The 63,041-nt window shown below is 51.5% G+C and overlaps 5 protein-coding genes across 7 annotated transcripts; 2 read left to right on the top strand and 3 right to left on the bottom strand.

The window, feature by feature from the left end:
* Window positions 1-8,720: 8,720 nt before the first annotated feature.
* On the top strand, window positions 8,721-12,318 carry CD63 (CD63 molecule). Its single transcript, XM_012652840.1, has 8 exons — window positions 8,721-8,787; window positions 9,375-9,451; window positions 10,799-10,987; window positions 11,147-11,221; window positions 11,315-11,410; window positions 11,523-11,660; window positions 11,886-11,969; window positions 12,140-12,318. Exons 2-8 carry the CDS (start codon window positions 9,386-9,388, stop codon window positions 12,203-12,205), a joined length of 714 nt encoding a protein of 237 aa, XP_012508294.1. The 5' UTR covers window positions 8,721-8,787; window positions 9,375-9,385; the 3' UTR covers window positions 12,206-12,318.
* Window positions 12,319-13,072: 754 nt separating this feature from the next.
* On the bottom strand, window positions 13,073-17,236 carry RDH5 (retinol dehydrogenase 5 (11-cis/9-cis)). 2 transcript variants are annotated; one of them, XM_012652826.1, is made up of 5 exons: window positions 17,084-17,236; window positions 16,179-16,520; window positions 15,739-15,997; window positions 13,772-13,935; window positions 13,073-13,492 (listed from the first exon to the last, which is right to left on the bottom strand). In XM_012652826.1, the coding sequence occupies exons 2-5, from the start codon at window positions 16,486-16,488 to the stop codon at window positions 13,269-13,271; spliced, it is 957 nt and encodes a 318-aa protein (XP_012508280.1). In that variant the 5' UTR covers window positions 16,489-16,520; window positions 17,084-17,236; the 3' UTR covers window positions 13,073-13,268. The 2 variants fall into 2 exon arrangements, with proteins under 2 accessions (XP_012508280.1, XP_012508286.1); XM_012652832.1 differs by having other exon boundaries at window positions 13,094-13,492; window positions 16,179-16,525; window positions 17,084-17,158.
* A 631-nt stretch (window positions 17,237-17,867) lies between these two features.
* On the bottom strand, window positions 17,868-21,778 carry BLOC1S1 (biogenesis of lysosomal organelles complex-1, subunit 1). Its single transcript, XM_012652815.1, has 4 exons — window positions 21,615-21,778; window positions 20,529-20,601; window positions 18,337-18,469; window positions 17,868-18,070 (listed from the first exon to the last, which is right to left on the bottom strand). Exons 1-4 carry the CDS (start codon window positions 21,673-21,675, stop codon window positions 17,960-17,962), a joined length of 378 nt encoding a protein of 125 aa, XP_012508269.1. The 5' UTR covers window positions 21,676-21,778; the 3' UTR covers window positions 17,868-17,959.
* Window positions 21,779-28,438: 6,660 nt separating this feature from the next.
* ITGA7 (integrin, alpha 7) lies at window positions 28,439-48,649 on the top strand. Of its 2 annotated transcripts, none has more exons than XM_012652809.1 (25): window positions 28,439-28,847; window positions 33,082-33,209; window positions 33,310-33,389; window positions 34,523-34,778; window positions 35,714-35,833; window positions 36,758-36,965; window positions 37,059-37,252; window positions 37,599-37,687; window positions 37,786-37,913; window positions 38,067-38,162; window positions 38,350-38,411; window positions 38,547-38,716; window positions 39,154-39,303; window positions 39,967-40,082; window positions 40,584-40,776; window positions 40,855-40,935; window positions 41,028-41,107; window positions 41,221-41,295; window positions 41,449-41,551; window positions 42,089-42,265; window positions 42,431-42,562; window positions 45,288-45,401; window positions 45,624-45,722; window positions 45,808-45,933; window positions 47,949-48,649. In XM_012652809.1, the coding sequence occupies exons 1-25, from the start codon at window positions 28,642-28,644 to the stop codon at window positions 48,177-48,179; spliced, it is 3,414 nt and encodes a 1,137-aa protein (XP_012508263.1). In that variant the 5' UTR covers window positions 28,439-28,641; the 3' UTR covers window positions 48,180-48,649. The 2 variants fall into 2 exon arrangements, with proteins under 2 accessions (XP_012508263.1, XP_012508257.1); XM_012652803.1 differs by lacking the exon at window positions 35,714-35,833 and adding an exon at window positions 35,288-35,419.
* A 524-nt stretch (window positions 48,650-49,173) lies between these two features.
* Window positions 49,174-51,965, bottom strand: METTL7B (methyltransferase like 7B). Its single transcript, XM_012650426.1, is given in 6 exon segments — window positions 49,174-49,357; window positions 49,359-49,380; window positions 49,560-49,563; window positions 50,464-50,624; window positions 51,497-51,729; window positions 51,731-51,965. Coding segments are annotated over 6 exon segments (615 nt in total). The 5' UTR covers window positions 51,742-51,965.
* Between the last annotated feature and the right edge of the window lie 11,076 nt (window positions 51,966-63,041).

Raw genomic sequence — 63,041 nt, 5'->3', positions numbered from 1 at the left:
CGGGGCGGGCGGCTGGGGGGGCCCGAGCCCGGGCCAGGCCCTTTATAGCCCCGGCCCCCGTGTCGTCAGCGGCGGCGATTGGCTGCGGAGCCAACAAAAGAGGCAGCGCTGTCATCCGAGGCGAGAGAGGGAGCCGGAGAGAACGGAGGAAAAGAGAGAGAGAGAGAGGGAGGGAGCGAGGGAGCAAGGGCCGGAGAGAGATGAAAAGGCAGAGATATGAGGGGGAGGGGAGAGACAGAGAGGGAAAGTCAGAGAGACTAGCGAGAGACCGAGAGATAAAGAGGGAAGAGACAGATCCAGAGAGAGATAGGAAGAGGTGGAGGAGAGAGAGGGAGAGACAAAGGAGTACAAGAAGAGTCAGGGGGGGGAAGACACAGAGGGCAGAGACTTTCTAGAGAGACAGAAATGGTGCGGGAGACACAGAGCCAGAGGAGGAAAAAGACCGGGACAACTGTGGGAGAGTTAGAGTAGAGCGAGCCAGAGATAAAGACAGGGTAGAGCCCAGAGGGAGGAGAGAGAGGTACTGCTAGACGGGGAGGGTGGAGGTCCACAGAGCCAGACCAAAAGAGATTGGGGGTTCTAGAGAGGAAACAGGGGCAGAGGAACTGATGAGACAGACCAGTACCCTGGGAAGAGAGAGAGGGAGAGAAAGCATGATGGGGAGGAGAAAGAGGGGACAGAGACTGGAAGATACCAAGGGAGCCCCTGGGGAGGCAGATGCAGGGGATCAGGGGGAAGGTAGAAACTCCAGAGGGAAGGAGGGACAGCCACAAGAGTCAGCCTTGGGAGCACAGAGAGCCCAAGGGGGAGGAGAAGAAGAACTTGAGCCCAGAGGAGTCCCAGCTACCAGAGGTAGCCCAAAGATGTTTAAAGAAGCCATGGAGGGAAGCATCGGGCTAGGCTATCAGAGGGATTAAGGAGAATAGGAGAGGAAGAGGACAGGCACAGTCCGAGAAGGTGGGGAGGTGATGGGAAGAACTAAGACAGGAGGAAGACTTAGAGCTGGGAAGATTGTTAGCTTGAAACTGGGGCTCAACAGTGCTAAGGGAGTCAGCAGGATGGAAAAGGCAGGAGCTGGGGGCCATTGGGGGAGGAATGGGAGGAGGCAGGGCTGGAGGCCACTATGCTTGCAGAGGAATCTGGACCCCTGGGAAAGCAAGTTGCAAGTTGAGCTGGGGACAGCAAGTTGCAAGGGGAGAAACTCCGATATGGGACCAGCCTTGGTCTTCAAGTGTGACCCTGGGCACACAGGACAGAGTGAAAGGGTGCCAAGATGATAAAATGCTTTCAATGTGCTTAACTTCTGATTTTGGCTACTTCTTCCCACACAGTTTCTCCAGGCTTATTTCTTGATCCCAAAGCCCTGGATCAATAGACAAATTGAAAATGTTTGAAGGGATCAAGTCTTGTTCATTTTCTGGTATACCCAATGTTTGTTGAATAAATGGATGAACTTCATTATTGGGCTTCTCGGACAGAATAGAAGGAGAGGCATTGGTTTCCTCTCTGGAATTAGAGTCCGATAAAACATCTTAAAGTTGGCTTGGCATAGGCATAAAGAGTACCAGGCATAAGGACAGAGTGGGGTTGGGGAGCTGGAGTAGAATGAGGGAAGAAACTGGGGGTGCAGCTTTGAAGGGAGAAGGTGGGGGTTAGGAGGACCAAGCTGGGGAGCTTCGAAGAGACAATCCATTTCCGTGAGAACAAAACAAAAACTTAGTCAGCTGGTTCCCTCCCTTGCTTTGGACCAAGACATGGGCATCTCGGCATTTCATCAAGTTTCTTTTTTTTTTTTTTCTGAGACAGAGTCTCACCGTGTTGCCCAGGGTAGAGTGCCATGGCATCAGCCTAGCTCACAGCAACCTCAAACTCCTGGGCTTAAGCAATCCTTCTGCCTCAGCCTCCTGAGTAGCTGGGACTACAGGCATGCACCACCATGCCCAGCTAATTATTTTTTTCTATATGTTTTTTAGTTGTCGGGCTAATTTCTATCTATTTTTAGTAGAGACGGGGTCTCGCTCTTGCTCAGGCTGGTCTCAAACTCCTGACCTCGAGTGATCCTCCTGCCTTGGCCTCCCAGAGTGTTAGGATTACATACGCGAGCCACTGTGCCTGGCGGAGTTTCTTCATCTAAAATACGGGGATCACAATTCTTACCCTCAACTCACTTGTTGTGAGGATTACATAGTAATCAATCAGTAGTGGCCTTCGTGGGCTTCTCTTTCTTCATGATTCTTTTCCTTTCCTTTCTGATCTTCCAGTGCAGTGATTGCCTTTACCACATATTCTGGCATATCCTATTCTCCAAAATGTTTCTCTGGTGTCATTTCCTCCGCAAAATTGCAAACTGTGAGAGTTGGTGTCACCTAATTCTGCTCCCTTAGAGAAGGCGTCTAGCTTTCACTTCCTCACCAAACACGTATCTAGTGGCAGGTGCAAAGATAAATGAGATGCAAAACAAAATAAGACTCAATTCCTTTCCTCAGGGAACATACAGACAAGATATTAGGTGAACAGTACCGGCCAAAACTCTAGGCCACATGCCTCCTGATATCTTCTTCTGGATGTTCCAAGGTACCTCAAACATCATAGGTTAAATAGAGAACTCCTTCTCTCCCCCTAAAATATGCCCTATCCCCCAGTTTTTCATTGTAGTGAATAACACTCAATCATCCAGGCTAGAAACCTGGATGTAGTGTTCCACTCTCATTCTCTTGATCATTTCTGAATCTTTGTGTAGTTTGTTTCTTCTTCCTAGAACAAATCCCCCTCCTACCTTCATTCCCTCACAGCCCCTCAATCTCTTGGCCAAACTTACTCTTTCCTCAGGTCTCAGTATAGATGAGATTATAGACATGCCATCCAGGAGTCCTTTCCTGACTCCCAAGTCTAGGGTAGATACACCTCCTGTATATATCTGCACCATTCTGTGAGCTATGGAGGTTAATCACATAGCTTCTAGACTAGAACTAGGCTGACTGGGTTCAAGTTCCACCTGTTTCTCTTTTCTGGTTATGTGAACTTGGATAAGCTATTAAACTTCTTTATACCTCAGATTCCTCATCTGTAATATGGGGATAACAATACTGCACCTAATTTATAAGGTTATGAGGACTAAATGCCTGACATACTGTCCTAAATGCATTTTTACTATTATCCCAAATTATAACTCTCACCCAGTGAGACACAAGAGAACAAGAACTTTTTCATCAAAGTATTCTGCTGTGGCTTTGAATAAAGAATGAATGAGCCTTGTCAAGTGAACTTGGTCAGAGCTGGGGAGTGGGCAGAGAAAACTGTGTATTTGTGTCCATGAGGGGTTACTGGTGCCTGCCAAATACCAGGGAGTTAGAGGCAGGAACAATTTGTGAACCAGAAAAGATTTTCACCTCCTGGTTTCCTCCCCAGCTTCCAGGACGGTACTTAAGTGGACAAGACTGCCATCTTGTGGTAAAATGTGGAATGTCAGCTCCTTGGAAGTGGAACTAAAACCACTGTTTTGGTGGCGGTGTTTTTTTGGGGGGGTGGGGCATGCTTTCCATATTTTCACTTTAGACGTCTGGTCCGAGAAGTTCTATATCATAATACATTAAGCCTTGTCCTTTCTCCAACCCCTCATAGATCTTGCCTCTTTCTTTCCTTGAGGAAGTTCCCTCAGGCTTGGCCCTGTTGGGTTCCCCCGAGTTGCGGAAACTAACCACTAGGAGGTTTCTTTTAGGAGCTTTAGAATTTCAGTTGCCCCAGACCCAGTCCTGAGGAAGGGGTGTTGGTGGCTTTACAGAGAAGGAGTTGGAAGAGATCTGGACATTTACATCTTTCCTTATCCCAGTACATGCTAACCAAGGTTTGCGGCCCCGCCCACTGTCCTGGTCTCCCTGGCAACTGTCTTTCTGCCAAGGGTGCCCCTCTCCCGGAGTTACCCAGGCAACCTTCAGGCCCGCCTCCTTCAAGGTCCTGACTGGTTCATAGCAAATGTGGGTCACGGCCTAAGGGAGGCATTTAGGTTTGAAGGGTGTGAGCTGCCGGCAGAGAAGGAGGCAGTGTCCTGGGGGAGGGTGTGAAGTTTCAGGACCTGCTGGATGGAGAGAGGTGTCTGCACAGCCTTGGGTAGAGGGTCTGTGACATACTCAGGAAGAGCGGCAGCTCCTTGGACCCTGAGATGCTTGGGCCACTCTCAGAGGTGCTGCCAGAACAGAGGAACCACTCACTGTAGAGGAGGAGGGACTCCTGCTGTCCTGGACCTGCAGCATGCAGGCGCCGCCACACCCACACTGCCTGGTCCATCAGAGTTGGGCTTAGTGGGGAGTAGCTATCTTTCGTCTCTCTCCAGGGAGGGTCCCAAATCTTATCTCCTCTTCCTTTTTTCTCCTAAAATTCCTTTTGGAGGTCAGGCAGTGGACTCAGTCCTTGGCACTGCGGGGCATTCTGAGGAGAGGAGGGCTGGTGGTTGAGATGTAGCAGAGGGGAGAGAGGCTTACTTGCCCCTCTCCTGCCCTCCTAGCATGTGCCTTTGGGGCTGTGGGGAGACTATTCTGGGCTGGGGGTGGTAATGGACCCCTCCCAAGCCTCTGCCCACAAACCCTGCAGCCTCCAGAGAGGACCTCACTATGTAATTATCGTCTTCTCCGCTACCATACTAGACCCTATAATTATCTTGCCTACATCCCTTGGCAGCCCTGTTAACCTCTTTAGCCCCAAGGCTCTCTAAGAGAAGTTGGGAGTTGGGAGAAGGAAGACGAAGAATTTGTATCTTGGGAAGGGCAGTGTTGGTCGTAGAGGCAGGAAACAACTGGGGGACTCTAAGAATCATCTGGGGTCATATCTTCCTTTGTCTCTGGCCTCCCAGAAGAACCCTCTCCCCCACCCCCTCAGGTCAGGTCATCCCTCCAGCTCCACTGGGTGCAAGCCCTGTCCTATCTTCATTCTTGGCCTCCTCAGGCCTCCCCACCTCTTCCCTACCCATTGCTCCCTCTCCAGGCCCAGGTGGGTCCTTCCTGCAGGCCCTGCTCTGGACAGTGGCCACGGCTGGCTGTATTACTAATCTGTGCCAGCAGGAGGCGCCACTGTTCCAGCTGCCGCTCAAGGAAAAGGAGACGTCTGAATGCAATATCCACTTCTCCAGGGACATCGAAAGGCTCGCAGATGAGTGGACCCAGTAGGTAACAAAGCTTGACCTGGGATGCCAGGTGAGGGGAGTTGGTGGGAAGCGAGGGGAACTGGCGGATGGAGGGTTTAGAGGGAATCCAGTCTCCAGGGAGAAGCAAGGAGACAGACAGAAAGAGAGTGAGAGAGCGCGCGAGCGCGGCGCAGTGAAGGTAAAGGTTGTTGCCAGATGCGGGGTGTGTGTGTGTGTGTGTGTGTGTGTGTGTGTGTAGCAGTGGTGAGAGTGTGAGCATGACCAGAGGTCTGGCTGGCTCTGGGAATGGGAACCTGAAATTGGAGACGTGAGGAGGGGACAAAGGAGATGTGAGGATCGCTGGGACTACAGGCATTCACGACCACACCTGGCTAATTTTCTCTATTTTTAATAGAGAGGGGGTCTCGCTCTTGCTTAGCCTGGTCTCGGAACTCCTGAGCTCAAGCAATCTTCCCGCCTTGGCCTCCCAGAATGCTAGGATTATAGGTGTAAGCCCCAGGCCCCTCACTCCTCACCTGGCAGGTGCTCCTAACACTGCTCTCCAGGCTGCCCCATCAATGGCCTTCTCCTGCTTCTCCTTCAAGTTGCCCTCTCTACACTACTGGACGCTTCTGGCCAATGTTCCCTCCTCCTGTTTTTTTTTTTTTTGAGACAGAGTCTCACTCTGTTGCCCAGGCTAGAGTGCCGTGGGGTCAGTCTAGCTCACAACAACCTCAAACTCCTGGGCTCAAGCGATCCTCCTGCCGCAGCCTCCCAGGTAGCTGGGACTACAGGCACGCGCCACCGTGCTAATTTTTTCTATTTTTAGTTGTTTGGCCAATTTCTTTCTATTTTTAGTAGAGACGAGGTCTTGCTCTTGCTCAGGCTGGTCTTGAACTCCTGAGCTCAAATGATCCTTTGGAACCCTCAGAGATTTGGGTTCAAATCCTGACTGCCTTTCACTGGGTTTGACTCTGGGCATGTTACTCTGTTCCTCTCTCCGGAGTTTCACATCCCCAGTTTCCAGTAGGACGTCTCCACCTGGATGCCCCTTGTGTGCTTCATGCTCTGGGTGGCCACCTCCTCCTTCCCTGCGTGCCCAGATGATGGCCCTCATCATCTTTCTCTTGGACCATGGCAGTGATGTCTCAGCCATCTTCCAGGCCACCTGGCATTCATTCCTTCTCATTTCAATTCAGGCCCGATCCCAAGATAGTGTCACCTTCTCAAAAACTTTCCACCATTCCCCATTGCCTTTAGAACACACCCAACGTAGCCTTCTAGGTCCTCGATGGTCCTGTTACCTAGACCACCTTCTTTTTGCGTCATCGATTGTTTTGCAAAGTATTCCAAAGGAAATTACAAACATGCCATTTCACCGTTCCATATTTTAGTATGCATGTTTAAAATATAGCGAAATTTCCCTACATAATCATATCATTATCACAGCTAACGAAATAATTTTCTCATATCTAATTATCAGTCCATATTCACATTTCCCTTGTTGTTCCCAAAATGTCTAGTTTGTTCAGATAAAGATTCAATCAAGCACCAAGCATTGCACTTGATTGTTATGCACCTAAAGTCTCTCAATCTTCTTCTTCTTTTTTTTTTGAGACAGGGTTTCACTCTTTTGCTCAGCCTGGAGTGTAGTGGCCTGATCACAGCTCACTGTAATCTTGAACTCCTGGGCTCAAGCCATCCTCCTGCCTCAACCTCCCAAAGCACTGGGATGGGAGCCCATTTCTCTCCATCTTGATCTTCAGACCAACTTCCACCCCTCTTCACTACATTCTTCCTCAGCCTTTTGAGTCAGCCAACCCCAATCTGTGATGTACTTCTAAAAATGCTCCTTTCAGTAATCCCAGCAGTTTGGGAGGCTCAGGTAGGAGGATCACTTGAGGTCAGGAGTTGGAGACCAGCCTGGGCAACATAGCCAGACCCCATCTCTTAAAAAGTTAGCTGGGTGTGGTGGCATGCACCTGTAGTCCCAGTTACTCAAGAGGCTGAGGCAGGATTACTTGAGCCCAAGAGTTCAAAGTTGCAGTGAGCTGTGATCATGCCACTGCACTGCACTCCAGCCTGGGCAACAGAGTGAGACTGTTTCTAAAAAAAAAAGCTCCTTTTTACAGTGGCTGAAACTGAGAGCTTGCCCCTTTATTCCTTTATTCTCCAAGGTCACCTTGGAGAACACCACCCACCTCTGTGAAACCCATTTTCCTTCCACTGTCCTTCCCTCTGAACTTATCCAGCTGCTACCAGAGGCTCTGCCTTTCTTCACAGTGTGGACAGAACTTCCTTCTGCCTGCTGGCAGAGGCCACTGTCTTCCGCTCCTCGCTGCCCATGTGCATGGCACATGCCTGGCATCTAGTGGCAGCAGTGAATACTCCTTTCTTCAGCATCTTTGCTCCTCCTCCACAGCCCGCTGCCATGATAAGGGGGAGCAAGGTCCAGAATGGGCTTGGTGTGTCCCACTGGAAACTGGTTTTCAGCCCTGTCCATATCTACTTCCTTTTGCTTTTAGGATTTCTTTCCTTCTTTGTGTGCACACACACACATCAAGACTCAGGAAGTGGTTCTTGAGGCAAGACCATGAGAACATAAGTAGTGGGGCCCTGGCTGGGGTATGAGGGGGTGACGACTGGTCCTAACCTTTGTCCTGTTCATACCAGCTCCTGCCAGGACCGCCAGCGGCACACAAGGGAGGGAGGCAGCCTCAGGGCCCCCCCTTGCAGCCCTCACCTGCTTTTCCTTCTGGGATGAGAAGAGCTGGTGGCTGCTAGGATGAGTTGGGGAAACCCAGGGGATGTAAGCCTGCCTTCGTGTCTTCCCCATGTCTCCACCATAACGAGCTGATCCAGGAGCGATGGGAGCACAGACCTTGTCAATCCTCCCCCAAAGGGAGGGACCCACTCTGACATGCCATGGTTGACTAGGTGGTATAGCCCCGGGTGCGAGTACGGACTTCCTCCCCTTTTCTCAGACCAGGCGCCCTGGAAAATGGAGAAGCCGTGTTAACAGAAGCGGGCAAGGAAGCCCCACTCTAGAATGTTGGGAGGCTCCCAGGATGCGAGGCCAGGGACTTTCTGGAAGTGTTAATTCTGGCCCCACCCGATCCCAGGCTGTCCACAGCTCGTCGGGCATGGGGGCTTGAGCAGAGTTGGAACCAGAGGTGGGAGGGGGGCTCCAGAAGCCTCTCTCAGACCAGCTTTCACCTGGCTTCAGCTCTGCCGCCCGCCGCTTAGAGGGTGACTCTGGGCCGCCCGTCTCTCCTTCGGCTCTCATCCGCCCCTCCGCTCCTCCGAATCAGTGAGAACCGGGCGGCGCTCGTCCCGCTCTCCTACCCGGAGTTGGCATGGAGGTGGGGGCGCCGGAAAGGCCCCAGGCGCCTCGAGGTCTTGCCCTGGGTGCCTCCCCTTGCGGGGGTGGGCGCTGTCTTCCGGGTAGAGGCCACGTGGCTCTGTCCGGGCGGGGGGCTCGGCCCTCCCGTCGCTGGCCCCAGTGACTCAGGCCGCAGCTGTTCCCGCGTCACATGAGGGAGGCGGCGGGGGAGGGGGCTGTGGCTGGAGCCCGGGGCGGGGCCGCTCTGGAGGCGGGGCGGGAGAGGGGGCGCAGCTAGAGAGCCCCTGAGCCGCGGCGGGAGAGGAGCGCACAGCCGTGGGGAGCGCGGGTGAGAGCGCGGGGCCCGGCGGCTTCGGCGCGGGGGGCGGGGGGAGCGGACCACTGGCAGTCCCCTCCTCCGGGGGCTCGCCCCGGGCCGCGGAAGGCCCGCCCCGTGCTCTCCAGCGGCTCTCGAGGCCCTAGAGCAACTTCGCTTCAAAGTTCCAGAAGCCCGGGCAGGGTGTGGTGCGGGTGCCGGCCGCACTTTTCGGGGGTGCGGGGGAGGTCAGAGCCCAGGAGAAAGCGGGTGGGGGATCGGGCTGGGCTAAGGACCGTTTTCCAGGGCTGGTTGGGCGGGAGGGGCTGTTTGACGGTGGGGGCTGGTGGGCCGAGGGTCGGTGTCAGGCCCGAGCCCCTGTCGGAGCCCTCGGGTATCCGGAGGCGGCGGGCCGGGGTCCGGGCCTCGGGGCCGTCGCCCCCACCCCTCTCCAGCCGGGGAGGAGAGGGGGCTGGGAGACGTGGATCTGACCGCGGGTTTCCGGGTGGGAGGGGCCGGGAGTCGGGGCCGGGCAGGGAAGGCCTCGAGGGCCGGCCGGGAGTCGGAAACCGAGGTCCCCCCTCGGCCCGTTCTAATCCCCCCGCCCTCCCCTGCCCCAGGCCCGGCAGCCATGGCGGTGGAAGGAGGAATGAAATGTGTCAAGTTCTTGCTCTACGTTCTGCTGCTGGCCTTCTGCGTGAGTGGGGAGGGAGTGCGATGGGGGCTCGCTGGCAGGGTGCGGGGAGACCTGGCTCCGGAGTGGTGAGGGCTGAGGGACCAAGAATGAAGGCAGCTGGAGACCAGATGTGGAAGGAGAGCCCCAGGAGAGACAGCACGGCCACCCCTTCCTCCCCTTCCTCCCCTTCCTCCAGCTTTCGTGGACCCCTGAGGCTTGTTTCCACCGAGAATGACCATCCTGGGTGTGCAGCGCCTCCCGTACACACCCCTCTTGGCCCTTCCTGTCTGGTGACCCAACCACTTGTGATACAGGGGCAGTGGGGCAACCAGCCAACGGTGCCTGATGCTATCGCCACGGGGCTTTCCTCCGGGCTCCCCTCTCCCCTCGCTTCCTCCTCCACCCCCTCATGCCTCCATTCCCTCTCTGCCCAGCTGCTTGGGGGCGAGGAAGGCCTCTGCCCACCTCAGTTTTCTCTTGTCCTGGGCTCCTGGCTTGGGAGGCTACTGTTTATCCAGGGAGGGGCACACCACTCTTGCCCGCTTTTCCTCCTCCCTGGCCTAGCTGGGAGGAACCTTAGGCACAGCTGAGGCACATGAGATGGGCACTAGAAGATAGTGAGGGGGCAGTGCTGGAAGAGCATTGAGCTGGGAGCCCTTGGAAAGCACTTTTCTAGGTCAGGGATTTGTGCCCTGGGGTCAGGGCTTTTCAGCAACTTTTTTTTTTTTTTGAGACAGAGTCTCAGTGTGTTGCCCTGGCTGGAGTGAGTGCCGTGGCGTCAGCCTAGCTCACAGCAACCTCAAACTCCTGGGCTCAAGCGATCCTCCTGCCTCAGCCTCCTGAGTAGCTGGGACTACAGGCATGCGCCACCGTGCCCGGCTAATTTTTTGTATATATTTTTAGTTGTCCAACTAATTTCTTTCTATTTTTAGTAGAGACGGGGTCTTGCTCTTGCTCAGACTGGTTTTGCTCAAACTCCTGAGCTCAAACAATCCACCCGCCTCGGCCTCCCAGAGTGCTAGGATTACAGGCGTGAGCCACCACGCCTGGCCCAGCAACTCTCTTTTCATATTTGGTTATCCCCCTGGTGGAGGAGCTGCTTGGAGGAAGGCTAGGCTCCTGACTCCCGACTCCCGACTCCCCCTTCCCTTCTCCCTTAGTGCCTTGAACACCTCACCAGCCTTCACCCGAGGGGTGGGGGGCAAGGATGGGTCATACCCCTACCCAACAGTCAGAAGTTTCCTGGAGGTGTGAGGATCTGTCTCCTGGTTGGGGTCAAGTCTGTGTCCTGAGTGCACTCCCTGCCTTCCCCAGTGAAGGACTGCTGGGTTGTGGGTATGGCCTAACCCTCACCTGCCCTCCTCTTAGGCCTGTGCACTGGGACTGATTGCTGTGGGTGTAGGGACCCAGCTTGTCCTCAGTCAGACCATCACCCAGGGGACTACCCCTGGCTCCCTGTTGCCTGTGGTCATCATTGCAGTGGGTGCCTTCCTCTTCCTGGTGGCATTTGTGGGCTGCTGTGGGACCTGCAAGGAGAACTACTGTCTTATGGTCACGGTGAGTGGGGCGTGGGACTGCTGGAGGCCATTTCTGTGGTTGGGGTTCATGAGGGTGGGTGAGGAAGACCTTTGTGAGTGGTCCAGGGACTGGCTGTGCTAGAGCAAGCCCTTCTCATCCCTAGACTCCAAACCTGACTCCTGTCCTTTGCTCTTGTAGTTTGCCATCTTCCTGTCTCTTATTGTGCTGGTAGAGGTGGCTGCAGCCATTGCTGGCTACGTGTTTAGAAATAAGGTAAGCAGGGAATAAGGGGAGGGCCTTCCTCAGCCTGGTGTGGGACCCAGGTGTCTGAATTCTGACCTCAACAGTGCACCTCCCTACTCTCAGGTGATGTCAGAGTTTAATAAGGACTTCCGGCAGCAGATGGAGAATTACTCAAAAAACAATAATACGGCTTCAATCCTGGACAGGATGCAGGAAGATGTGAGTGGGGTTGCTGGGAGCAGGGGCAGTGGGGGAAGAGAATTCTCATCTGCATATTGAAGGCAGAGGTTCGCTTAACAACCTTCTCCCCCATATCTCTTCCCTTCCCTAGTTTAAGTGCTGTGGCGCTGCTAACTACACAGACTGGGAGAACATCCCTTCCATGGGCAAGAGCCGAGTCCCCGATTCCTGCTGTGTCAATGTCACTGTGGGCTGTGGGATTAATCTCAAGGAGAAGATCTATACGGAGGTAGGGAGGAGACTGAGATAGTATGGGACTTGGGAAACCTGGGAAATGTTTCAGGAGGCAAGAGACCTGGGATGAAGGTGGACAGGGTCAGGGATGGGGACGGGATCTGGAAATGCCAGGGGTGGGGTGAAAGGTACAGAGGGCAGGGAAGAGACAGATGGACCAGTGGAAGTGGGCAGGAAGTTTCTGATGGTGTTCTTGCTTTGTGTGCCTGCCACTCTTTAGGGCTGTGTGGAGAAGATCGGGGGCTGGCTGAGGAAAAACGTGCTGCTGATAGCTGCAGCAGCCCTGGGCATTGCTTTTGTAGAGGTGAGAAATAGCCTGGGCAGGGGCTGGGAGTCTGTCCAGGGCATCTGGGGAGTGGGGAGGAGGGTGCTGAGCAGGAGGTACTGGCCTGGAGATGGTGTTTGTGGGGTCTCTTGCATGAATCTGGGGTAGCTTGCCCTTCAACTCCTCTCCATCCCCATCTCTCCTTCCAGGTCTTGGGAATTGTCTTTGCCTGCTGCCTCATGAAGAGTATCCGAAGTGGCTATGAGGTGATGTAGGGGGTCTGGTCTCTTCAGCCCCCTCATCTGGGGGAGTGTAGTAGTATCCTCCAGGTTTTTCAATTAAATGGATTTTTTCAGACCGAAAAGAGAGATGGTCTCAGTTTGTCTTAAAGAGTGATACCTGTTCCCTTCCCTCTCCTTATCCATGTTTCCTGTCCTCTGGGACCCTGCTCTGTGCACCTCTGGGAAAGGCAGGCCTACTTTGGGGGGAGGGGGGTGTTTGGGAATGGGATTTTGCTGAAGGTGTTGGTTGGGCTGGCAGGAGAAGTGGGGATCCAGAGGAGGCTGTGGCCCTTCCTGTCCTCTAGTCCTGTGCAGCCAGGCTCAGCACTGGAACATTCATGAAGCCATCTGCTGTGTAAGTCAGTGATTTCCCACAAAGTTCCTACCTGGGAAAGCCCAGCCCTACCTTGGACATCTTCTCTTTGGCCTTCTGGACACCTTTAAGGGTCCAACAACTAACTCCCTGGCCCATCCTTAAGGGGATCCAGCTACTTTCAGGGTGGTGCTAAGTTGCCTTGACATCTTAGTGGCCAGTGTTCCTCCTTCTTGACTTATTAGATAGTAGGAATTTAGATAAGTATTGCCTTTTCTTCCATGGAAACCACCCACCTGGCCCTGACCTCTCTTCACTTTCCCTCCTCTACCAAGAAAAATAAAGATCCCCAGTACAGACACTGAATTGCAATCTTACTCCGTGTAGAAAATAAAGGAAACGTTCGAAAGTGCCCTCTGGTGGCCATTCCTGGAGGTGCAGCTTCAAAGATCAGCCATAGATGCAAGACAGCTCCCTTGCGCCCCCGAGTGGGTGCTAGCTGTTTTGCAGGCACTAAACAGGCCAGAGACCTTGGGCTGTAAGTCAGCTTAGGGTAGTTAGTACTTAAATGGGCTCAGTCTGCCCCTGGGCACTTTCATTTCAGCCCAGTTTTTTTTCTTTCTTTAACAATACACCTTTATTGAGTGCATATTTTGTGCCAGACACCGGGCAATACCAGGGCGGGGACATAAGTAAATAAAAGTCCCTGCCCTTGAAAAACAATGTCTTGCGGGAAGGTTGGGTTCAGTAGACTGCCTGGGCAGGCTTGGGAAGGACCCAGGTGAGCACAGCATCCACCAGGCTGGCTGGTAGGTAGGAGGCGGGCAACCAGAGCAGCTTGGCATCCCAGCCTGGGCTGTAGCGGGTTCGGGGGTGACGAGCAGTCAGGGCGTGTTCCACACACGTGCTCACCTTGGTGAGGTCTGGGTCGCAGAGCAGGTTCATGATGCGCTGCTGCACTTTCAGGTCTGCAGTCCCCAGGGTGGTTGCAATCAGTTTCCCTTCCCCACTCGAGCCCACCTTAGGCCCTATCTTCTGGGTCTCCTAGGGCTTGTTGCCCAGGAGAGGTGAGAGATATCCTCAGTCCCCTCCCCACTGTGGGGTGTGGGCGGGTTCCACATGGCCAGGGCACTCTCCTGTGGCATCCCATTCACACCCACCTTCTCCCAGCAGGCTGATGTGGGATTGGCCTTTCTGGTACTCTCATTTCCCTCCAGGTACCCCTGTATATGGGTCCAGCTACTCACACTTGGTGAGGAAGGCCTCCCCATAGAGGGCCTGTGTGGCTGGAGGTAGCCGTGCCCAGCAGGCCTGCAAGGTGTTCTCCAAACTCTGCAGGTTGGTCACAGGGGTTCGGAAGAAGCCAGGCTCCACGATGCAGACTCGTACCCCAAAGTGAGCCATGTCCCGCCTGGAGTTGGGGCAGAGGGAAGTTGCTTCGTCCTTGCCCTATAGGGAGGGGACTTTCAGGGACACGGGTGGAGCAGCTAAGATGAGAAAGTTACCACAGATCAGGGACAGAAGTCCTGATAGTAAGGGAGATTCCTGCTGCTCTGGGACAAGGGGCAAGTGGGGCAGAGGGAGGGAGGTATTTTTGAGGTTTGTTTTCCTTTATATTTTCTATGATCTAGAGCAGGGGTCAGCAAAATTTAAAGGGCCAGAGGCACTGCCGGCCAAGAAACAAAATTAATGTTAGGTACTTACATAACTATTTACAGTGTAACCAGTTAAAAATGTAAAAACCATTATTAGCTTTTAGGTGGCTGCCTGGACCTGGCCTGAGAACTGCAGTTTGCCAATTCCTGATCTAGAGGAACCCCGTTCCCTAGCTCCCAAAACACAGGGTTGAGCCGAGTGCTGGATATGAAGGGTATAGACTGGTATTTGCTGGAGGGTAGCTTAATGGGGAAAGTGGAGATACATCCCATCGCCCTGGCACAGATGTAGAAATCCAAGTATAAAGTATGTGTTCGATGATGCCAAGTGGAAAATTAAAGACTGAGGAATAGGGACAAAGGCAGACATTTAAATTATTTGCTGAGTGATGGTGAAGAGGGGCAGAACACAATGCCCAGGCTCTCCAGGCAGTCAGACCTGGGGGAGAGACCCAGTGCTTCCCCTATTTTTTTTTTGAGACAGAGTCTCACTCTGTTGCCCGGGCTAGCGTGCTGTGCCATCAGCCTCACTCACACCAGCCTCAGCCTCCCGAGTAGCTGGGACTACAGGCATGCGCCACCATGCCCGGCTAATTTTTTTCTATATATATTTTTAGTTGTCTGGCTATTAATTTCTTTCTATTTTTAGTAGAGATGGGGTCTCGCTCTTGCTCAGGCTGGTCTCGAACTCCTGAGCTCAAATGATCCGCCCGCCTCGGCCTCCCAGAGTGCTAGGATTACAGGCGTGAGCCACCACGCCCGGCCTTCCCCTAATTATTAAATAGTTGTGTATTAATACCTACCCTTATAAGGTTGTTGGGAGAATTAAATGAGGAAATGTTATGTAAAGCTACTAGCTCACTGTAATAGTTATTATTAATAGTAGTTTGTTTCCCTACTGATAATTATGATAGCAGATTTTTTTTGGGCATTTAATGTGTGCCAGGCACTGTTGGGTCATTACATGTACTTCATTTCACTCACAACACAACATCCATGAGGCAGGTTTTGTCATCCTGATTTAAAAGGTGAGTTAAAAAACGGGTAAAGGGGATAGTGCGGTGGCTCATGCCTATAATCCTAGCACTCTGGGAGGCTGAGGCAGGAGGACTGCTTTACATCAGGAGTTTGAGACCAGCCTGAGCAAGAGCAAGATTCCATCTCTACCAAAAATGGACACAATTAGCTGGGTGTGGCAGCACACGCCTGTAGTCCCCGCTACTCAGGAGGCTGAGGCAGGAGGATCACTTGAACCCAGGAGTTTGAGGTTGCAGTGAGCTATGATGATGCCACTGCACTCTACCTGGGGCAAGAGAGTCAGACTCTGTCTCCAAAAACAAAACAAAACACCAAAAACCGGCAAAGAGTAGTAATCTACTTAAGGTCACAAAGCTCATGAGAGAAGGCTGGGATTTGAACCCATGGGCTAGCCCTAAACTGTCTCTTAAATATTTCACTATGCTGTGTCTTAATCATCTCTGCCAGCCCATGCCAGGCAATAATTTGTTTGTTGAGTGGGCTGCCCTTGGGCTTGAAGCGCGGAGCCCTGCACCCCTCACCTCAGGCTGTCAGAGAAGGCCTCCAGGCCAAACTTGGAGATACAGTAGCCCCCACCATTGGCTGCCAGGCGACCCAAGACACTGGTGATGTTGATCACCCGTCCCCGTGCCTGCTGCAGCAGAGGCAGCAGGGCAAGGGTGACCCCGATGGGACCCAACGTGTTCACATTCAGCACCCGATGGAAATCGTCCTGTGTCAGCCATGGTGTGGGCCCGATGATACCAGCCACACCAGCATTATTCACCAGACCAAAGAGCCCTGTGGGGAGATGAGAAAGGCACGAGGGGTGGATGAGGCACTCACCCATTCTTCCTGGGAGCATCTGAACACTGCTCCTCCCCAACTAGTCCCTCTAGCTTCCTGCGGCCCCTGCAAGAAGGGGGCACTATAGAGATCAGGAACTCCTCACACCATGTTCTTGTGGCTCCACCATACTCACCTGCTTCCCTGACGTGTGTCTCCACCCACTTGGCTGCCCGTTGGACACTCTGGGGATCAGTGACATCCAGCACGGTGGTGTGTAGGCGGGAGGAGGCCACTCGCTGTAGGTCCTCTGCCCCTGAGGGGGTCAGGCAGCTGGCCAGGACTCGGAAGCCCCTCTGGTCCAGCTGCAGTGCCAGAAGGCGCCCGAAGCCTGAGTCGCAGCCAGTGATGAAGACGAAGGCATCGCTGGCGGGCAGGCTCTGCCAGTCCCTGAGCAACCACAGCACTGCCCAGAGCAAGGCACCCAGCAGCAGAGGCAGCCACATGGCCGGAACCCGCGTGACCTGCAGGTGGCAGCCTAGGCCGGGCAGGAAAACTTGTTCCATTTACTTTGGCCCTGAAACCCTTGCCCCTAATAGCCTTCCTAGCTGGAAGTGTCTGGTCTGAGCAGATTCAGAAATTATCTGCTTGGCAGATAACTGGCTCCTCTATGCAGAGCAAAAATGTGGGCAGACCCTACATTTGAGGCTAACAACTAAAAGCCAGGTCCTGTATGCGAGCAGAGGCATCTTCTTGCTTGCCGTCACACCTTCTCTCCTACTAAAACCAGGGACACCTGAACCCTCTAAATGTAAACTGGGCCTGGTTTTTAGAACCACATACAGGGCCAAGAGCCTTGTATTTTAGTCCTGGTGCCTCCCAAGCTTGCTGTGTGACGCTGAGCATCTCACTGCATCTCTGAACGTGTTTTCTCATCTGCTATGTGGGGCTAATACCCACCAGGCCCACCTCGGAGTTGTGGAGGATCAAAGGGGATGGTGTGTGAGGGAGCAAGTTAAAAGCTTAAAGCTTTGTCTGTCAATGCGTGTAATATCTAGCTAGTCTTCCCGTAGCACCTTCAGCTCCCGGTATCCCACTTACCTCCTCTGGGGAAAGTTGGCAGGTACTATAATGCCTGTAGCTTCTTCTTTTGCTTTTGCCTGAGAGATTGTGCTCCCAGTCTTCCCCGGCTCCCACACTAGCTACAGGAAAGGCCAAAGTCCAGACTGGGTGGACGTGGGTGCCAGGAATATTAAGTATATGTGTGATGGGGTGGGCGGAGGGCAGAGGAGGAGGAGCCAGGGAGGCTGGAGCCTGCCTGGGTGAAGCCCAGGCTTGGCAGAGGCCAGACCTGCCCGGCCCCCTCCTTGGCTGTCTTTCTCAGCCTGGGTTCTTGACCACCTATGTCATGGTCTCCCAGGAGGACAGTGCTGTCAAGGATGGCAGCTGCCCCTCTGTGTTGGTAGCCTTTCACCTGTCATTCCTCTCCCTTCTCAGCCCTGAAGTGCCCCCAAGAATTAATCTCCCACCTGGCTCAGACTCATGACACTGCTTAGTGTTAGCCTGGGAGAGGCCATGAGCACGTGGAGAGGCAGAGAGCCAGGCCTGCTCCCTGACTTATTTCTCCTCTGCAGGAAACTGAAGTCCCGAATTAGGAAGCTTGGGGCAGGGGCTACAGGGACCTTCTCTGGGAAGGTATGGGAAACTCCCACTCTCTGCTTACCCAACAGGCACCTACACCAGGCCAAGAAGAGAGTTGGGATAGTAAGAGGAAGCAAGTTCCACTCTCTACCCAAAAGGTACCTGTCCTTCAGGGAAACCACCTTTGAACCGTCTACTCCCACTCCCCACACTGGAGCTAGTAGCTCCTTGAAACACACCACATAGAAACGAAGGCTCCTGTTTTATTCATGGCCTGTCAGTCTCCCTCCTGCCCCTGTGGGTGAGGTAGGAGGGATGGGGTCGGGGGGACAGGGACTAGGAGGAGGCAGACTGCAGCTGCCCTTTGTAGACATATTCCAGTGCGGTGGCAATGGTGCGCATATCCAGCTCGATGCTCCGAGCCCAGTTCTCCACATCTCCGATCTCCTGGGAAGGGGGAGAGGAGGTAGGAGCCTAGGAATCAGGGTGGGTGGAGTGTGGCTTCCAGGCTGAGGGGTACTTTTCATCTATCTCCTGGAAAGGGCTTTATCTGGACCCACCAACTGCTTTTCTTTCTCTAGCTTCTCTGACCCTGGGGCCATACATGGGGTTTCTAGGACCATCCCCCAGTTCCTCTGTCCCAGAATTGACCCAACTGGAGGCTGCCAATGGGGGCCCAGGAAGGGGGCAGTGATGTAGGGAGCGTGGCCCACCTTGAGTGCCTGATTGAAGTTCTCCACCATCCCGATCCACTGGCCTGTCTGCTTGGCAAATTGGGCAGCCTGGACTTGTAGGGTCTTCACCTCATGGTCCAGCTTTCTCTGGTTCATGTAGGCCTGGGCCACACTGGAGGTTGGAGGAGGAAGGAGATCAGCTCACCCAACTAGTGGGGGTGGTCTCCAGGACTAACATTCCATTGCAGTAGTGGGAAGAGAGCCAGGAGCCAGGGCTGGGGAGAACTGCATGATTTTGGCCATTTTTGGATGTGATGCAAATGACTATCAGCACATGCAAATGAACCCAGCTCCTTCCTCTCACTCTGGTGATTCCCAGGAGAGCCATGCTGGGAGCTGACCAGAAACATACCATTTCCAACCCCAAAAGGAGTTCCTGCAGCTGGGTGGGGGAAGGGAGGGTTAACCTGGGGGGATAGCCCTGAGGAAGAAGATGGGTGGGAAAAGGGGGCATGGCAAAATCGGGAAAATCCAGCAGCAGGGACACATCTGGCAGTGATTGGAAGGCCAGGGATCTGTCCAAGCAATTGGGAAGGGAAATTGGGCCCCTCCCTGAGTCTGGGGTGGGATGGGAGGGCAAACCCCCTCCCTAGAAACCCTGGGTCAAGAGGGGATATCCCAGGGGTTTCTCTTTGGCTCTCAGTCTCTCTCCCAACCCTTCTCCTTCGCCCACACAGATGAACGAACACACACGCACAGACCCTCTCCCTTCTGCCCTAGGCAATAGCTTTTCTTTTCTCCTCAATCAAGGAGCTGGCTGTAGTTACCATTGCTATATTGGGGTTGGTGTACCCAACCCTCTGCTGATGTTTCTTGCCTCTCCACCCCCCACACCTTGCAATAATTGTTCTCCCTTATTGGCTCCTGATGAATATTTCACTTTCCACCCCAAAGCTCTAGTCAGCTGGGAGATCCCACATCCGGTGCCCCCCACCCACTGGAATGTGTGGGGGCTGGAGGGGGAAAGGGGTTGGGGGGTTGAGAGAGTGGGCAGGACACCTGACAGGGGCTAAGATAGACTGAGCCTTTGTTTTCTTTTCCGGGGAATGAGAGGAGCTGTGGGCAGCAACACAAAACCCTTTCTAATCTGGCTTTGGTTTAGCTGCCCTCTAAGCTGAAAGGGGGTGGCCTCTAGCAAAGCAAGAGAAGAGGGAGAAGCCTGGGCCAATCTCACAAACGACAGGCACAGCAGAGCCCAGGAGGCACCCATGTGGGAGAGAGGAAAGGGGACATACCCTGTCCCTTCTCAACAGTGGGGCCACCGTAGAGGGTGGGGTAGGAGCTGAAACAGATTCCCCTGGGAGTTCCTGAAATCTGTTTTCCCTATTGACCTCCTGATTCTGTCTATACACTGAGTGAAGAGAGCCACCTGGAAGGAAGGCCCCAACCACAGCTTTCTTTTCCCCTAATCTCCCCCACCCTCACCCCAGATGAGTAATAAAGATGACCCCAGCCCCTGCATGGCTCACTTGGATGACTCAGTCTCTGGGTTCACAACCAAGCTGTTCTACTTGCCCTGGGGTGGAAGGTATTATACTGCCTCCTTTCTTCCAACCGACTGGATGGACTATCGAATCATCATCTCTGTGCTCTTCTGGGTCACTCGGGGTTAAGAGAAAACGTTCTTTGCTCCTTCCCAAGTCTTTGGCTGTTACTGGCATTCTCATTTAGGGATGGGGTAGGGGGTGGTCCCTGGAGACCCAAAAGAAAGCGAAGAGACATCCTGGCTCTGCCACAGTTCCTGGCATAGGTTCTACCCTCACCCCCACCAGCTGTGCCATCTCTTTCCTGCCAGCTGCTTCCCAGACTTGCCAGAGGGTGGGAAGTGGGGGAAAGAGTGGTAAGCTGTGATGAAGGAGGGTGGTTTCTCTCCCGCTGAAGTGACAGCTGGACTTGGAAGGGCAAAGGGAGCTGGGCAGATGGCATCAAGTTGTAAGCACCAGGGAAATTAATGTGGGGAGAGGGAAATCTGGCTTTCTTCAACCACTGCAGCTGCTTCTCCCTTGCCCAATAGTAGGGGTCAGAGCTGACTCAAGCCTCTCTCCATAAAGGTGGGAGGGGCAGGGGTAGAATAGGGGAAGGAGTGGAACATCCCACCTCTTCAAGAGCAGTCTGAGGGCCAGACCTTGCCAGTGCCTAAACTTGGGTGGGTTGAGGGAAGAGGTTCATACCCCACATTGAGGTGATCCACCAAAGCTTCTGTCAGGCAGGTTGCTGCAGCGATAGCCTCTCGCCTCCTCTTCTCTGGGGGGAGGGGGAAAAGGGATTGGAGTGGAGATTTGTTTTTTTTTTTTTTAAGACAGGGTCTTGTTCTGTTGCTCCAGCTAGAATGCAGTGGTGTCATCATAGTTGACTGGAATCTCAATCTCCTGGGCTCAAGCCATTCTCCTGCCTCAGCCTCCTGAGCAGCTGTGACTACAGGTACATGCCACCACCCCTGGCTAAGTTTCTGTATTTTTTGTAGAGACAGGGTCTTGCTATGTTGCTCAGGCTGGTCTGGAACTCGTGGCTTCAAGTGATCCTCCCGCCTTGGCCTCCCAAAATACTAGAATTACAGGCATGAGCCACTGCAATCTGCTGAGATTTTTTTTTCCCCACCCATTTCTACTATTCTGCCAGAATCATCTCAACTAACCTCACAATGGCAGAGCTGAAAAGGACCTTGAAAAACATAAAGCAACCCCTTTCATTTTAGAAATGAGGAAACTGATACCCTGAGAGGGGAAGCGACTCACTCAGGGACGCCTAGGAGTCAGTGGCAGTACCCAGGACTCCTGACTCCCAGGCACTCTTTGTCCACTACCTCAGCCGAAGGATCTGTAACTGCGGGATTCCCAGCCCTATGCAGGAATAAGAACCTCACCTGAATTCTGGTGTTTTCAGGCCTCCAAGAATCCCCTCTCTGGGCGGTCCCCAGCACCCTCCTTCCTCAGAGGCGGCCCTTCCTACTTCCAGGATGAGAGGCTCCCTGGACCAATAGGCATGGCGCTCCGTGAGCGGGAGGCGGGGCTGGAAAGCCGCCGAGTTGGGGATTGGGGCGTTGCCGAAGGGGACGGGAGTGTTGCCAAAGGCACCAGCGCCCGTCGACAACGGAACTGAATTTACAAAAAAGCTGCTCCCTAATTCCCTCTCCCCCATTCCCGTTACCCGCTAGCCGACGCCCTTCCCTGGATCTGGGCAGTTACTCGAGGTCCAGGCTCCGGGCTGAAGCTAGGCCGCAGCAGGAGAGAAAACAGCAGATGGGATACTCGGCTCACCCTGCAGCTCCTTGCGTTCATTCTGCTTGGCCTGGTGTTCTTTTAGCAGGCGGGACAGCATGGTCGCGACGGGTTGGGGATTGGGGCTGGGCACGCCAGGCCCCCTCTGGCTCCGGAAGCTGGAACGCGCACCTTGGCTCCCGCGGGGCCTGGGTCACGTGACCACCGCATCACGTGAGGCTGGGACCCGCCCTCTTTTTGAGAATTAGGGTGGTAGGTAGCAAAGATCTTGGTGGGCAAGGGAGGTAGAGGGTTGGGGGAGGGGCAGGTGAGCTCTTTACTGGGAGCTCACTTTTTAGTGAGTGTTCGAAGAAGCCTTTTTTTAATACCCATATTGTAGAGCCAGTTTTTAACATCTCCTTTGGATCTCAGGCTCCCGGGAGAGTTGACGTTGCCAGGCCGTCCACACCATTTGGTTGTTGGGAGAGCAGTGGCTCCCTGGACTCATTGAAATTCTTTTCCTTCCCTCGTCTTACCTCCTGGCAGTGCTGGCCGGTTCTCAGTTGATTCCCAGCTCATTCCCTCTAGGAGAGAATACTTTTGTTTTCCAACCCACTTTCTTCTCATCACCCCAGCGAGATCCCTAAGCTCTGGGTGATCATTGTAGGGAAGCATTTTAGGCGTTTCAAGCGGCCTCCTAGGGAGCTTGGCTAATTTGGACGGCTCTGTGTGGTGAATGTACAATTCCACCTCTGTCCTTTTGTGGTCAGGGAATGCAAACCCATTTCAGTCTTAGCAGAAGCGTAAGTTCGGCTGCCAAAGTAGAGTGTAAATTATGTAACGCCTCTGAACTGAAGAGAAATGTTTCCAGGATTAACTCCAACGCGAAAAATTATAAACATCCTCAACATATTCTTGCTACTGCTACAGTCTCTCTTGGTGCACTTAACACTAACATGCTGGGTGACTTTGGGCAAGTTGCTCACCTACTCTGGTTTCTAATTTTCTGTTCAGTAAAATAAGGGGATTTTATTATATCAGTGGTAGGCACACCTGGGTAAACATTAGAATCACATGGGGGAGCTTTTAAAAATGCCTTGGACCCAGACTAAGACTCTCTGAGGGGCGGAGCCCAAACATCAGTATTTTTAAAAAGCTGTTCAGGTGATTCTAATGTGTATCCAGGGTTGAGAATCACTGGACTGAACCACATCTAAAACTATAACATTTCCAACGTTGGCATTTTTACATTTGTGGTTCAGCGGCATAGTTGAAATTAACTTCATTATATCTACCTTGTAGGGGGAGGATGGAGGCTGATTGAGTTAAAATAAAACATTCTTCTTGAATTTTCTGAATAAGAGTTGAGAATTACTGATCAATTGATTCATTCAGCTATTTGCAGAATAACATCCTAAATCCTGGGAGATGTACCACTGTAAAAGGATTAGTGAGAAGAAGCACATGAAATGGTTAAGTGGCAGCATAAAGCAAAACATGAAGTGCCAAAAGGAAAATTCTTTTTTTTTTTGTTAATCCCCTGAGTTTACTAGGACCAAAATAAAAATTTTAACAAAAATGTTGGATTCTGGCTTGGCACAGTGTTTCATGCCTGTAATCCCAGTGCTTTGGTAGGCCAGGAATTCTATACTAGCCTGGGCAACATAGCAAGACCCTGTCTCTAAAAAAAAAAAAAAATGGTGGCATGTGCCTTCTCAGGAGGCTGACAGGGGAGGATAGCTTGAGCCCAGGAGTTTGAGGCTGCAGTGAGGTATGATGATGCCTCTGCACTCCAGCCTGGATGACAGGGCAAGGCCCTGTCTCAGAAAAATAAAAATGTTGTATACTGTGTATGTATGTTTCTGTGCTTATAAGTTTACTACAGCTTTTTTAAAAAAACATTTCCTGAGTACTTAACCGTAAGTTAAACATGTATTAATTCATTTAATCCCTAGAGCAACCCTGTGAAGTATTATTGTCGTCCCCAATTTGCAGATGAAGAATCTGAGGTACAGGGCAGTGAAGTAATAGAGCTCGTAAGTGGTAGAGCTAGGATACAAATCCAGGCTATCTGACTCCAGAGCCTGAATGTTACCACTGTATACTGCATAAACCATGGGAGAGACCCCAGGAGGGGAGGCCCAGGAGTACTTTTCTGGAGGGCTCCTTGTCTCTTGTCACTATACCCCTCTGGCTTATTGGGCATGAGCTGTAGGAAATCCTGGCAGGGGAAGAGTGTTTGGGAAGAGGCTCTGCTCCAGAGAAAGGCTGATCAATAGATGCGGGAAGGGTGAGAGCATCACAGGGCAGGCTGGCTCAGTCCTCTCCTCTCTCTGGCTCCAGCTTCCAACTGCAGTGAGCAAGCAAAATAGAGCAGATTGGAAGATGCCTGGTGCTTCACCCCCAGAGCTGTGGGGGCAGGGAGAAAAGGGCATGGGTTGGAAGGGGTGCCGGAGAATGGTGACATGGGGCAAGTGAAACAGAGAGTGAGGCTAATTGGGGGGTGGCATTGAGGGTTTCAGGGGTGAGTCTGTGAATGTTAACATTAGGCCTGCTCAGGGACAGTGTCAGGCCCACGTGTTACCCTCACCCTCCTTGGCACAACCACCTGACATTTTCATAATCAGTGTAGAGACTGCCAGGATTCTGCAGACATCAGCCCCACCCTCCTCTCCCACACACGGGCTGTTCCTTTGCCCTAGAGCTGGGCAGAGGACATGGGGTATCTATCTGGGCACCCCAGCTGATTCCTCCAGGGTTACCCTTCATCTGTTCTTTCTCTGGCCCTTATTGTGTAACTTCAGTTTCTGTCACAATTGAAGCTCAGCTCAACTTGCCTTTGGTAGAGATGGACACAAGTTGCACACAGAATGACTCCAGAAATTTGAAATTTTTTTTTTTTGAGACAGAGTCTTGCTTTGTCATCCTGGCTAGAATGCAGTGGTGTCATCAGAGCTCATTGCAACCTCAAACTCCCAGGCTCGAGCGATCCTCCTGCCTTAGCCTCCCCAGTACCTGGGACTACAGACGTGTGCCATCATGCCGAGCTAATTTTTCTATTTTTTGTAGAGATGGGGTTTTGCTTTTGCTCACACTGGTCCTGAGCTCAAGCGATCCTCCCGCCTTGGCCTCCCAGAGTGCTAGGATTATAGGCGTGAGCCACCTCGCCCAGCCAAAATTTGAAATCTCTTTCTGCCCACCTCTCCCTGCAATTTCCAAACCGGATTATTTTCCCTTAGAATGAATGAAGGCAACTCCACGCTCCTTTCTCCACTCATTCCCTGTTCTTCAGAGGTCTCTTTCAGAGTTATCTTTAATTAGCAAGCTCCAATCTGACTGGCTTGGCCACACTGGAAGCTGCTGAGTTGTTAGGGGTTGAGTGAGGACTGAGGGAGGACACGGAGTGAGTGGACAAAGCTTCACATACTTGGAAACCTGGCTGGGTTTCAAGAGAGGGGGCTGTTGGTGTGGCCAAGCTCCAAATGTTGGCCCAAAGCCAGTGCTCAAAGAAAAGGGGCCCTCAAAACAGTCTAAATGGCTCCCTGTGGGAAGTGACCTCCCAGTCCTTCTCCCCAAGATGCAAAGATCCTCAGAGACCAGAGTGGTCAAGCCATTTCCCCACTGACTTCCCTCAATTACATTTATGTTCTTTCCCTCCCAGCCACTCCCACAGTTCAAGCTTTGGCTATAGCCAGAATTCAGAGGAAGGCAGGATTCCAGTGCTGGAGAGGTGGGTGGGGTGAGAAAGTCCTCATGTTGTGTATGTTAGGGAGGGAAAGCTGGACCCTGGGGACACATGCTCCAAGCCTCTGTTGCCAGATGATATGGAGGAAGAAGTTAACCCTGGAGTGTGTGTTCTGGAAGTGTTTGCATGTAAGCTGGAGACAACAGCTGGAAAAACTGTGATCTGGGGGAACTGAAAAATAGGGATCCCAGATGGAGGGGCAGAAGGTGTTAAAGGGGGAAGGGGCTGGAGAAAGCCTCAGTTTCCAGTCACAAGGACTAAAGTCTTTGCTGGCTTTAGGCATTTCTCAATTTTTAAAATTTTGGAAATTGCTTTGAAATAAATATAGTCTTAGAGGAGGTTGCAAAAATAGCACACAAAGTCCTGTGGATCCTTCACTCAGTTTTCTCCAGTGATGACATCTTGTATAACGGTACCACATCAAAACCAGGAAGCTGACATTGGTACAGTACTGTTAACTAGCCTACAGGCCTTATTCATTTCACCATTTTTTTTAAACATGCATTTATTTGTGTGTGTAGTCCTATGCAATCTTATCTTAGATATAGGTTTGGATAACCACTACAATAATCAAGCTATGATACACATCACTGTAAAGGAACTCCCTTGTGCTATTTCTTTATATTTGCGCCCATCCCCCTTTATCCTTGTCCCCTGGTAACCACTAATCTATTCTTCATCTCTATAATTTTGTCATTTTGAGAATGTTACATGAGTGCAATGATAAAGTATCAGCATTGGTTTTAAATTTTTAAAATATGTTTTCTTTTTTTCTTTTTCTAACTGTACTTTGAGTTGTTTTATGCACTGGTTTTTTAAAATTTTTTTTATATTTCTTTTTTCTTTTTTATATTTTTAATTTATATATTTTTTTTACCGGGAGCCATGCCCAAGAGGTCTTGAGCAGCCAAGAGGTCTCTATGCACTGGTTTTTAATTTAACTAATTCCTAAGCTATGACTTAAATACAAGAAATTCTCTGGCAGTAATTTATTTTAATGTTGAGTTTCCTCCATTCTCTGGATCCCTCTAGTTTCTAAATTTCCCTCCTCACCTACAATATTATTCTCCACTCCGACATTCTGGTCTCAGTTCTACTTTTGGGAAGATCTACATGTCTAAATTTACTAGGCTGGTCTAGAGCTCTTGTGTGTTCCCTGCCCTCCTTTGCCCCACTATTTATAGCCAGGCTAATTTTGGGTGGCCTCTCTCTCTCTTCTTTCCTACTCCTTCCTCCTGTGGTGGGTGAGGTGACTTCTCAAATATTTGGGCAGAGGAGGTCAGAAGCAGATTCTTGGCATCTGATTTCAGTCTCTGATCACAGAAGCTGGCAGAGTGGAGAGGGAGGCAGGCAGAAGCTGCAGGTGCAGAAAGGAAGACAGCTGTGGCTCTAAGGCATTTTGACCCAGGTTGAAGGCCTGGGCTGGGAGTCAGGATTTCTGATTCTATACTGATTTTGCTATTCTGCATTCTCATATCAGCTCCTCTATTCTGTCTGGGGCTCTGAGTTATAAAACGGATGGAGAGGGCATATCTAGGGCATAATGAAAGAACAATCTTGATGTCAGCCCTGCTGGCAACACAGGTATTTCCTCCATAGCACCTGTTTAGACGTGCGTTAGTGCTCCAGAGGGGATATCCACAGCATTAAGCATTGCATAAATGCAGAGCCAAACCTTCAAATGTATGTTAACTTTCCCAGGGCAAGGATTGTCCCAGGACCAGCAGAGTGAAAGCCTACCTGTTTTGTTTTTTTTCTCCCCAAAGAAGTATAATCCTGAATGAAGAACTAAGAGAGACAAAGGGAATATGGGAAGATGAATTAGGTAGGACACATACTGGAGCTTTTAGGAAAGGGAAGGAGAAAAGAGAATCTTAGGAATATGGTATGTTTGGGGACAGAGACAATATTATAGACATTGAGAAATAGTCTGAGAAAGATTCCAAGTGTGACAGAGACAAAAAGGGGACAAAAATAGAATTTGGGATGAAACAAAACCAGATTGTGAGAGAGAGAAGGGAAAAATGGACAGATGGATATGGACCAACATCAGTAAGAAGAAAAAGTAGGAAGCGGAAGTGGGAGCAAGCGAGGTTCCAGTAGTGCCAGACTATTTCCCATCTCTCCTCCTGGCCCCACTTCTGGATTGGAGTTATACATAGCAGAAAGTTGGAAAATGCCCTCCCCTTCTGTCCCAGCCCCGCAGAAAGGCAGAGGAAAAGGGACAGGCCATCAGGTCCCTCTGGAGATCCCTTCTCAGTCCCACCCAGATCCTGCTTGGGCCAGTCCAGGACTCTGCCCTCTCCCCTCGCCTCGCCTTGTGTAGGGTGGGAAATGTACAGTTCTGGGAAGGATCTGGCCGCTGGAGACACCCTTTACATCCCTCTGTCTCCCGGGTCCAGTCTTTTTCATCTTTGCCCTCCTTTCACGCCTCCATTCCCCTCCCCCCTCTTAATTTGCTCTTCCTGTATCACCCTCAGTCTTTTTTCTGGTTTTCCATCCCTTGTTGATCAAACTTTTGCCCTTCTTTCTCCCTCTCCATTCCTTTTCTTTTTCCATGTCTCCGTTTGTTCCCCTCCCCACACCTCGCGAGTTTTTCTCTCTTCTTGTCCCTGTCTTTTCCTCCGCTCCCCTGAATGCCAGCGGTGTGGCTAGCATTGCCGTCGCGGGGAGGGAAGGGGTCTGATGCGAGCGGCATAAGGGGTGCCCTGCGTGACCATGAGGAGGAGGGAGCACGAAGGGACCACGCCGGACCCAGGTCCAGGACCGCTCCCCTTGTATCTCCTCTCTATCTGCAGATCCCTCCTCCCAGGTTGTCCTTCGGCCTCATCGCACTTCTCATCTCTTACGCTCTTTCCTCTTTCCAGGCCCCCCTCTGTTGGTACTTCTCTCTCCTCTGCTCTCCTAGGCGCCGCCTCCACCTCTCACTGGCTGGGGTGGAGGGTGGAGAGGGGCGGGCGGAGCTGTGCTGGGCTGGGGGGCAGGGAGGGGTGGAGGGGAGCAAGGGCAGGTCCCGCCCCAGCCGCAGCCCGGGCATCCCTCGGCTGCGCGCTCCGGCCTCCACCTGCCGCGGGAGCGAGGGGCGGGGCAGGGGCGGGGCCTGGGCGGCACCCCCGGGAGCGGAGGCGGGAGCCGGAGTGGACGCCCGAGCGGCGGCTGCAGTAGTTGTCCTAGCGGGTACTGGGGCCGGGGAGAGGCGGGAGAGGAAGGGCTGGCGGGGCATAAGATTGGGAGACCCCTGAAAGACCAGCGAGACTTCGGAGAGGCTCCTGGGGAGACCTGGGACTGGGGGCGCGCAAGAATTTCTTTGCGCTCGAGGGGAGCGCGTGCGAGGTGGGTCCCATGGCCGGGACTCGGAGCCGCGATCCTTGGGGGGCCCCTGGGATTTGCTACCTTCTTGGCTCCCTGCTCGCCGGACTACTCTTCTCACGGGCTGTCGCCTTCAATCTGGACGTGATGGGCGCTTTACGCAAGGAGGGCGAGCCAGGCAGCCTCTTCGGCTTCTCTGTGGCCCTGCATCGGCAGTTGCAGCCCAGACCCCAGAGCTGGTGAGTCACCACACCCGCCCTGAGTCCCCATGCCCGAGGCACAGATCACCCCCTTCCGCACTCTCCGGCCCTCTCATCTCTCAATCTTCCAGCCCCACCAATACTCAGACTGCCCACAGACATCCGCATCCCGACCTGGATCCTTGCCTCATCTGTCTTGGGTCTGGGACGCACCCCCAGGTCCGAGCCCCAGGATCTTGCTTTGGGGATGAGTTGGAGACCAAGGTCTTGTCTTGGCAGGGAACTATCTCCTTCTAACTTTCCCCCCAACTTGCTCCAGCTTCAGGGTCTCTGGCTCCCCTGCTTCTTCCCAGGGCTGAATTCCCCCAGGGGAGGAGACTGACCAGTCTGTCTCTGCTTAGGACATGAAGATAGGGAAAGGACAGAGAAGTTGAGGGTACCATGGGAAGGATGCAGGGTAGACTCGAGAAATAACTTTCTGCCATGGGATGGAATGAGGGCAGCAGGGCACTGGGAGGCCAGGAGAGAGCTGCCACTTTTGTGGCCAGAGACCATGGGAAGATTGGGAGAGAACCGGGGAGGGTCTGGCAACCTGTAGTAGATGGTTTGGTGATAGAGAGGGGCAGAAAACCGAGCCCCTGGAGTAGTAATAGTAGCAGCAGCAGCAGCAGCAGGGAGAGAGATCAAGAAAGGATGCTGGGCAGGCTGCTCCCCTTCCTCCTCCTTAGGAAATTTCCAATTCCTAGAATCTCAGTAGTAGGGAAAGGCGGGGAGGAGTGAGGGGCAGAGGACAGTTCTTGTTCTTTTCTAATCAGTTCAGGACCCCTGGGATCTGGATACACTTTTGTGTAGGGCCTGTGGCTGGTCATGCTTCCTGTACCCTTGGCTCTTCCTGCATGTGCGATTGTAAAAAGAGAGACAAGAAAAGGAACAAGGCTTCCTACTCTCTCCTGCCAGGGGGCTTTTCTCTCTCCAGCCAGTGCCTAAGCCACATTAAGTGTCCATTACTGGGATCAATGCTGTCCACTGGGACTGTCTTTTCCCCTCTGCTATTGGATGGGGGCGTGGGCCAAGGGCTAGAGCTCATTTCTCCTCACCCACAGGGAGCGGGGACTAGCTCTAATAGTTCTTCTTGCCTTATCCCCATCATCTGGTAGCAGGGTCAGTGGTCCCTCAAACTTCAGGGGCGATAGAAAGCAACTGACTTCACCTCCTCTTCTCTCTGCCATCTGCTTCCTCCTTCATTCTTGTTCCCTCCCTCCCTCCCTCCTTCCCCCATCTGCCAGAGTTCCAGGACTGGAGGCCTTTTTAGGACATGCTGAACTCTCTGAGCTATTTCCAGGCAAATTCTAGGTTATTTTTAATAGCTTGATCTCTTGTCATTTCCCACTCCTCTCTGAAGGTGGCCCCTGATTCTGTCTCCCAGAGCCAAGCCGGGGGCATTCCCAAAGGGGCCTGACTGCCTGACCCTGCTTTTGCTCCAGGAGGGGGCACTCTGCTGCTTGGTGCTAGTCAGAGGCCAGGTACCTGCTCAGTCCCTAGCTTTTGAGTTGCAGGTCTCCTGTCTTAGCACTCGCTCATAGAAAGACCTTCTCACCTGTTTTGATGTCTTTCAATTTAGCCCTGGGATGAGACTTTGAGATCTAACCTTACTTTGCTCAGTGGTTTCAGCCTCATTTATTTCCTTCAGCTGTGAAATGGAGAAAAACAATAGGGCTACAAATAGGGTTGTTGTGAAGATTAAGAGTTCTTAACATATGTAAAATGCTTAGGGTTGTGCACAGCCATAGTGAGTGCTATGAGAGTGTTAGTAGTACTGTTATTCTTGTGCTGTGATTCACAGAGCTAGAGAACAGACTTTTACAGCCATCCTGGATCCAGAGGCTTGGCTAGAGGGCCTCCTAGGCTGAGCCAACCTTCCGGGCCAAGCATCCTCCCCAGAGGGCCACCCAGACTGAGAGGGGTCAGAGAGGGGTTAGAGCCTTGGAGGGTGTGGAGAGTTGAGAAGTGCGGTGGTAGTGGGCTACTGCTTTGTCTCCACTTAGCTGGGCTCCCAGGAGTCCCTCTGCCCCCAGCTGCCAATGCTTTTTTGTTTTTCTCTCTTCAGTGGCTGCAGTTGTGGCTACTGTTCAGTGCGGAGGCCTAGGGTGGCCGGGGCTCATGGGATGAAGCCAGGAAGGAGTGCGTGGCTGGGGCAGAGGTGGAGGGACTGGAGAGGCTGTGTGTGGGCGCTCTTGTTCCCAGGAGGATTGGCTGGACTCTTCTCCACCAAGAGTGGGGCTGGGCAAATCTACGCACTCAGCTTCTTTCTTCCAAATGGGCCCCTCCCCGTTTCCCTACTTTTGGCCTCTAGGAGGGGAGTGTGAACATGGAGCTTCTCTGGGTGCCTAGCCATGCACTGACAAGCTGAGGCTGTGGGTGTCTCTGTGAGTCCACATAAAGTATGGGTTCAGTAAACACATCCTGATGCTTCTTCCTACGGGGCAAGCGCAAAGATGAATAAGACAGCCCAGTACTCCAAGGGATGGCCACCTGTGTGCTTGTGGGTTGAGGGCACTGCTGATTTGTCTGAAGGTTGGCATTTGTTTGCACAGGCCCTTGTCACCCAGTTTCTTTTTCTGCTCAGGGTACCCTCTCCTCTCCTTCCTCTTCTTCCTTTCCTGGAGTGGTCTCAGTGTTCTCGAGACGGGCCAGTCATTGGGTGGAGTGACAAAGTTTTGGAGTCAGGCAGATGTGGATTTGAATTCCAGTATTGCTGCTTAATGTCTTTGAGTGAGTTTCTTCATGTGAAAGACAAGAAAAGAATTCTTATCTTATAGGATCCTTGTGAAGACTAAATGAGATAATGCATGTGACTTGCCTAGCCTGGTGGACACACAGGTGGACAGTGATAAATGTTAGCTCCTCACATCCCTGATGTCTAGCCCAGGGCCTAACCCTGAGTAGGTGCCGAGTAAATATTATTTCCTTGTCTCACCAGTGCCTGACACAGGTCTTGGCATCTGACAGGGCCTCAATAAATAGTTGTCACATGAAGGCTGAATGTATGTTCTCTTCCTTACCGCTCCCCCTCCCCCCTCTCTCTCTGACACTGGCTCTGACATGGGATGACAGCTGCTGAGAGATGAGGAGGAGTTGTGGGAAGGGAGAATGGCTCTGTGCCCTCCCCCTCCATCCCCACAGACCTGGCACAGTGCCCCACAGATGCCTGTCTGTAACATTGCCTGACACAGTTTGAGCCTTGCCCCCCAGGAAGGGAGATGGAGGAGAAGAGCGTGGCAGAGAGGCTTGGGGTTTGGCAGTTTGTCCCGCTGCCACTTTGGAGTCTGTCCTTCTGCAAAGAGAGGACCCATGTAGCCAGCTGGGTGTCAGTCACCTCACCTCACCCCCACCTTCACTCCTGGACTGGAGGTTCAGCCCCAGGGGACCCAGGCAGCCTCCATTCCCAGCACAGTCCTTCCCTGGGGAAGATGCCTTGGCTGTCATCATGGAAAGTTGTCCTGCCAAGAAAGTTGTAGCTGGGAAAGAGTTTGAGGGGGAGGTGAGAGAGAAGACTGGGTGGGGGTGGGGGTGGGAGGCAAAGAGAAGATCGTGGATGTGGGGGAGAAGGAAGGATGAGGAAGGGGATTCAGGATGTGGGGGGAGAGTGGGGTTAGGACTGGAGACAATGAGAAACTTGTCCCTATGTCCCTGCCAACCAGAGTGACTGATAGAATGCTGGGTGGCAGAACTGCTGGGAGGTGGGTCTTTGCTGGGCCCCTGATGAGGGGAGGCAGGCCCATATCTAGCCTCTTGCCTGCTTCTGAAGCTAGTCCCTGAGCCACACTGCGGTGCCAGTCTGGGTCCCTGTTACTGTTGCTCAGCATTGTTGGCATTTCTGGCAGGGTTTCAAATGGACCGGGGTTGGAGAGGAGGGCAGAGCTTGGGGATGGGGCCAAGGAGGGGGTAGGGAAGGCCTGGTCAAGAACAGGTGCTGGGAACAGGGGGTTCTTTTAAACCAGCAGTGCTGGCCTGGCTGCTCGGGTTGGCGTGTGTGTGTATTTGTGTGTATACTGTGTGTTGGCCCCTCGTCCATACTCTATGTGCATATGTAACATGGTGATTGCATGGCCAAGTATGTTAATTTGTCGTTGCCAGGATTTGAGAAAACTGACCTTGCCCCTTCTCTTTAGTCCTTGAACATCCTCCTTCATACTGAGTGGTTGGGCCTGGGTAGCTCTGTAGTGGTTGGACCACTCTGACCTCTAACCCCTGCCCCTGTCCCATCTTGCAGGCTGCTGGTGGGTGCTCCTCAGGCCCTGGCTCTTCCTGGCCAGCAGGCAAATCGTACCGGAGGCCTCTTTGCTTGCCCCCTGAGCCTGGAGGAGACTGACTGCTACCGAGTGGACATTGACCAGGGAGGTGCGGCCCTGCACGGGGCGAGTGGGGGAAGCCTGTGAGGAGGGGAGGAGAGGACTTGGCCTCCTCTTCCTTCCTCTAATTCCCAGTGTCCTGCCTGCAGCTGATGTGCACAAGGAAAGCAAGGAGAACCAGTGGTTGGGAGTCAGTGTTCGGAGCCAGGGGCCTGGGGGCAAGATTGTTGTGAGTACTGCTTCTCGTGACTGAATGCAAGGGTGTGTGTGTGTGTGTGTGTGTGTGTGTGTGTGTGTGTGTGTGTTCGCGCGCACGCGTGCATATGGTGTCTGCATATGCACAGATGTGCATACAAGTTGGGCACATGATATGATTCCCAGGACATTGGGGAGGTATAAAAATATGTGAGTGGCTGGGCATGATGGCTTATGCCTATAGTCCTAACACTTTGGGAGGCTGAGGTGGGAGGGTCACTTGAAGCCGGGAGTTTGAGACCAGCCTGGGCCATGTATAGAGATCCTGTCTCTAAAAAAAAAGTAAAAAAAAACACCCCAAAACAGAAAAACAAATTGTGAAACATGGTATCTGTCCTTATACAGTTAAAAACTTCTATCCATTCATTTATCCATCCATCCATTTGTTAAACTCCTATTGAGAACCTTTAAGCATCAGGCATCGTGCTAGCTACTGAGAGAGGATATATAAAGACAGGGAAAAGACTGGTCCCTACCAAGTAGCTGTGGAGATTCTCATTCTCTCTTTTTCTTTGTCTCTCTGTATCTTTCACTAACATGCACAGACACGCAGGCAGAGTATGGTTACTGTTAAGTGAGTGGTCTAGTCTCCAGTCTGTGAAAGTCCGGAGGAGGAGTGGAGAGAAGAGATTGCTGCAGGCGGGGTGATTTGAACCAGGCTTTTAAGAATAGGTAATACTTGGAGAGTGGAGAGGGGAGGAAGTTCTTTGCAGATGAGGTGGTGGCCCTTACAGAGGTCCAAGGACAGGACCAAGTGCATTTCGAAGGATTGTCACATGATCCGGGAGGCACACATCCTGTGTGCTCTCTTAGTAGTGCCAGTGGGTGCCCAGGCAGAATGTGGAACAAGGATGTCTTCCTGTGAGGTCAAGGAAGTGGGTATAGATGGGATACTGGGTTATGCATGGACCTGCCCAACGCTGGCTGGGTAATGGTCCTCGATTGATACTGGCATAGGGATGTGTGTGTGTGTGTGTGTGTGTGTGTGTGTGTGTGTGTGTGTACACACATGTACCGTGTCTGCCAAATGTCTGCATGTGGGCAGCATGTCTCAAGCAGGTCCCTGGCCTACACAGTAACATGACCCCTCCTGCCTTCCTCCCATAGACCTGTGCACACCGATACGAGGCGAGGCAGCGAGTAGACCAGATCCTGGAGACGCGGGATGTGATTGGTCGCTGCTTTGTGCTGAGCCAGGACCTGGCCATCCACGATGAGTTGGATGGTGGAGAATGGAAGTTCTGTGAGGGGCGTCCCCAAGGCCATGAACAATTTGGATTCTGCCAGCAGGGCACGGCTGCCGCCTTCTCGCCTGACAACCACTACCTCCTCTTTGGGGCCCCAGGAACCTATAATTGGAAGGGTGAGTCACTCCTCGGGGAGGGGAGAAGGGGATTGAAACCTTTTCCTACCCCAGAGACAAGGTTGGGGGCAGCACATGGCCAAGCATGACCACATGTTCACTGCCATATAGCCCAGGGGCACTGCCATGCCTTCCACCCCCATTGTGCCAGCACACACATGAGTGGGGGTACCTCCACTCCTTCGCATGCCAAGCGTCCCTGAACACACTGGCATGAGCCCCCATGCACGCTGGCCTGGCCCACCCCGCTGGGGCCCGCATGCCCCAGCACACCAGCCCACACCTCGTCACTGCCATTCCCGTCTCTGCACGCTGCTGCTGGCTGAGCTGACACTCGGTGAGTGTGATGCCAAGTCTGGGAGGCCTTGGGAAGCTTGGGCTAGGGAGGGGGTGGAGACAGGGCTGGAAAGGAGAGGAGGGGCTTCCCTGTGTGCCTGTCTAGCTCAGTGTCTGGCCTGAGGGGTGCTCCTCACTCCCTGCCCTGGGCGCTAACAACACTGTCCTTGCAGGCACGGCCAGGGTGGAGCTCTGTGCGCAGGGCTCAGCGGACCTGGCGCACCTGGACGACGGGCCCTACGAGGCGGGGGGTGAGAAGGAGCAGGACCCCCGTCTCATCCCGGTCCCTGCCAACAGCTACTTTGGTAGGGATGCCTCCCTGGCCCAGAGCCATTCTAACCCTCTGCTCCTCTCTCTTGTCCTCCCTCTCCACACTCCCGTCCTTCTGTCTCTGTCTGTCTCTCACCCTCTCTCTCTTTGTCTTTCTGCCTCTGACTCTCACCTCTCTGGTCTCTTTGTCTCTGTCATTTTCTTTCTCCACCTATTCCTCTGCCACCTTCTTCTTCTGGCCTTTCTGTCTGGCTCTGTCTCCCTACTTTGTGGTCCCTCCTCTGGTTGTCCCTTCCCTGGTGTGTCCCCCCAACCCCCATCCCACACAGGGTTGCTTTTTGTGACCAACATTGATAGCTCAGACCCTGACCAGCTGGTGTATAAAACTTTGGATCCTGCTGACCGGCTCCCAGGACCAGCCAGAGACTTGGCCCTGAATAGCTACTTAGGTTTGTAAGCTCCTACTCCTGGGCCCAGGGGTGTGGCCCTGGCCTCCCCTCTGTCCCAAGGGAACACATCCTTCTTGCTCTGTAGTCCCTCTCCCCAGCACACACCTAGGGAAACAGATATTGGGCCCAAATTACAGAGAAGACCAGAGTCCAGTGACCAGGCCTGAGAAGAGGAGGCTCCAAGGATGACAGCCTTGGGGGCTGTGGGTGAGGGTCTCCGTGGAGGAAGGTCCAGGAGGAGTGAGAGGGCAGGGCCGAGACTATCCTGGGAAGGACAGTTCTGACCTCGAGGGGGACTTTCCCTGGGGGATGGATGTGGACACACGCTAGAGAAAGGTCTAGTGTTGTTGGTAAGTTCCTCTCGTTGTCTCATCTGCATCCCTCTGCAGAGGAGGAGGAAACGAAACCTGGGAGATGTTTGGTTGAAGCAAGCTCTTCCTCATTCCCCTTTGCCTCCCCCTATCCATGTGAAGACTTCTTTCCCTGTCAGGATGGTGGGAGAGGGGACAAAGAGGGTACACTGGGTGGGATGGGGGCCTCCTAGGGTGTGTAGATGGGAGAGGGACCAGCCGCTCCTCTAGTTCCCTGGGTATGGGTGTGGGGGGCCTGGGCCTCAGCTCCTGCCCAGTCTCCTGGCCTTCTTGGTCATTGCCTTTTTCTCTCTGGCCCAGTCCCTGAGGCTGACCTCACCACACTTCTGTGCCAAACTCGTCTCTGGGCCTGGTGTGGGTGTGGGGGGCTGCCGGTGTGGGGCCTGGTGGATGTGGGGAGGACAGTGGCCCAGCTGTGGTGCTGATGACTTGAGGGCACCTCCATCTTTTGGCTCCAGGCCTGTTGGGAGGGGGCAGGGGCAGGGAGAGCGGTAGCACATCCCGGCTCCTGAGTCTGGGGGAACATTTACCAGAAAGTCGCCCTCCCACCCAGGTTTCTCCATTGACTCGGGGAAGGGTCTGGTGCGTGCAGAGGAGCTGAGCTTTGTGGCAGGGGCTCCCCGTGCCAACCACAAGGGTGCTGTGGTCATCCTGCGCAAGGACAGTGCCAGTCGCCTGGTGCCCGAAGTTATGCTGTCTGGGGAGCGCCTGACCTCCGGCTTTGGCTACTCGCTGGCCGTGGCTGATCTCAACAATGATGGGTGAGTGGGCGGAGGGGAGTGCAGCCTGGGGGAGGCATGGTCCGGGAGCTGTGAGTGGCCTTGGCAACTCCTCCTGTCTCCCTTTCTCCATAGCTGGCCAGACCTGATGGTGGGTGCCCCGTACTTCTTCGAGCGCCAAGAAGAGCTGGGGGGTGCCGTGTATGTGTACCTGAACCAGGGGGGACACTGGGCTGGGATCTCCCCTCTCCGGCTCTGCGGCTCGCCCGACTCCATGTTTGGGATCAGCCTGGCTGTCCTGGGGGACCTCAACCAAGACGGCTTCCCAGGTGTGACTGGGACCTGGAAAGGCTCAGTGGAGGGAGGGGCCGGGGCTAGGATGCAGAAGGCGCTCAGAGTCAGGCGTGGGCTTCTGAGGGCTCGGGCAGAGGAGGAGCCCGGGCTTACATCTGAGCTTTACCATTCACCAGCTTTCTGACCCTGGGCAGGTTACTTCACCTTTTTGAGCTAGCGATATCTGCGGGGAGTGGCTGAGAGGATTAAAAAGGATGTTCGTGAGATGCCTGGGATTTAGCAGCCTCTCACTAAAGTAGGACTGAGTGACTGAGGGAAAGTTGAGGCCTGGCTCTTGTCTGCCCCCCCAGCTTCCGACTGCCTTTTCCCCACGCCCTGCAGATATCGCGGTGGGTGCTCCCTTTGATGGGGATGGGAAAGTCTTTATCTATCATGGGAGCAGACTGGGACTTGTCGCCAAGCCTTCGCAGGTGAGGGGTGTCGTTGGGATGGCGAGTGGGTGGGGTGGAACGGGGGCAGGCTGAGGCCTGGGGAGGCAGGGCCAGGGAGGATGACAGCTGTCCCCCAGGTGCTGGAGGGCGAGGCTGTGGGCGTCCGGAGCTTTGGCTATTCCCTGTCGGGTGGCCTGGATGTGGATGGGAACCATTATCCCGACCTGCTGGTGGGCTCCCTGGCTGACACCGCTGTGCTCTTCAGGTGAGCTCCTTCCTCTCCTCTGCTGTCTTCCTCTCTGAGGCCGTCAGCCCACCCTGTGACCCTGACCCCCACTCCAGTGTCAAATCTGATGCTGAAGTGTTTCCCAGCCTCACGTTCTCATGTTTGTTTCTCCCTTGACCCCCATTTCCCCAGAGCCAGACCTGTCCTCCATGTCACCCATGAGGTCTTTATTGCTCCACGAGCCATCGACCTAGAGCAGCCGAACTGTGCCGGTGGCCACTTGGTCTGGTGAGGTGGGACCCGAGGGGAGGGCAGGTGAAGTGCCAGGGTTTGGTTTCCCCTCACCCCCCATTCTCCCTTTCTCTCCCCAGTTGGGGCTGGGGGCTGGGGCTGTGGCAGGAGTGGGCAGGGTATGGCTTGGGGCCTTGGCCCATCCCTCGTTTGCCACACTCAGGAGCCACCCTTTGCCCCACAGTGTGGACCTGAGGATCTGTTTCACCTACGTTGCCATCCCCAGCAGCTACAGCCCTATTGTGGGTGAGTGAGGTCCCCCACCCACTGCTCACCCCGTTGGGTTTGCAGGATGGGTGGAGAAAAGAGCACCTTGGGGATGGGGTCAGCTGGGGCAGTTCCCCAGCTCACTGGCTCCTCTCCTCTCCCAACACGACACAGCCCTGGATTATGTGTTAGATGGGGACACAGACCGGAGGCTCCGGGGCCAGGTCCCCCGTGTGACCTTTCTGAGCCGTAGCCCAGATGATCCCAAGCACCAGGCCTCAGGCACCGTGTGGCTGAAGCACCAGCATGACCGAGTCTGTGGAGATACCATGTTCCAGCTACAGGTGGACACTGACACCTTGGCCTCTGAGGGTCATTGTCATGGCGTGATCTCTTTTCCTTGATTCCTATTAGCTTCTTCCCTATCATACTTGTGGCTCATTCAAAGATCTAGACATTTGGGAAGCCTTCCTTCTCTCCCTTCTGAGCTCACCTCCTCCTTACCCGCTGCCCTTTTGCGTCTCCTGTCAAGTTCGGCAGTCCCTGGAGGTGGAGATGGCAGCTTCCGTCATCACATTTGGTCCTCAGAACCCTAAATCCTGGGTCTCCTCTCTTTCCTGCCCCCATGTCTCCTTCTTGCTTGCTCACTTATCCACTTCTCTCCTTCGTCTCCCTCAGCTTCTTCCCAAGTTTCAGAATCTGTTCTAGATCTGGCTGGGGCTTTGGACAGGGCTGGGGCCTGGGGATTTTTCTAGTGAGGAACAATCTTTCCCCTTCCCAGGAGAACGTGAAAGACAAGCTTCGGGCCATTGTGGTGACTTTGTCCTACGGTCTCCAAAGCCCTCGGCTCCGGCGACAGGCTCCTGGCCAGGGGCTGCCCCCAGTGGCCCCCATCCTCAACGCCCATCAGCCTAGCACCCAGCGGACAGAGGTGAGCCAGCGTCTGGCTTGGCCCAGGATGGGGAGCTGGGAGGAGTGATGAACACGGTCCCTCCCCAGTGACACCCATTCGTAGCTTGCAAAGCTCTTCCACATGTGCTGCCCCAGTAATTCCTCATATCTCTAGGTGCCCAAATGACCATGTGTTCTTAGTTATTGGGGACAGCACGCTTTACTCCATGTAGTCATTCAGGGGCCCAGGCCGATGGGAGTCTGTCATCTTCAGACGTGGCCTCCAAGCTCCTTTAGTCACCTTCATCCAGCTGGCAGGGGGACAGGAAGCTCCTTGCATGGATCTCATGGCCAGCCCAGAAGTGGTACTCTTCACTTCTCTTCACATTCTAGATCTGGAATTCAGTTACACGCAAGCGAACTGGGGAAACGTGGTCTAGCTGTAGACTAGCCTCATCTGAGCCCTTGTGAGATGCTAGTCTGTACCGCGGCATGGTAGTGCTCCCATCGTTTTCCTGATGAGGACGCAGCTCAGAGTGGTTAAGTGACCAGCTCAATATCACACAGCTAGTAAGCAGCAGACCTGAGAGTTGAACACAGGTTGTTTAATCCTGTGATCCCCTAACTTACCATATGCCTTGGTGACACATTTGCCCTCTGCCTTGTCCCCTAGGAATGACCCCCTCCTCACATCTCTCCCCAGATCCACTTCCTGAAGCAAGGCTGTGGTGAAGACAAGATCTGCCAGAGCAATCTGCAGCTGGTCCATGCCCGCTTCTGTACCCGGGTCAGCGACACGGAGTTCCAGCGTCTGCCCATGTGAGGGGGCCAGGAGCAGCTGGGGTGGGAGAGCAACAGTTCAAGGAATGAAAGGAAGTCTCCTCAGGAGGACCAGGCAGAGGGAGGCGCTGAGCCTGCAGAGAGGGCAGAAGAATAGCAGGGACCTGCCTGGAGACTGAGATGAGGGCCGGTGATGGGGCCACAGGGCACCCCTGGTGATAGCAACCCCTCACTGCACACATGGTAATATACAGTCTGTATGCCTGTGAGGTGGGAATTATTAGTCCCATTTTATAGATGGAGGACTGAGGCCTAGGGCGGTTTAGTTACTTGCCCAAAGTAAGTAAGTGGGGGAGCTGGGAGGAGAATGGCAGTCCCCTGACTCCCAGTCATGCATGGGGAGACCCGAGGCTTGGATGGTGTGAGGTGGGGGACCTGGCGTGGGAGGAGGGGCCTGGGGCATGGAGGCAGGCAGGGCACTGGGGGAGCAGGCTGGGGTAGGTGTCCAGAACTCAGAGCGAGTGGGGTCTGACTCTCCAGGGATGCAGATGGGACAACAGCCCTGTTTGCACTGAGTGGGCAGCCAGTCCTTGCCCTGGAGCTGGAGGTCACCAACCTGCCCTCGGACCCAGCCCAGCCACAGGCCGATGGGGATGATGCCCACGAGGCCCAGCTCCTGGTCACCCTCCCGGCTTCACTGCGCTACTCAGGGGTCCGGGCCCTGGACCCTGCGGTGAGGACTTGTGTAGGTGGGGTGGGGGCTTTAGGGACTCCAGTGACTCAGATTGACCCCTCCTTCTCCCCACTCCAGGAGAAGCCGCTCTGCCTGTCCAACGAGAATGCCTCCCAGGTCGAGTGTGAGCTGGGGAACCCCATGAGGAGAGGTGCCCAGGTTGGCATGTCTGCCCATATCCCTATCTGAGGGGCCCTTGCTTGAGCCCCTGGCCCTTCCCTGACTCTAATCTCCCTCCACCCTCGGCCTAGGTCACCTTCTACCTCATCCTTAGCACCTCAGGGATCACCATTGAGACCACGGAGCTGGAGGTGGAGCTGTTATTGGCCACGTAAGCTTGGTGGGGTGAGGTGGGGTGAGGCGGGGGCAGGTGGATTGGTCTCATCTGAGCCCTGGGGGGTTGCCTGTGCCTGCTGCCCACACTTACCCTTGCTCACTCGCCAGGATCAGCGAGCAGAAGCTGCACCCAGTCTCTGCTCGAGCGCGTGTCTTCATTGAGCTGCCACTGTCCATCGCAGGGTAAGCCCCGCCCAGGCGGGCGCCTCTGTGGGAGGGAGGGGGGCATTGCCACTCCCAACCTGGACTGGTCTGCCTCACTTGGCCTTGCCCTCCTGACGTCCATTCAGCCAGGCCACTGGCCTTCTCACCTCTGTTTTGACCCCTCCATGCCAGGGTGGCCACTCCCCAGCAACTCTTCTTCTCTGGCGTGGTGAGGGGCGAGGCAGCCATGCGGTCTGAGCGGGATGTGGGTAGCAAGGTCAAGTATGAGGTCACGGTAAGTGTACCGGATGTGGCCCTTCCATGGTCTCCCTGCCTCCTTGCACAGAGGACAGGCTGGGCCACGTCCTAGGGGCTGGGGCTCTTCTACTGTGTGGCATTGTGGTGATCCAGTGAGTTAGAGGTCTCTGCCCTGCACCTGGACCTTAGCTGTGGGCAGCTGTTTGTGCTGGGGCCTCAGCTGAGTATTTCCTGGTCACTTTTTCTGGCTATCTTGCCTGCTGGTCTGGGAGGCCATGAGAACCCGGGGAAGCTTCTCTGCTGGGGGTCTCAGCTGGGGGATGGCAACATGGGGGCTGAGTGGATGTCCCTTGCTTGGCCAGGGCCTCTCCTCACACCTCCCAGGGACACCTCCAGGTTTTCCTGGGTTTGGTGTGGGGAGAGAATGGGTCCTGGTGGCTCTAGGATCCTGAGTCTTTGTTGAAATTATGCTTCCTGAGGGCCCTCCCCTCAGCCCTTGTCCCTTCCATCTTCGTAGATTTAGGGACTGCTTGGAAACCGAGCTCTCTTCCTTCATACTCTCTTGTGCCCACAGGTCTCTAACCAAGGCCAGTCGCTCAACACCCTGGGCTCTGCCTTCCTCAACATCATGTGGCCCCACGAGATTGCCAACGGGAAGTGGCTGCTGTACCCCATGCGAGTGGAGCTTGAGGGTGGGCAGGGGCCTGGGCAGAAAGGGCTGTGTTCCCCCAGGCCCAACATCCTCCACCTGGTGAGGCTTAGGCAGGGGCTGGGAGGTTAGACACTAGGAGGGATGTCATGGGTTGGGGGTAGTGTGTGCGGGTTGTGGGCCAGGAGGAAGGGGTGGGAAGGAGATGCCATCTCGGGATTGCTGCGTTTGGACGGACACTCACCAGGCCTTCCCTCCCATATCCAGGATGTGGACAGCAGGGATCGGAGGCGGCGGGAGCTGGAGCAGCCGGAGCAGCAGGAGACTCGTGAGCAGCAGGAGCCCAGCACGTCCTGGTGGCCGGTGTCCTCTGCCGAGAAGAAGAAAAACATTACCCTGGTGAGGGCAGGGAAACTCTGTGCAGCCAGAACGGGGTTGTGCGGTGTGATAGAGGGTGCCAGGGGCCATGGGGCTCCAGGGCGGGAGTGTCCAGGTAGGGCGACTTGTCAAGACGTGTGACGGTCACACGCGAAGAATGGTCACGGGCCTGGAGCAAGTTGATTAGACAGTTCACATCACAATTCACAGAAGGGGTATCTGGGAGGAAGATGCTGACACCACAGATGCCTACACCCCGTCCCCCAAAAGTGCTCGCTCCAGAGCAGGGCACTTGACCTACATCCAGTCAGTCAGCCAAACAACTGATTCTCCTCACGTCTTTATAAAGCATTACATTTTATAGGGGATGGGATGGGGTCAGGCCATCCTCAAACTCTGAGGTTTGTTTGTTGTTCTTTTGAACAATTTTAGATTAAAAAAGTAAATTTGTGTAAGGATACCTGCTTGATTTTCATAACGTTAAAAACACTAAGAGTTTAAAAGTTGTAATGAAAATGACAGTATATTATGTGTGATTCATTGTCTATCCCTTTTGAGCAGTTTTGCTTCCCCTTTTTCTACTTGTTTCACAGAGTTTTGTTCTTTAGGTGGATATATTGATATTACTGTGATCTGCATTCTTCAAACAAGGAAATTGAGGCCCAGGGAGGCCAGGTGACCTGTCTCAGGTCACAAAGCTGGGAAAGCCGTTAAGTGGTGGAGCAAATATTTGCACTCAGGTCCATATTCAGCAAAGCCACACCTGAGCCCAAACTCACTGAAGGAGGAGGAGACTACCCGGAGCTGCTTGGGCCAAATCCCTTTGGCCCAGTCGGCACCTAATGACACATTTGTCTGAAAGTTATGTTATATTCATCACACTATAATCTATCTACAGAAGAATGGCTTTGAGAATGTTTGAATTCTCAAAGCACATGCTCTGTGCTCGTCCTTTCCAGATGGTGCTGGCAGTGAGAATGTGGTGGGGACGTAGATTAGGAGGGTATTTGGCTGAGTGTGGTGGCTCATGCCTGTAATCCTAGCACTCTGGGAGGCTGAGGTGGGAGCATTGCTTGAGGTAAGGAGTTCGAAACCAGCCTGAGCAAGAGTAAGACCCCGTTTCTATAAAAAATAGAAAAATTAGTTGGGTGTGGTGGTGTGCGCCTGTAGTCCCAGCTACTGAGGAGGCTGAGGCAGGAGGATCACTTTAGCTACAATGTGAGCTACAATGACACCACTGCACTCTAGCCTGGGCAACAGAGCGAGATTCTGTCTCAGAAAACCCCCCAAAACAAAAAAAACAACGAAACGGTGGGCATTTGGCTGAACTGTAGGGAGGTGGAGGTAAATCCCAGGTACAGAGGGGTGAGCAATAGAGCCGAGAGGTCAAGGAGGAGGCCGTTGCAGGGGCATGTAAGCCACTGGGCCCTCTGGGGCCACCCCTCCTCTGGGCCCTCAGCTTTCCCATTCCCTGAGAGTGTGGCATGAGCCGGGTGCAGGAACCTGTGTCATTGCTGTTGCCCTGTGGTGTGAGAATCCTGCCCCCTCCACATGACCGATTTCCTTTGAGAGGCCTCCCTTTTTGATAAGAATTTTGAAATAGATTTAAAAAAAATTTAAAACTCATTTATTTTTTTAAGCTTCTAAAAATTGTATTAATATATATTTATCACATACAACATGATGTTTTGAAATAGGTATACACTGCGGAATGGCTAGATTGAGCTAATTAATATATGCCCCACCTCACATACTTATTTTTGTGGTGAGAACACTTAAAATCTATTCTCTTAGTGATATTCAAGAATACAATGTATGGTTATTAACTATAGTCGCCATGTTGTACAATAGGTCTCTTGAACACATTCTTCCTAACTGAAGCTCTGTGCCCTTTGACCAACATCTCCCCAAACCCACTAAATCCCCCAGCCCTAGGCGACCACCTTTTGTTCTCTACTTTTATGAGTTCAACATTTTACATTCCACGTATAAGTGAGATCATGCAGTATTTATCTTTCTGGGTCTGGCTTATTTCACTTAACACAGTGTCTAAAATAGATTCTTTTACATAAATTTAAGGCAGAAGGCCTTGCTTTTTAGACAGTTTGAGGATTATTGAATTGCTCAAAAGTGGCAAAATATTAAATAAAACATGGCAAAGAATTCAAACATTCTCAAAACCATTCTTCTGTATATCAATTGTGGTGTGATGAATATAACACAACTTTCAAGCAAATGTGTCACTAGGTGCTGATTGGGCCAAATGGATTTGGCCCAGGCAGCTCCGGGGCAGCCTCCTCCTCTTCAGTGAGTTTGGGCTCAGGTGTGGCTTTGCTGAATGTGGACCTGAGTGCAAATATTTGCTCCACCACTTAATGGCTTTGCCAGCTCTGTGACCTGAGACAGGTCACCTGGCCTCCTTGGGCCTCAGCTGTGAAGCTTAAATGGGATAAGTGTTTGGCAAGTTGTAGGTGCTCAATAAATGGGACCATCATTAGGTAACATGAGCATCAATTGGAGAAGCTGCTCTGCCTGCTGCTGTCATGAGACCTCCTCCATGTCCCCTATGCATTTCAAAGCCAAATAGCTCAGATTTGGGGTAGGCAGCTGTTTTGGACCATGAGGTTAGTTTGGGAAGACTTCCTGGAAGAGAGGAGTTTGAGGTCAGGTCAAGAAAATGGGAGAGAGGGCAGGCTGAGCAGGGTAGGGCTGAGAGGCTCAGAGCCCTGCCTGTCCTTATCCCTAGGACTGCGCCCGGGGCACGGCCAACTGCGTGGTGTTCAGCTGCCCACTCTACAGCTTTGACCGTGTGGCTGTGCTGCATGTCTGGGGCCGCCTCTGGAATAGCACCTTTCTGGAGGTGAGGACACCACTGGGGCTCCAGTCTGGGTTTCTTCTTCCCCAATAGCCCCTCTGGAACTCGCTTCTCCTTCTACCTCCTCCCTGTCCAAATGCAGCATACTCTCAACCCAAGCCAGGGAGAAACACCCTCTGTGCTGGGCACCATTCCATTTCAGGAGGGAAGGGGAAGGTAGGGAGACTGGGGCATTTAGCAGGAGGGTCTCCTTCCCTTCTCCCTTAGGAGTACTCAGCTGTGAAGTCCCTGGAAGTGATTGTCCGAGCCAACATCACGGTGAAGTCCTCCATCAAGAACTTGGTGCTCAGAGATGCCTCCACAGTGGTGAGCTCCAGGGCTGGGGGGTGAGGAGAACTCTCTTCTTCTCAGCTCCCTCCAGCTCTTGCTTCATTAACCCCTTGCTCCCCAGATCCCAGTGATGGTATACTTGGACCCCATGGCTGTGGTGGCAGAAGGAGTCCCCTGGTGGGTCATCCTCCTGGCCGTCTTGGCTGGGTTGCTGGTGCTGGCGCTGCTGGTGCTGCTCCTGTGGAAGGTGAGGCCTGGGGAATGCAGGGCGGATGGGGGCTGGACTTCCTGGTCAGGCGGCAGCCTATTGCACTGTGGTTCTCTCACCCACCCATGCACTCCTGTGTTCAGCAAATCTGCATTATGCACCTACATGCCTGTACCAGGAACTCTGTTAGGCCCTTAGTGTTTCAGTAAGTTAGATGCAGATCTTGTCCTCGGGGACTTTATAGTATAGTGGGGATGTGATCAAGGCCAAGACAGAAGGTGCCAAGTTGAGAAAATGCAGTGGGAGTTCAGAGGAAGGCAGGCTCGAGGGGAGGTGGCACTGGAGCTGGGCCTTAGAGGAAGGTGCAGTAGTAGGGACTGGATGTGAGGAGATGAGGGGGCGGTGGGGCCTGAGCCTTCCAGATGTCACGGAGGCAGGGAAGTGTGGTCTGACCTAAGTAGAATGTGGCAGTGAAGACTGGAAAGTCACTGTGGCCAAGAAGGCCAACGAGTGTGGAGAACTACCTCCAGGGAACTGCCTCCAGAGCAGAACTCAGAACTTCCTTGTACCAGGCTCCAGATGGAACCATTCTTGTATACACAGAGCTGTGTACAGAATCATATAGGCATCTGGGGCTCCACATAAAAGCACGCACATGCACATGTCAGTACAGGGAATCATATACATCACCAGGTGTCATGCCCTGAGCCACATGCCACATCTGGGGCTGTATGCAGAACCTTGCATGTCCTTGGGGGTCTATGGAGAACTGTCCCCACCCCCAACCCTTTGCCAAATGTGAGTCATCAGTGGACCAGGCTCTGGAGTAGCCTCCAAGCTGTCTTCCAGAAGACTGATGCCTTCGTGAAATGGCCCCAGCATCCCTGCTCCGTGCTTCCATGGAAGGAAGACAGCAGAGATAAGGGCCCTCATCCTTCCTCAGTCTTCCCGTCCTCTACCTCCTTTGTCCCTCTTCCTCCTCAACATCCCAGTGTGGCTTCTTCCATCGGAGCAGCCAGAGCTCATCTTTTCCCACCAACTATCACCGGGCCCATCTGGCTGTGCAGCCCTCAGCTGTGGAAACTGGGGGTCCAGGGACTGTGGGGTAACCGTTGTGTATGTGCATGTGTATGTGTGTGTGCATATGTATGTGTGTGTATGTGTATGTATGTATGAGTATAAGTAGAGCTCCCAGCATTGAAGGGATCAGGAATGTGCAGAGTGAAGAGATGAGCTTGCATGAGAGTGATGAGTCCTGGGAACTGAGGTGAGAGCTAATTAGAAGGGTGAGGCTGTAAGGGTGAGTATACCCTGCCTGGGCACGCACAAACGGTTGGGGTGGCTTGTGGAGCTTGAGCATGTGGGAGTGTGGGGACATCCTATGCACCTTTTTTCTGTGGCATGGGTGTGCAGAGATGAATGTGCAAGGAGACGTGCTGTCTGAGCATGTAGGAGTTGTGGGCAGTCCTAAGTGTGAATGTGTAAAGGGCATGTTGCCACTTTGGTATGTAAGGGCTGGCGTGGTCACGATTTAGGGAGGGACTAGACTACTGTATTCATGGGTGAGAGGCCCTGCTCTAAGCGGGATGTTGCTCAGTGTACACAGGGTATATGTGTGTGAGGCTTGAGAGGCACCGTTCCAGGTACGCAGGGGTCTAGGAAGCCATTTTCTTCCTCAGATCTTGTTTATGTTCTGGGGGACACTACTGGGTCTTCTAAGAAGCTGGGGTGGGTGGAAACCTTTAGAGTCAGAGGTCCTGATGTTCCACCTTCAAGCTGCTCTTTCAGAGGCCAAGGGAGATGTCCTTGGTGCTGCACCTTGGAGCCCTTCCTGGTCTTTCTCTTGCATGAATGAGAAGCTGGGGACCCAGCACTGATGGTAGCACCACGGGGACTGTCCATTGCACCGGATGCTGTTCAGTCTGTCTCCCTTCTGCTGCGACTGGTTCTCCTGTGCCAGGGGTGGTGAGGGCAAGGAGCTGGGCTGTGCTGGGTGTCTGCTCCAGGGACCTCAGTTCTGTGGCTCCTCATGGTCTGGCCTCATGTCCTTACAGATGGGATTCTTCAAGCGGGCGAAGTACCCCGAGGCCACTGTGCCCCAGTATCACGCGGTGAAGATTCCCCGGGAAGACCGGCAGCAGTTCAAGGAGGAGAAGACGGGCACCATCCTGAGGAACAACTGGGGCAGCCCCCGGCGGGAGAGCCCCGATGCACACCCCATCCTGGCTGCTGATGGGCACCCTGAGCTGGGCCCCGATGGGCATCCTGTGCCAGGAACTGCCTAGCTTCCTTTGTCCCAGCCTGGCCTGTGGGTCTCCCCTCCACCCCTTCCCTGGGTGAAGAGGGTAGAGTGCGTTGCTGGTATTTCATCAAGATTTGGCAGGATCTGCTTCCTCAGGGGCACAGCCCTCTCCCACCCATGAGACTCCAGCCCCCTAACTTCCACTTAGGATGCTGTGAGATGAGAGGGCATAAATCCTGGATAGATGGGGCTGTGGGGTAGGGTGAGAAGGGCAGGGATATCCTGACGCAAAGGTGGGGAGAAGGGATCCTAATCCCCCCTCTCCCAGTCACGCTGTATAACAGGACCCCAAGGACCTGTCTCCCCAAAAGTGCCTTAGCCTAAAGGGTTGGGGAGGAGATTGTGTCGCTGACTCAGGGGCTTCTCCCTCCCTAGTTTCCCCTCTCCTCTGACCTTAGTTTGCTGTATCAGTCTAGTGGGTTTTGTCTATTTATTAAAAAATATTTGAGGACAGAACCTCTGCCTTCTTTACTGAGTCTTGCTCCCTCACCCCCAGGGTCTCTGATTCTCCCTGGTGCCCCTGGCCAAGGATGAGGGTGGTAATGGGGAGGAGGGTCAGGTGGCCTGGCAGGGATGCACGTACCATGACTTTTGTGACCAGTTCCTAGAGGCACACAGTGTAGCCTCAGAAGGTGGGCAGGGGGAGCTTCACCATGGGAACAAAGGAAGGGGTGAGTGGGCAAAAGGTGGGAGACCAGCCTAGGAATTTGCAAGTAAGGACACATCAGCGTATAACTGTTTCCTCCCTCTGGTCAGGGTAGGAATAGAGCTTTTTCACTGTGGAAGGAGGGATTGAAGTAAGAGCCTCTCCTGGCAGAGGTGGGGGAAAGCGCGACTAGGGTGGTGGGGGAGTGGCTTCTCTCATTTCTCTACTAGATCCCTCTCTGTGGAAGACAGATGAGGCTGGTGGGTGGCTTGTTTTGACTGGAGGCTGGGGAGGGAGCAAATGATGTCCTTAGGGGCTCAGGGTGGGTATTTCACAGCCTTTCCATGATGTGGGGCCCACCAGGTAGCCATTTGAAGAGAGGGGGCTGTTGTTCCATTTGGATGTCAGAGAACTGGGCGTTCTCAAACTCCTTCCAGGTCTCTCTGACGAGGCAGCAGCTGTCCCCAATGTGTTTCCAGGTGGGCTCTAAAACTTCCTGCCACACAAAGGCCCACGTGCTCCCAGAAAAATAGCACTCCTTCTTGGGAGGAAGAAGAGAGTGAATGTCATTTATCTGTTCCATGCCACCCCTTTCCCCCAGCCTCACCTCTACCTCACTGACCAAGCCTGGTCAAACCTGTTGGTGAAGTGGGAGCTGTTGGTCTGAGAGTTTACGGAGTAAACTGTCCTCCTGACCTTTTCTGCATTCCCTGCTACCCCCCTCCCACCCAATGTGCGTGTACAGAGCCTCGTAACTGAGGGGCGTGGCTGGCTAGAGACCTTTAAAGGCTGGCCAGGACAGCTGAGGGCACACAGAGGGGAGATAGAGACAGTGCACTGAACAGGAGCCGACAGTTCAGTGCACACAGGGACGCACAAACCAACCTCTTTCCTGAGACTCAGATGCAAACATCGGCCGCTTCCTCGACATCTCCCTGAACATCCCAGGGAAACTTTGGCCCGACTCCTGACTAAAGCTGGGGTTTCTCAACCTCTTCTCTCCTTGCTGTGCTTGCCCCAGGTGGTGTCATTCCTGCCCACGCTCTGAATTACCAGCTGCAAGCTGGTGATGTCCAAATCCTTACCTCCAGGCTACATCTTTTCCTGACTCTCCAGTCTGGACTTCTAACTGCCTATATGGCTTCTCTGTTTGCCTGTCTCGGTAGCATCCCGGACCTAACAAGTACAAAACAGTTTTCTTTCGTCTCAGCAAATGGCACTTCCACCCACTGCCCCCTCAGTCGCTCATTCCAGAAACCTGGAAACCATCCTAAACTCCTTTCTCTTCACACCCAGCTCAGAAACTTATGGATTCTACTTCCCCTAATGTCTTTAGGACACTCTTTTATTTTCTCTGCCCACCCCCAGATCTCAATTTAAATGTCACTCCCTCTGGCGTCCTCCCCACCCCTCCCCCTCCCACCGTGGTAGGTGATTCTTCTGCTGCTTCCACAGCACCCTCGGGTGCCCTAGTGGCACTGGTCATGCCTCCTGTTCACCCACAGGTGGGAGTGGATGGAGTGTCTGATGCACTTGTACGTCAGATTCCCCATGTGGGGGCCTGAGCCCTGGGATGACTGATGCCCCATGCCCTCGCCCTCGCCCTTCCCACCGTGCTCACTGGCATCAGCACTTGCTGAACCTCCTGCAGGACCTTCCTCGGGCTCTGCACAGAGCACAGCACCAGGGTGCAGACCACTACATCCATGGAGCCATCAGCCAGCTGTTTCATGTCCTCTCCAGGAGCCACCACAAACTGCTCATATTGGAGGTGCCTGTTCTTGTCGCTCCATCAATTAATATCAAACGTGTTTTGGGACAGGATTTGTCTTAAGAGTTTTACAGAGCTTTGCCCTGAAGGAATATGTGAACGTGTTGGTTTGCATTTCGAATGCTGTTACACTCCGAAGGGCGTCTCTGAAAGGCAGTAGCGGCTGCATCCCACGAGGCGCCAAGAATTGGATTTGCTTTGTAAAGCACAAGCGAATCTGTTAAAAACTATAGGCTGAGAGCTGACAATGGAGTGCCCTCTGGAACAAACAGCTTCCCGGAAACGACAGCTTCCGGAATGGCTAAAAGCAAAGCTTTTGTTTAAACCACTCTAGACTACCTGTCTCCATTCACAATAACCTAATAAACATGGAGCTTACATATCTCTGTTTAACCCCTCTGTTTAAATGATAAATTTACCTTAGAATTTAGAAATTAACCTTTGAAAGACTTTGTAACCGTTTGCTCACGTAAATAGAATCAGTTAAAGAATCTGTAGAAGCCTTCTGTAAAAGCCTTTTGAAAATCTGTTAACCTGAGAGAAACTACCTGCTGTTATGTAAATCTGTTACCCCTGACAATTGTTCACTATTTCCTATAAGTTACCATGTAAGACCTCATTCGGGGCTTTTGAGACCAACGGAGAGGTCTAAGCCCCCTGAGCTCCCGCTTTGCCTATAATCTTTATAAACTTATAAAACTGTATCTTTGTCTCAGTGTATTCTTTTATTTCTTCCATTTTCCATTTCTCTCTATTATTTTCTTATCCCTTGCAACTCTACCAAAGGGACCCGGGTTTTTGCAGGGAACACTGGCCACGTTCCTGGCATGTTCTCAGCCATGCTCTTTTTTTTTTTTTTTTTTTAATTTCCTCTGCCCACCCCCAGCCATGCTCTTAGTCAGGAACTGCTCAAAGTGGGGATTTGGGTCCAAACAGGTGATCATGCAGCCAGGCGGGTAGAACTGGAAGTTGGCACCAGTTCCACAGCCCAGCTCCAGCAGGGCCACCTTCCTGGAGGCTCCCTCAAGCCTCTTTATTTGGCCAAAGAGCTCCCGTTTCTTGCTCTCCATCTTGTGGTTGCTCTTGGCAGTCAGCAGGGCCCTCAGGTAGGGGAAGCAGCTTTGCCATCAGGTATTGGGGCAGGATCAGGAGCAGCACCAGCAGCTGTAGGAGTTGGATCAGGATGTCTATGGTGGACCAGTCCTGAGTGGTGCTTCTGACGGGGCACTGGACTCTTCTCTCTGCTTGGCCTCTGTAGGCACTGGTCTCCCCTCCCTCATGATAGGACTTTGCTCCCTGTCTCCTGCTTGGCAATTTCTTGTTCGCCAGGGTGGAGTGGGTGTATGGAATTCTTCCAGGTTCTTCAACAAGTTTACGTGGGCAAAGGGACAGGTGATGCCAGTGTTCCCGAGTTCTGGGGCACTGTGCCCAGCTGAAGTGGGGGTATGTGTTGAGTCACCTCAGAGGGGAGCAGGAAGGGGAATGGGATATGTTTCAGATTGCAGACTCATGGGGCCAACTGCTGGGGGCAGAGCTGAATCATCGGACATGTCCTGGCTTCATTCTGTTCTCAGGTCAGGCACTTCAGAGGGCCAATCAGAAAGGAAGGGTGGTCTGATAGAGGAAAAAGCAGGTGTAAAGGACAGAAACTGCCTGCCTCTTTCTGGAAAGGGCGAGAAGTTTAGTTTTGTGGAAAATGGAGTGAATTGGAACATGGCGTGAAGTGAGGAGTTGTCACTCCTTAGAGGTTTCTTTTTTTTTTTTTTTTGAGACAAAGTCTCACTGTGTTGCCCGGGCTAGAGTGCCGTGGCGTCAGCCTAGCTCACAGCAACCTCAAACTCCTGGGCTCAAGCCATCCTTCTGCCTCAGCCTCCCGAGTAGCTGGGACTACAGGCATGTGCCACCATGCCCGGCTAATTTTTTCTATGTATTTTTAGTTGTCCGATTAATTTCTTTCTATTTTTAGTAGAGACAGGGTCTCGCTCTTGTTCAGACTGGTCTCAAACTCCTGAGCTCAAACAATTCTCCCGCCTCGGCCTCCCAGAGTGCTAGGATTACAAGCGTGAGCCACCACGCCCGGCCTTTAATACCATTTTTATTTCTCTAGCTTACTTTATTGTAAGAATACAGTATATAATATATATTAATATAACATACAAAATATGTGTTAATTGTTATCGGTAAGGCTTCTGGTCTATAGTAGGACATTAGTAGTTAAATGTTTGAAGAGTCAGAAGTTATATGCAGATTTACAATTTTGAGGGGGTCAATCCCCTAATCCATGTGTTGGTTGTTCAAGGGTCAACTTTACAGTCACATGTCATGTAACACATTTTGGTCAATGATGGTCCACATATGATAGTGGTCCCATAATATTATAATGGAGCTAAAAATTCCTTTCACCTAGTGATGTCTTGATAATCCTGATCCTATACAGACCAAGGCTAATGTGTGTGTTTGTATTTTAGTTTTTAACAAAAAAGTTCAAAATGTAAAAAAATTTTTTTTTAAAATAGAAAAATGTTTATAGAATAAGGATGTAAAGAAAAAATATTTTTGTAAAGCTGCTTTAAGCTAAGTGAAATGCGCTTAGCTTTAAATGTTTATCCGTTCAACAGTTGATGGACATTGGGTTATTCCTATAATACTTTTTGGGTATTATAAATAATGTTGCTGTGAATTCTTATCTTAGTTTTATCTTTTCTTTCTCCTAAATTATTAATCTCTTTCCATGAACCTTTCCACATACTAACAATTTTTAGGTTAATAAAATAATAATGTAATAATTTTTAGGTTAATAAAAAGCAACCCTCTCTTGACTCCACATCCCACTTCAGCTACCACCCCGTTTTACAGATCTACTTCAGTGTCATACTTCTTGAGTCATCTGCTCATATCATCTTGATTTCCTCACCTTCTTTTCACTGTTACTCTCCCTCCAATCTCTCACTCTAATAAAAACCGTTCTGATCAAGGCTGTAAATGATTTCCACATTGCCAGGTCCAGTGGATATTCCCTGTTCTCATCTTGTTTGACCTCTTAACAACTTCACAAACAGTTGACTACTACTTCTTCCTTGAAATAGTGTCTCATCTAGGCTGTTTTAACATCATGATCTGGTTTCTTTCTTTTTTTTTTTTTTTTGAGACAGAGTCTCACTCTTTTGCCCGGGCTAGAGTGAGTGCTGTGGCATCGCTCACAGCAACCTCAAACTCCTGGGCTCAAGCGATCCTACTGCCTCAGCCTCCCGAGTAGCTGGGACTACAGACATGTGCCACCATGCCCGGCTTTCTATATTTAGTAGAGACGGGGTCTTGCTCTTGCTCAGGCTGCTTTCAAACTCCTGAGTTCAAACAATCCGCCCACCTCGGCCTCCCAGAGAGCTAGGATTACAGGCGTGAGCCACCGCGCCCTGCCCATGATCTGGTTTCTATACCACTCCCCTGGGTGTTTCTTATTAGACTTCCTTTCTTCTCTTTCTTTTTTTTTTTTGTACACAGGGTCTTGATCTGTCACCTATGCTGGAGTGCAGTTGTGCAATCATAGTCACTGCAGCCTTGAACTCCTGGGCTCAAATAATCCTCCCACCTCAGCCTCCTGAACAGCTAGATATACAGGCATGTGCTATCATGCCTGGCTAATTTCTTTCTTTTATTTTTTGTAGAGACAGGGTCTCGTTATGTTGCCCAGGCTGGTCTTGAACTCTGGGCCTCAAGCTATCCTCCTGCCTCAGCCTCCCGAAGTGCTGGGATTGCAGGCGTGAGCCATCGTGCCCCACTTAGACTTGTTTTTTTAGATCTTTCTGATCTATTTATTCAACCTTTAAATTTTGCTTCTTTGGGTTTGGTCTGGATCTTCCTCTGTCTGTATTATCTCACTAAGTAATCTCATCCTTTAAAAAAAATAGACTTTAATTTTTAGAGCAGTTTTAGGTTTATAGAAAAATAGAGAGGAAAGTACAGAGTTTACCCATATACGCCCCATTGTCCCCACATATGTGAAGCCTCCCTGTTATCAATATTCCCCACCACAGTGGACATTTGTTACAACTGATGAACCTACAATGACACATCATTATCACTCAATCCCTTCCATTTTCATGGTTTAAAATACCATGTACATGCTAATTATTCACACAGTTATCTCTTTGGTGCAGATCCTTCCTCTGAGTTTCAAATTTGCATATCCAGTTGCCTACTTCACATCTTCCTCAGCATATCTTATGGATGTGTCAAACTTAACACATCCACAGTGGGACTTCTGATGCTCCCCAATTCTCTTGTTGCACTCTGTCCTTCCTCTCCCCCATCTCAGAAAATGGCGGCATCAGTTGCTTGATTGCTCAAGCAAAAACCTAGGGTTCGTTCTATTTCTTTTCCTTCTCCTTTTCCTCCTTTTCTTCTCTCCTTTTAAACTTTTGTGTCATGGAGAATTTTGAATATACACCAAAGTTGACAGAATACTGTAATATACCTCCACATAGCCATCATCCATCCTGACAACTATCAACCCATCGCAAATCCTTCCCCAGCCACATCCTCGTCCACTTTCTCCATCCTCCCTCTGTGAGTCGTTTTGAAGCAAATCCCAGACATTATGTCGTTGCATCTGTTAATGTGTACATATACATCTTTAAAAGATACATAACCTTAAAAAAGTGTAACTACAGTATTATCACACCTAAAAAATTCTAACATAATTCCCAGGACTCATTTTTAATTTCTCACTCCCACATTTAAGTTATCCACAAGTCCCGTCAGCTCCATTTCCCAGTCAGATGAGGCGGGGATCAGATGAGGCAATTCCTGGGCCTGGGGCTGGGCCATCCGCTCAGAAGGTCAGGGATAGGGCAAGCTTCAGGAATGGGGCGAGGCTTAGGGTTGGGGTAAGGGTCAGAACCTTCAGTGCAAACATCGTACTTGGTAATCCAAAGTAATATTTTTATATTTTTCAGGGGTGGCTGTTAAAATGCCCTGCTGTATACTGCAGTTGGCAGGCTTTCAGACCACCTCTAGTCTTAGGACATCTCACAGGGAGCAGGGGAATGAAGTGGTAGACCCGCATGTGCCCTCTCCACTCTCCAGAGCGCTCTTCTGCTTACATGTATCTGTTGTGTGACTCCTGCGTGCCACCCTCCTGTGTTCAAATATGAGGTTTTCATATTTCACAGCAAAAATAACTGAAGCCACCAGATATGAATTAGAATGTTAATGACACGTGTTAAGAAGTACTGAGACCTTCTTTTTCCTCCTGTCAGGGGAGAGAGTTTTGGATCACAATTTGGAGCTTGCACCCCTGGCCTGGGAGGGGCTGAGCAACCTATTAGAGCTAATGCGGGCTCATGAGGTCAACTATTCCTTAGTGTGGTCATGTTAAGGTTATGATTTTGCAAGGAATAGGATCAAAATCTTAACATTAGGGGCAATATATGCTTTTTTTTTTTTTTTTTTTTGAGACAGAGTCTCGCCTGGGCTACAGTGCCGTGGCGTCAGCCTAGCTCACAGCAACCTCAAATTCCTGGGCTCAAGTGATCCTCCTGCCTCACAGGCATGCATCACCATGCCCAGCTCATTTTTTCTACATAGTTTTAGTTGTCCGATTAATTTCTTTCTATTTTTAGTAGAGACGGGGTCTCGCTCTTACTCAGGCTGGTCTCGAACTCCTGAGCTCAAACAATCCGCCCGCCTCGGCCTCCCAGAGTGCTAGGATTACAGGCGTGAGCCACCGCACCTGGCCAATATATGCTTTCTTAATATGAAACCAGATTGTTTTGATTTGGGAGAAAAATTAATTCTTGCTATGATGAAGTGTGCTTGCTTTTTAGGTAATTTGTGAGGAAACTGGCTGTAGCATGCAACAACTACTTCATTCATGGAACCAGAGATAGCGATAGCTTCTCTCCAATTCGGGTCTGGTAACATCTGGACAGAGGAGTGATTATGCTATTATTTGTTCAAAATCTGAAGCTTGAACCTGGGTTGAGAGAGGGGAAGGGTCTGCAAGAAACCCTTTTCTTCTTAAAACCTGGGTCTGTAAGGGTTCTTGCTTCTGTGACACAAGGGCACGAGTTATTTAGATAACTTCTAGTCCTCTTATTCTGCGCTTCTCTGTACTAGTTCCCTGGCCTGACAGGAAAGAAACGGTGTAGATCTCCATCACAGCACTGGGAGTGATTCTTTTTCTCCTTGGGGAGGCCTGGAGAGGCACGCGAATGCTAGCAGGGGCTGAGATATGATGGCTGTGGACGGTCACTTCCCCTACCTCTTTGGGTTTGTGAGGAGGAGCCAACACTTGATCCACTGAGCTGCAAGTGGCTCTCCTGGCAAGGGAGAACTCGAGGCTGATTTATCCGAACTCTCAGAGCCTTCCTTCCATTGGGGAGCAAAGAATTCCCCCGCAGGACAGAAAGGAGGGGTCTTATTATAACTCAGGGAACTATAAGAACTAGGCCTGAGCCTTGTACAGTATAGACTTTGCTATTATTGCCAAATAAGGTCACATGGTCTTTGTATTTATTGGTTGCATTCAAAGTTTTGGTTGGTTAAAATAAACATCTAAAATACAGCACTATTTTATTAACCCTGTTATGACATTTATTCATTTTCTAATATATCCACAGCCTAAACAATGGAGGAAGTCTAGTCCTCTCTAACCTCTGAGTAGTCCTGCCAGCTACACCCAATTTTATTTCTACTCCAATCTTTATTATTTCCTTCATGATAGATTGAACCTCTTATCATTCAAAAATGTTCTTCTTTATTTGTAGTAACAATTTTTTCTTAAACTCTATTCTTGTCTGATATTATAGCCCCTTAACAACAAAGTCCCAAATACATGAAGAAAAAACTGAAAGAACTGAAGAAAGAAAGAGACAATTCAACAATAGAGACATCTGTATTACACTTTCAATAATGAATAGAACAACTAGGCAGAATGTCAGCTAGGAAATGGAAGACTTGAACAATACTATAAACTAATTAGACTTAACAGACATCCATAGAACATTTCACCTAATAACAGCAGAAGACACATTCTTCTCAAGTGCACATGGAGCATTCTCTTTGACAGACCATTTGTTAGGTCATAAATTAAGGCCCAATAAGTTTAAAAGGATTGAAAATCATACAAAGTGTGTTTTCTGGCCACAATGGAATTAAATAAGAAATCAATAACAGAAAGAAATTTGGGAAGTTCACAAACGTGTAGAAATTAAATGACATATTCTTAAATAATCAATGGATCAAAGAAGAAAATTTATAGCTATAAACACTTATTAAACTTCTTCAAAATCAAAAACTTTTGTATTTCTAAGGATATTATCAATAAAGTAAAAAAACCCATGGAGTAGGAGAAAACATTTGCAAATCATATCTAATAAGATACTTATGTCTAGAATATATAAAGCAGTCTTACAACTCACCAATAAAAAGTCAAATAACCCAATTAAAAAACGGGAAAAGGATTTGAACAGATTATTTCTCCAAAGAAGATATACAAATGGCCAATCAGCACATGAAAGATGCTCAACATCATTAGCCATTGGGAAATGAAAATCAAAACCACAATTTGATACCACTTCATCCCCATCAGGATGGCTGAAATAAAGACAATAACAAGTGTTGATGAAGATCTGGAGAAACTGGAACCCTCATTCATTGCTAGTGGGAATATAAAATGATGCAGCCAAACTGACAGTTCCTCAAAATATTAAACATAGAGCATATGACACAACAATTCTATTCTAGGTATATACCTAAGAGAATTGAAAACTTATGTCCACACAAAACTGATACATGAATGTTTGTAGTAGAGTTATCCATAATAGCCGCAACATTTAAATAACATAAAAACCTATAAACTGGTGAATGGATAAGTAAAATATAATATATCCAAACAACGGAATATTATTTGGCAATGAAAAGGATTGAAGTAACTGTACATGCTACATTGATAAACCTTGAAAACATCATGCTGAGTGAAAGAAGCCAGTCACAAAAGATCACATATTGCATGATTCTATTTATATAAAATGTCTAGAATAGGCAAATCCATAGAGAGAGATAGGTTAGTGGTTGCCAGGGAATGGGGGGTAGGGAAGAATGGGGAATGACTGCTAAGGGCTACAGAGTTACTTTTTGGAGTGATGAAATGCTCTAAAATTAAATAGTCATGATGGTTGCACAACCCTCTGAATATACTAAAAATCATTGAATTGCATATATTAAAAGAGCGGATTTTATGATATATAAATTATACCTCAATAAAGCTATGAAAAATAATAAAAATAAAACTAGATGTCCTTTCTTTGTCTCTCTATGCTAAAAAGAAAACAGGAGCAATGATTTCTACCCTTGGATCATTGGTTCTCAACTGGGGGCAGTTTGTCCCCCAGGGGACATTTGGCCGTGTCCAGAGACGTTGTGGTGCTGCAATTGGAGGGAAGGGCGCTACTGGCATCTGGTGGGTAGAAGCCAGGGATGCTGCTAAACATCCTACCAGGCACAGAACAGCCCCCACAACAAAGACTTATGTGGCCCTAAACATCAGCAGTATCAAGGTTGAGAAAACCTGCCTTAAATCAAGCTCTCAGGAAAGAGCAAGGTACAAAGCACATCCTGTCTCTCCCACAATGCAGAGGTCCTTTTGTGCACTGGCGTCCCCTGACTGAGGACAGTTATCAGAGTCCATCCTAGGAAATTCACTGTCAAGGCAATGGTAAGGCTGTGAACCGGGCATTGCTCTAACAGTGTCCTTGGGAAAAACTCTGTCTGGTCTTAGTTCCAAGAATAGTTGTACTTCCCTGCATAAGCTGTCTCTGTTTTGTCTCATGGACACTGTGAACTACAAATGGGTCAGACTTTCCTTTTTGGGTTGGCTGCTAAACGGTTTTGAGTCAAACTTATGGCATACTCTTAGGAAGGACATAGATCTTACATTTTACATTTTTTAGTTTTATTCCTGGCTCCATTTTATATTCTTACCTTTCTTTTTTAAAATTTATTTTCTTTGTTCCTACTTTTAATATTTGCTATCTTGCGTTGTTTTATATGTCTTGATAAGCTATTTATGCTGTGCAACAGGATTCTGAATGAAGAAATACAAACCGCAAGTCTCTCCCTAGCTGTGGGACAGGGCAGGGGTAGAAGGAGGCAGACAACTGCGCAGAGCTGTGGATGGTGCGACAGAGGCACAGTGCACGGGGCCACTCTCTGCTGCTGCAGGAGCCTTGGCCGGGTGGTGAGGAGGCAGGGGATGAGGAAACAGGGGCTTCCTACAGGAGGTCTGCTATTCCTGGGTTGCTGTGCAGGACACTGTGGCCTCTTGGTATTGGAAAGAGCTGGGCTTTCAGAGGACAAGTAACAGATATGGGGACAGAGCAGGTAGAAGAGGGGGCCTCAAGATGGGCAGGAGTGGGTGATGTGTTAGAGAGTGTCCTGGACTGGGAGGCAGGGATTTTGCTTCTAGCCTTCAAGTTCCAGTTCCACCCTTGTTGACCAAGTGACTTTGTAGCCACCTGGCTTCTTAGTTTTCTTGTCACTAAAACAGGGTCATAATGAATACCTGCTGGGCCTATCTCTATGGTTAATGTGAGGACCAAATGGGATAATGCAGTGACATTGTGCAAGTGCTCTATTCATTGTTAGGCTGCAAATATTTTCTTTTTTTAAATGTTGAGGGACAAAAATAATTGCGGAGTTTTTGTGGCTGTGATTATTGTGCTATGTGGAGACTGTCTCATTGGAGCAGGTCTCATTGGAGCAGGTACTTACTGCTGCAGAGGCCCTGGGGGATGCGGAGCTGGGAGCAGGCCTCAGGGGAGCAGGGAGACTTGTCTGACCCTGAGGGATTAATTAAAACTTACCCAGCAGCTGTGGGGAGAAAGCATTTGTTAATCATTAAGTTGCATTCCGATGTGTGCAAGTTACTAGTTAGACTTGTAGACCCTCAGGGGACTGGGAAGATTCTCTCTCTCAGGAGCTCTTAGTACCTACAAGGTCTTTGCTCATTCATTTTCTGCAAAAACAAAAACCTAGCAAACAAAAAATTTGGTCTATGAGAGTCAAGAAGTTGTGGGGTTTAGGGTAAATGGCTTTCTTGGACTTATGTGTTTTTTCATGATCTTTAGGGAAGAGACCACCACAATTCTAGTTTCTTGGGTCTAATTGGAGTGTCTTCAGCTGCAATTTGAGGCCAGTTTCATCTTCTAACCTTTGTGGAGTTGGCCAATGACCACTGGCCTCCTTCTCTTATTTTCCCATTATTCTTCCCTTCACTTCCCCCTTGGCTTCCCTCATGTCTCCCACCCCCCCACTCCCATACTGCAGCACCTCACCTCCATACGTACCCGGATGGAAAGTCCCATTTGGGGTGAGAGTGGACTCTCCCATGAATGAGTATACAGGACCTGTGGCCTCTGTCTTGTGCTGCCTCACACCTTGCCCTTAGGTGCTCTGGAATGAGCTCATTGGCTCTTAGGGAACTCCTGCCTTGGGGGCATCAGGGAAGTTCTGCCCCTGTCTCTGGCCATGCTTGCCCCTCTCCTGCCACAGCCACTTCTTGTACCATCATTGCTCCTACCTCAATATGCCTGCTCCTTCCCCAGGATCCAAGTAGAGGTTCAGACATTGAGTTCTGCTGCTGAGTGGGACCATGGCAGAGGCTTCTGTCCTGGGGAAGGCAGGGGCCTTGTGGCTTAAACTCTGCCCATATTTCTGACCCCCCTGTGCCTCATGTGGCTCTCTGAGCCTTACAGACTTCAGGGATGCATGTCTCTGGGATCTTGAACCTCCTGAAACACCCACAGTCCCAGCACTTACTAGCATAAAGTCTCCACTGTAAGACCCCGCAGGACACGGGGGGAGGTGGGAAGGGGCTGTCTGTTGTAACAGCTGCTGATGTTTCCCATGCACTTGGCCTCTGCTGGACACCATGCGAAGGGCTTAACATCCATTAAAACCTTTAATCTTCACAATTACACTATGACATAGAAACCTCTATTTTCTCCATTTTACAAATGAGGAAATGGAAGCCCAATAGTGTAAGCAACTTTCTCAAAGTCACACAGCTAGTAAGTGAGAGAGTTTGAACTCAAATCCAGGTCTGCCTAACTCCAGAGCCTGTTCCCTTAACCACCAAGTGATCAACTGTGTTAGAGAAGTGTTTAATCACCAGAGTAACTAGCACAGTACTTGGAGCATGCCAAGTGTTTACTAAGCATTTAGTTAGATGAATGAATGAATCCCAGTAATAAAGACAGGGGGACTGATGAACAGAAAGATTGAGTAATTTGCCTAAAGTTAGGCAGCTGGTTAGACAAAGACAGAAAACTGGACCCAAGTCTTTTAGAAGTCCTGGGTCCCAAGGTAGGCCCAGCTTTGATTACCCACATTCACTCCACACGAGGTTAGTCCAGCCATCTTCATGTTTAGGAAAGAGAGTCCGAAGCTTTCTGACCATTGCTCAGGGACCTGATTTTCATCCTGCCCTCATTCTGCCCTCTCACCATATTTTTTGCCTTAAGCCATTTACTCTAGCTTATGTTTAGAGATTGCTGTGTGCTGGGCACTGTGAAATATCTCAGCTGACCTTTATAACAACACTAGTGATAATTGTTATTTTGTCATTGCAGATAAGGAACCAGAGCTCTGAGAGTTTAAATTACTTACCCAAGATTACAGTTAGCTAAGAACCAGCCTGAGGTTTCAACCACTGTACCTACCGTATCTCCAGTGAGGCCCTATTCAATATTAAACAGGTCCTACTAAATGACTTCACATTTCCCCTTCCTGTGGCTCTTTTTAAAGCTGTAAAACAATCCCTATGCCTGTAATAAGCCTTAGGGAGGCAGGTGAATGGACAAATTGATCAGCTAATGGGCATGCGGATGCAGCGAGAGATAACCTGTGGTCAGCTGGGAAGATGGATGGAACATGACCGGCAGGGTGTGGCTGGCCGGCCACAGGACTGTGGGCTCCATGAGCCCTGAATGCAGGAGGTGAGGCCCTTGAAGGCTGAACGGAAGAGAAAGCAGCTCTTGAGGGGCAGGTTTGGCATCTGGTGGCAAGGAAGGCGGGGTTCTGGAGCTGAGCAGGGCATGCGGGAAATGGGGGAAGGATAGCCTGTGTTGAGTCAGGAGGTCTGGGGAGCACAGGAATTTACTTTTGTTCTTTTGGATTTTGTTTTGCCTAAAGTATTAATGGGAAGTGCGTGTGTGTGTGTGTGTGTGTGTGCACCGGGGCAGATGTGGGACAGCGAGGGAGGATGCAGACGGCTCTGTCTGTGGGCTCTAGAACGGGCACCACTGACAGGAACCTGAAAGACACTGACTGTAGACAGCGCAGGGGCTGTGGTGCCCACCTGATTTACATGCCACATGCAGAGCACAGACCTGCACACACTACCCACCCCACCACTTCATGCCACGCAC

This window comes from Propithecus coquereli, unplaced genomic scaffold (genome assembly GCF_000956105.1).
Source record: "Propithecus coquereli isolate 6110/MARCELLA unplaced genomic scaffold, Pcoq_1.0 Scaffold111, whole genome shotgun sequence".
Lineage (NCBI taxonomy): Eukaryota > Metazoa > Chordata > Mammalia > Primates > Indriidae > Propithecus > Propithecus coquereli.
This window is presented reverse-complemented; position numbering and strand designations above follow the sequence as displayed.

What these genes read in the sequence shown, in the direction of transcription:
- BLOC1S1 (XM_012652815.1), bottom strand. Translation starts at nt 21,675, where the DNA reads ATGCTGTCCCGCCTGCTAAAAGAACACCAGGCCAAGCAGAATGAACGC. An exon ending in TGAACGCAAGGAGCTGCAGG is followed by an intron (nt 20,602 to 21,614) that starts GTGAGCCGAGTA and finishes CCCTCCCCCCAG; the next exon opens with AGAAGAGGAGGCGAGAGGCT. An exon ending in GTGGATCACCTCAATGTGGG is followed by an intron (nt 18,470 to 20,528) that starts GTATGAACCTCT and finishes TCCAACCTCCAG; the next exon opens with TGTGGCCCAGGCCTACATGA.
- RDH5 (XM_012652826.1), bottom strand. Translation starts at nt 16,488, where the DNA reads ATGTGGCTGCCTCTGCTGCTGGGTGCCTTGCTCTGGGCAGTGCTGTGG. An exon ending in GCCTTCTCTGACAGCCTGAG is followed by an intron (nt 13,936 to 15,738) that starts GTGAGGGGTGCA and finishes CCCCAACTCCAG; the next exon opens with GCGGGACATGGCTCACTTTG. An exon ending in GGAGGCCTTCCTCACCAAGT is followed by an intron (nt 13,493 to 13,771) that starts GTGAGTAGCTGG and finishes TGGGGACTGCAG; the next exon opens with ACCTGAAAGTGCAGCAGCGC.
- ITGA7 (XM_012652803.1), top strand. Translation starts at nt 28,642, where the DNA reads ATGGCCGGGACTCGGAGCCGCGATCCTTGGGGGGCCCCTGGGATTTGC. An exon ending in GCTGATCTCAACAATGATGG is followed by an intron (nt 36,966 to 37,058) that starts GTGAGTGGGCGG and finishes CTTTCTCCATAG; the next exon opens with CTGGCCAGACCTGATGGTGG. An exon ending in AGAAGAAAAACATTACCCTG is followed by an intron (nt 42,563 to 45,287) that starts GTGAGGGCAGGG and finishes CCTTATCCCTAG; the next exon opens with GACTGCGCCCGGGGCACGGC.
- CD63 (XM_012652840.1), top strand. Translation starts at nt 9,386, where the DNA reads ATGGCGGTGGAAGGAGGAATGAAATGTGTCAAGTTCTTGCTCTACGTT. An exon ending in GCTACGTGTTTAGAAATAAG is followed by an intron (nt 11,222 to 11,314) that starts GTAAGCAGGGAA and finishes CCCTACTCTCAG; the next exon opens with GTGATGTCAGAGTTTAATAA. An exon ending in AGGAGAAGATCTATACGGAG is followed by an intron (nt 11,661 to 11,885) that starts GTAGGGAGGAGA and finishes GCCACTCTTTAG; the next exon opens with GGCTGTGTGGAGAAGATCGG.